We start from the raw sequence: 72089 nt of genomic DNA on the forward strand, positions 1-72089 counted from the left end.
GTAGTCTACAGATTTTTTACTATATAATGGCTTACGTTAAAGTTTTAAATGCAAAAGTCAAGTATCATGGTTCAATTGTGCTCTAAACAGAAACATTCATTTTGAATGCGCCGTAGTTATATCAAAGAACCTACTGTTGATTTTATATATCAGGCCCTTCGACTTAAGGGGTAATAAAACTTCTTAAATTCACTTGTGATGTTAGGCTGCATAACGGTGTAAACTTTGGTCAAAATCGCCTTTCTTTCATCGGATTATTTCGATTATCGATTATCGATACTTATCGAAGACATTCCGATACTAAACATAATGACACTACCACTACTTTCGCATGAAATTTCATTAAACTTGGCACACCTGTTTTTGAAATCCGTAAGGGGAACGAGCTCTCTCTCTCTCTCTCTCTCTCTCTCTCTCTCTCTCTCTCTCTCTCTCTCTCTCTCTCTCACACACACACACACACACAAAACTCCTTTTATATAATACTATATATGTGAATGTGTGTGTCATGAGGAGACGGTGCAAAAGAAATTTTATACTGAATTGCCTGGTTTAATTGAAAGTGAAGTTTAATTGAAAGTCATTAAATATCAACGATAAAAGAAATATTTCCTTTCATTTAACATTTTTTGTATATTTTAATGGCAATTTTAAAGTTTTATCTTTTTGTAAAAGATAGTTCCAAAAATTGTTATTTGTGTAGTTGGACTCGGAAAAAACTTTTTAACTGAATAATCCAGAAAAACAACAGCTGGGGTTCGAACCCACGACATTATCGCGACGCTCTAACAAACGGACCTAACATCCCATCATATCGCAATACTTCAGTTTAATGATTCTTATACCTGAAATATAATAAATCACTGTTGGTTTTGAATTTATTTAAGCGAAAGAGATAGAGAGAAAGGGGGGGGGGCAATATACAGTACCAATCGATATACTGTCAGTAATGAAACGTCATAACGTAAACCTGATTTAAAGTCTCCGTACCTACGCAATCATTAAATCATTTCTCTCCGATAGGCTCATAAGAGTAGTGGTCGATGGACAAAAATCAGAGGCCTGCAGTATAAATGCTGGAGTCCCTCAAGGGTCAATCCTGGGCCCAACTCTCTTCCTGATCTACATCAATGACCTCCCTAAACACATACTTAAATCATTCGTTGACATCTATGCTGATGACACCACCATCTACGGCAACACAAAATGACAAAGTTCTCTCTGATTCTCTCTCCTCTGATCTCGAGCGCGTGGTTCAGTGGGGGTTACCTTTAATGCATCCAAAACCAAACTCCTATCCTTACATCATCAACGCTCTGATCCTCATCTGGCATCAATTGTGATGGATGGCTCTCGTCTGGGTGAGGCCCCGTGTTTTGACAAGCTTCTGGGTTTGACCTTTACTCCTGATCTGAAATGGAACACGTACATCAAGTCTGTTGCAAAAGTCGCTGGAAAGATGGTGGGATCCTTCTACCGCTCCAGAAGATATCTCACTACTGATGCAATTCTCTATCTATATAAAAGCCAAGTACGTCTAAGGATGGAATACTGTTGCCATATCTGGGCAGGAGCTGCTAAAAACAGCCTATCCTGCCATGACAGAGTACAAAATAGACTTCGTGGCTTAGTGGGGGATGCTCTTTTCTCTACCCTGCAACCTCTCTCCCACAGAAGAGACGTTGCGAGCCTATCCTTGTTTTATCATTATTTCCATGGCAGGTGCTCGTCTGAACTTCAATCTCTGGTCCCCCCTCGCCAATCTTTCACGAAAAACACCCGTCTAGCTGAATCCACTGTGAAAAATTTCCCCTACTCTATATCTGTGCCTAAATCAAAACGCGGATTCCATGAACAAAGCTTCTTTCTTAGAACTGCACGCCTGTGGAACTCTGTTCCGTCTGCCTGCTTCCCACCGGACTAAAACTTGGATGTGTTCAAGTCCAACGTTAACAAATTCCTAATGAACCGCCCCCTTAAGTAAACACTTCATCAAATCTCCACACTAACGTAATGTACTTGCAATAACCCTTATCCCTGAATGGCTTCCGGGCCTTGATAAGTGGTGATCACTGTGTAACAAATATATTTATATATATATATATATATATATATATATATATATATATATATATATATATATATACAAAACTCAAAGAACATCAAATTGCCTCCTCCCTTGAGGCTTGCATTTACTAACATCCGTGGGCTTAGAACTAATTTAAATGATGTTGAAGCATTTCTCCTAACAAACACCCCGGATATCTTAGCACTAAGTCAGACTAACCTACACTCCTCCATCCCCTCTAACTACTTTAACATGCCCGGATATCTCCCACTCTGCCGTAAGGACTCTGACAGACATATGCACGGGCTTGGAGTCTATATTCGAAACACCCTCCCTCTGACTAGGGAAAGAAAACTAGAATTGGACGATCAAGCCTTTATGTGCTTTCGACTTAACATGCAACATAACATTAGTTACTTTTATTTTCTCTACCGCTCTCCCTCGACCCAGAACTGTACCCTAATAAACAAAGTCTCTGACAGCATAGATGCAGCACTTTCCCTCGACACTAGCGGACAAGTTCATGTATTTGGTGACTTCAATGTCCACCATAGTAACTGGCTTGGATTCTCTAATTACACAGACGCAGCTGGTACCACAACACATAGCTTCTCTATATCTCATTCCCTATCGGAGACGGTTACGTTTCCAACCCGTTTCCCTGACCAGCAAGAACAACACGCATCACTTTTAGATCTGTTTCTGGCCAAAGTTCCTGATGATTGTGTTACGAACGCCGACAGCCCACTTGGGAATGCTGATCATGTAGTGATAATAGTTAAAATCACCCTAAACTCTAGAGCCAAAATGGAAGAGCCATTGCCCAAAACAATGAGATATTATAAAAAGGCCGACTGGGAAGCCATCAGGGATCTCACTAGAGACACCCCATGGCGAAATATCTTTTCACTTCCTGCTGAACAGTGCGCAAATGAGACCACTGAATGGTTTAAAACAGCAATTGAAGCACATGTTCCCACGCGGAAATTTTATAGCAAGCCCCACTCTCCCCAATGGTTTGCTTCCACATGTGCAGCGGCCATCGCGCAAAGGCAGCACGCGTACCACAGATTTAACCGACATAAATCCAGTTTAAACAGACAGAAGTATATAGAAGCCAGAAGTAACTGTAAGAAACAAATAGCGACAGCTAAGAGATAATTTACTGAAACCACCCAAAAACGCATCGAAGCTCAGAAATTAGGAACCCGTGACTTCTGGAAAATCTACAGCAGTGTAGTAAATAATGGGCAATCAACAATTCCCCCACTATCCAACAATCATGAAGTTGTTTGCTCAGCAACCGAGAAGGCTAATATGCTTGCCAGTCGGTTTGCCTTCAACTCGACACTAGACCCTGCTAACCACCCTCTCCCAGACTTTCCTTTGCGGACAGACGCCACACTTGACGCCACACTTCTCAGGTGCATTGCCACAAATATGCTTAAAATAATCATCTGAAACTGAACACAAGATATTGTTTTGTTGTAAGGGACAGAATTAGAGATTTAAAAAAAAAATTGTTTGTATACCTTATTTTGACGTCTGAATATCAGAACTTCGATTGTGTTATCCCGCTTTTGAGTTTTGAAGTGTGAAATTCGGTGAATATGTTAAGTAAAATAATTAATTTAAGTTAAGCAAAACAAGAAATAAAATTTTTAATATTTATACGAAAAAAGCCATTTTAAAATTTTTGATAAATAAATTAACAATTTTTTTTAACGAGCCGAATAATGCATGATCATTATTAAACAGGGCATGCTTTGAATAATCGATACAAAAAAAAAATTCGATAAATATTGTGCCCTTTGTGTTAAAAATAGCATCATTTTTTTCGATCCCGTTTGAAAACGTTTGCCGCCTTTCGACTACGGTGGACCAAAGGCGCTGAAATAATTGTTTTTTATTCTGCTTTAAATTGCCCCCCCCCCCATTTTGGGGAGCCTGGCCCCCACACACATACACATTAAAAACCAAACATACAAATGGTCACCCATCTGGTACTGGCCAGCGTCGGACTTCTGGGTTATGGGCCCAGCACGCTTCCACTGCGCCACTCTGCTACAACACTGATGGTGTCCGTACGACGATTATAAATTGTTTATATACAAGCATGACAGCCCATGATTGACAGCGCTGTAGTTTAATTACCCTCCTTCCGTTCTCTCTTTCTTTCTCTTTCCATTTTTTGTGCAGGATATCACGGCCACCAAGAGTAAGTGGTGGGGATATGCCCTTCTTCTCCCTCCTGCTTCCTCTTTCTCATAGAACGGACGTAGCGCTATTTTCATAGCAGGTGTGCTTCTTCACTGATTCACTCTATGGTCTCTCCCTCTCAGTAAAACATTCACGGGTACTTCTTGGGCGTTGAATTCCATGCCGACCAGCATATTTATTTACAAAGGCTAGCGCATGCGTGGATAACATTTAATTTTTTTTTATTTATTCACTTCCAATAATTTTTAATTTTGTAATTTTTAAATTCATGAACATTTTTAATTTACATTCGCGGATAACTTTTGGTAAATGTTTACATTAGGTCCACCTCCACGATTTTCTTCATAATAACGACTTTTATAGATTGTTGACTATGCTGAATAAGAAAATCTTGCCAAGCCCCCGACAATTTACTTTAATTTTACACTAGATATTGTTCTCGAAAATAAATAATGAAAGATAAAGTTTTAATATGATTAAATGTATTTTATTTTATAATTTAAAATTAAAAACATTGAAAATATAAAAATAATTGGTTGGCAGTAGATAAACTTTGGGTTACATTAAACGCGGTACCGGTGTCGACCGAACGAGTCCTTTTTATTGATTACATTTTTCGAGGATATTTGTACAACTAAACGACAAATCTGCCTGTTTCTAAAAGTGAGAAATTATCAAAACTATACAAAATATTGTTAAAACCCACCGAATATATGTCAGCCTATGTCACGGTAACATATATAGAGTGAGTTTCTAACAGTATTTTGTCTAGTTTTTATTTTTAACTCCTTTTCCCAAAATTATCGTGTGAAAGAGAGAGTCGGCAGCCATTTTAAACTTTCCAATACATCGGTAAACAGTGTATGTTTTTCGAGCTGAGTAAACATGTTATATTAAATAAAAACACTAAAAACATATCCAGTTAGGTAGAAAAGTAATTTATCTTGCCTTTGATAACATTTATTTGTGATATATTTGTTTTTGACAACTTCTTCGAATCTATGTGTACAGTAATACAAACTCGAAATGTTTAATTGGATCTTTGAGACTTGCTGTAGTGATTAAAAATATTCCGAATTGAGAATGTTTTATTTATAAAGTTCTTGTCTAGAATTCCTTCTATATTATAAAAAAAAAAAAAATAAAATAAAAAAAAATAAAAAAATAAAAAAATAAAAAATAAACAAATGTTTGTATTTGACAGGCCGGTTAGCTCAGATGGTTAGAGCGTCGTGCTAATAACGCGAATGTCGTGGGTTCGAGCCCCATACTGGCCATTAAAAATTTTGTTGATTTTTCTCTCTAAACCAAGTGTTCAGGGGCCGTCTTCATTTTGAAACAAAAAAAAAAGAAAAAAGCAAACAAACAACCCCCTCCCCGAAACTATCATACTCCAAAAATCACGTTAATTGATCAAGTGGTTTAATTCTTATTTAAATATATTTTTAAGCGATTAATGTAAATTCGAAGGCATTGCACCGAAACTCTCACAAGTTAGAATGAATTTTTGAGTTATCTCCCCTGTTTTCTGAGATTGTTTTCAAGATGGCGACGCGAGACAGTCACTTATCTCTTACTGATAATAATTTAATATTCTTACTTAAAATTAATACAACCTGCTCAATATACGCTATTTTTGGAATATGATAGGATCGTTCTATCATGTATACGTACATCATACAGATTTTTAAATATTTTTATTGTCTAATATCGGATGAAGAATTCATGACAAAAACCAAACATAATCGTAACAGTAGCGTAAAGTTTCACTCGACAGAACTCTATTGCCAATGTTTACTATGAATAATAAGCGATTCTACACTACGTAATTTTTCAAAGAAAATATCTTAGTAACAACCCCCCTCCCTGAAGATTAGGATGACATCAAAAACAATCGTGATATATTACTTCGCTTCTCCCCTCCACACGTTTATTTATGCAAACATTATTGGCTACATATGTGCATACATGTTTCTAATGACACCCAGCGTCGTTAATCCGGCAGAGCAAAAATACTTTTGGTATGCCACTAGAGATCTCAGCAGAAACATGTATGCAAATATGTAGTTAATAATAGTTGTATAAATTAACATATTATAAACTCGCTTTGTTCATTCATCTGGCAGTCTTCAATAAACGGCAGAACAGTCCATGTAAATCTAGGATTCAGTACAACATTATCTAAAATGTAAATTTCAACTGTCTATTTAAATGAATGTATGTATGTATGTATGTATGTATGTATGTATGCATGTATGTATGCATGTATGCATGTATGTATGTATGTATGTATGTATGTAGGTAGGTAGGTAGGTAGGTAGGTAGGTAGGTAGGTAGGTATGTCTAAAACTTTCGATATAGGCGACGGATTTTCACAAGATCGGAGTGGTTTTGAAGCCGACCCTTCGCACGACTAATATCGAAAAAATTGGCTAAATACATTTATTCCTTCACCCTAACCTTCGCCCCTTTTCTACAGAGAGAGGTCGCTTTTTTCGACGATATTTGCGAAAGTTATCCCCTCTTTTCGATTGACTAGCCTTAATTTAGACCTTCGTCACTTCCGGTTTTGCGATGGACGCAGTAGAAAAGACGTCACGTTTTTTTTTTTTTTCACGTTCTTTCCTTCCCTTACGGTACGTCTACTACCACTTTTTTTTTGCTCAACACAAACCTCCAAATACCCAGGCAACGCTGGGCACCCTGGCTGTTATATATATATATATATATATATATATATATATATATATATATATATATATATATATATATATATATATATATATATATATACGAAATACATTTACTGCGAGTTGACAGTTGAGGATACTTCCGGTAGCTGGGGCTTCCGGTAAGATGGCGTTCTGTAAATGAAAAGGTGTTTTAAACTACTCGGAGTCAATCTTTCCTCATATCTCTTCCACAGGACATCCTAATCTCTACTCACTCATGATGATATTAAATAAGTATCTGCACGTTAAGACAAACTTATTTTGTTGTCACACTCACGAATAGATAAATTTTGCTTATATAAATCACATACATAATCATTTATGTATTCAACATGGTGTCAGAAAATATATTTAACGGCAACGGGAAAACTTGAGAGAAGTTACGAAGTTAAAAGAAGTATTCTTTTGCAATGTCTAGGCAAACAAGGCCACAGAATTTATAGAAACTTTGATTTTCAAACTAAGGAAGACAGTCTTCACTTTGCAACAGTTTTAGACAAATTTGAAGGATTTTGTAACCGTTGAAGGAACGTAACACTCTTTCGTTTTCAGTTTCTCATTGCTCGTCAGGAAGACGCGGAATCGTTTGATGATTTCATTACTAGGATAAAAACAATCAGTCAAGAATGTGAATTTGGTGAACTCTGTGAAAGTTTAATAAGAGATGTAATAATAATAGGTACTAATAACTCACGGTTACAAGAAAAACTATTGGTCGAATCTGATTTAACTTTGGAAAGAGCTATAAAAAGCGGGTCGACAAAGAATGGCGGTATTACAGAAAGAATTAAAATCGGTGAACTTTACAAAAAAAAAAAAAGTTCGTAAAAAAGGAAACTACTAATCAACCACAACAACGATCCGGAAGTGATTTACTTCAAATAATAATTATAGTCACGACAAAATGTAAAGCTGTAGATTCTGTTCATTATCACATTATCGTGGAAACTGCCCTGCATATGGCCGAATCTGCAATAAATGCAAGAGACAAAATCATTTTGCGAGTAGATGTCCTGCTAAAAGACTAGGCACCGCCAAAAATGGCCGCAAAATCAAGTTGTTGTTGTTTTTTAAAACTAAATTACATTTATTAAAATCCATTATTTCTGAGTAACTTTTTTTTTCCAGAAAGATAAAACCCTTAATTTTATCATATAGAAAACAGAATAATGTAAAACTTTTTCTACTACTTTTAATTCAATTTTAAATGTTAAATTTTCCCAAAAAGTTAACAATTGACATTTTTTGTCTTGCACAAAAAAACGTACTTAAATATTTAAAAAAAAGAAGGGTTTTTGAAATAATTTATTTATTTATTTATTGTCTAACTAAGATTTAGGATGATTTTCTAAGAGAATATGCAAAAATATTATAATATAAGTACCTGAATTTCAAATAATTCCACTTATTCATATAGGTAACCAGATATTTCGCGTCGACGTAGAGTTCAGATCGACTCTGTTTACGTTTTCTTTTGATAAGAAGAAAACTATGGAAGACCAAACAGGCCAAAAAAACTTATTTTTCAGTGACGAAAATTTCAATGTATTATTAAGCTGAGGCTGGCCAGTACCAGATGGGTGACCATTTGTATGAGTTTGGTTTTTAATGTGTATGTATGTGGGGGCCAGGCTCCCCAAAATGGGGGGGGGGGCAATTTAAAGCAAAATAAAAAAAAATTATTTCAGCGCGTTTGGTCCACCGTAGTCGAAAGGCGGCAAACGTTTTCAAACGGGATCGAAAAAAATGATGCTATTTTTAACACAAAGGGCACAATATTTATCGAATTTTTTTTTTGTATCGATTATTCAAAGCATGCTCTGTTTAATAATGGTCATGCATTATTCGGCTCGCTAAAAAAAAATGTTAATTTATTTATCAAAAATTTTAAAATGGCTTTTTTCATATAAATATTAAAAAAAATTTTTTTTGTTTTGCTTAACTTAAATTAATTATTTTACTTAACATATTCACCGAACTTCACACTTCAAAACTCAAAAGCGGGATAATTAAACACAATCGAAGTTCTGATATTCAGACGTCAAAATAAGGTATGCAAACAATTTTTTTTTTTTTAATCTATAATTCTGTCCCTTACAACAACACAATATGTTTTGTTCAGTTTCAGATGATTATTTTAAGCATATTTGTTCCCACTTCAAAACAAGGGGGGGTTGTAAGCAAAAAAAAAAAATATATATATAAATATCGTTTATGAAAAATAAGTACACTGTTATAAAGTTCATTCTTCTCCTAATAATCGCTGAAAATTTCGTATTGATCGGATAATTACCTGATTTTTGGTAGATTTTTAAAAAGACGGTCCGTCAAAAAGTACTGACCTGCCCCCCCCCCAGTTTTGGCGGTGCCTATAAAAGACTCTTACCAAAAGTGCACCAGGAACACAGTGAGGTATCTTCTACAGACGATGATAATTGTGAAAATTATGTGGATAGCATCTCTGCCAAATTCTCATCCAAGGAGAAAAAAGTAACAAAAATCCACAAAATTAATGCCTTAGCTGAAGATTGGAACATTAATTTACAAGTCAATGGGACAAACATACAATTTAAAATGGACTCCGGCAGTCAAGTTAACATTTTTCCGATAAAAAAATTACTAGATTATCGGTTCGTTCAAAATTGCATTCAACCAACATAACACTTTCTGCCTATAATGGCACAGCAATACCAGTTCAAGGTAAGTGTGTTGCTCAAATAATAAGAAATAATGTCAAGTATCATGTCATGTTTGTCATAGCAGATATAGATGCATCTCCAACACTAGGACTAAACACCTGTACTAGTCTCAACCTAATGAAAAAGGTATGCAAAGTGAACATAAATAATGATGATTTCTTTTTGAATTTAAGGAATGCTTTGGAGAACTTGGGGCTCTCCCTGGTATTCATCACATTACAATGGACCCAGAAATTAAACCTGTCATAAACCTTTCACGGAATATTCCATTTGTACTAAAGAAAAAATTGAAAAAGGAACTTATAAAAATGACAGTTAGGTATCATTAAACCTGTATCAGAACCAACAGAATGGGTATCATCACTGGTGGTAGTAGAAAAACCCAATGGTTCCCTTCGTGTATGCCTTGACCCACGGAATCTTAACAAGACTATAAAAAGAGAGAATTATAAGTTACTAGCAGCATCAGACATAATACAGGAAATGGCAGGTGCAAAGTTTTTCACTAAGCTTGATGCATCTAATGCATTCTGGCAGATTAAAGTTGATGAGGAAAGTTCCAAACTTCTCACTTTCAACTCACCTTGTGGACGCTACAGATTCACACGTATACCATATGGCATACACAGTACCAGTGAAATATGTCATGCAAAAATAGCAGCTGTCATAGAACATGTTGAAGGATGCAGACACTCACAGGATGATATCATCATTTGGCAGAACTCTTACAAAAAAGAACTACTGAAGTTCTGAATGCTATAAGGAAATCTGGCATGAAACTAAATCAATCAAAATGTCAGTTCAACATAACTGAGTTGACATTCCTAGGACACAAAATATCCAGTAGAGGGGTTGAACATGATGACAAAAAATGCAAAGCGATCAAGAACATGCCAGATCCAGCAAACAAAACAGAACTCCAGCGTTTTCTAGGCATGATAAATTACTTAGGAAAATTCATTCCTAACTTATCAAATGAAACTGCACCTTTTCACCTCTTGTTGGAAAAAGATAATATGTGGTCTTTTGATAAAAGAAGTTGTTCAACGACTAAAAAAATTAGTTAAACAAAGTCCAACATTAAAATACTTTGACCCAGCACTTCCCATCAGAGTCTCTTCAGGACTTGGGGCTATGTTGGGCTCCAGTTCTCTTACATCAGCTGAGGGCAACTATTACCCATTTGAACTGGAAATGTTGTCTATAGTATTTGCATGTGAACATTTCCATGAATTATTATATGGGCAACGCTTTCTAATAAACAATGATCACAAGCCTCTCAAAACTATTGTCACAAAAGCAATTTCTAAAACCCCACCCAGCGTACAACGTTTCCTATTACGCTTACAGAAATACAATTTCGAAAATGAATACACTCAAGGCAAACTAATGCACGTTGTTAACACACTCAGTCGTGCAGCACAAAAATACAACGATCCATTAATCTCTGACAAAGAAATTAACTATTTTGTCCATTGTCTAATTTCTCTAATACCCATTAGCGACAAACGTCGACAACAGCTCATAACTCAGACGGCTAATGATGAAACATTACAACAACTGCAACCGCAAATCAAGTCAGGATGGCCACAGTATCGAAATAATCTCAACGCCTGTTTCAACCATATTTTAATTACAGAGATGATTTGACATACCAGGAAGGACTACTATTAAAGGGTCAACAAATTGTTGTTCCAACCAATATGCGAGCAGAAATGTGCAGGATTTTACATCAGGCAATCTTGGTATTGAGAAAACTGTCTCTTTTTTGGCTAAACATGAACAAACAAATAGAGGACATGATAAAAAATTGCGATTCATGTCAACGCTATAGCAATCGACAAAGTTCAGAGCTAGAAATATGGCATGACTTTCCTGACCAACCATGGCATAAGGTTGGTACAGACCTCTTCAGGCTGTTGAAGAAAGATTACCTCATGGTAGTGGATTACCACTCAAAATTTTTTGTATTCAGCCATCTCACTGATACAACTGCATCAACAGTAATAATCTGTACAAAACATATCTTCTCGAGCCATGGTATACACAAACAGGTAATATCCTATAATGGCCCCCAATTTAAGTCTCAACAATACAAGGAATTTGCTACAAAATGGGATTTTTTCCATGTAACTAGCAGTCCAGAATACCCACACTCTAATGGTCTAGTCGAGAGAACCATCCAAACAGTGAAGAAAACAATGCACAAATGTTTTCAGACTGGAGACGATCCATTTCTTGCTCTACTAACCTTACGTACAACGCCTGGCAGAAATAACTCTCCTTCACCAGCAACTAAACTGATGAACCGCCAACCGAGAACACTTCTTCCAAGCATAAGAAATAATGGTTATGATATTTGTGGATCATCCTCAACTAACATGCAGAAGGTAAAACAGCATATCAGCAATAAGCATGTGCTGCCTTCACTAAAGATAGGGGATCACATCAGAGTACGTGATAGGAAAACTTGGTCCAGGGTAGGCAAAGTGATTGATCATTGCTCTCAACCAAGGTCATACTTGGTACTGATGGATAATGACAGAACTATACGTCAAAACCGCCGAGATCTACTGCTAGTACCTCGTTCAAAGGTACAACAGCACAACCTTACCCTGACACAATATTTGGTTTACCCAAGCAAGTTCATCAACTAAGATCAGGAGCACCAAACCCAGCAACTCCAGAGTTCGATCAAAGTCAGGATGACCAATACATCAACCCAGATGGATGCAAGATTATATATGTTAAGTGAACTTGCATTTCAATAGCAAAGGACCTTGGGACGGGGGATGTTATATATGTATATATATATACATATATATACGAAAGACATTTACTGTGGGTTGACAGTTGAGGACACTTCCGGTAGTTGGGGCTTCCGGTAAGATAGCGTTCTGTAAATAAAAAGGTGTTTTAAACTACTCGGAGTCAATCTTTCCTCATATCTCTTCCACAGGATATCCTGACCTCTACTCACTCATAATGATATTAAATAATTATCTGCACGGTAAGGCAAACTTATTTTATTGTCACACTCACAAATAGATATAAATCACATACATAATCATTTATGTATACAACACCAGGCTAATCTATTATATAAATTTCACCTGTCTATTTAAATGTATGTATGTATGTATGTATGTATGTATGTACTTATGCCTAAAACTTTCGACAGAGGTGACGGGTATTCATGAGATCGGTATCGTTTTAAAGTTCGACCCTTCAGACGACAAATATCGAAAAAATGGCTAAAAACATTAATTCGTTTACCCTCAACTGGGCACTTTTCTACAGGGAGGGGTCGCTTTTATCGTGGATATTTTCGAAAGTCACCCCCTCTTTTTGATTGGCTAACCTTAGTTTAAACCTTCGCCACTTCCGGTTTGGCGATGGGCGCAACAGCAAAGACGTCATGTTTTTTTCTACGTTCTTTTCCTCCTTCACGGTACGGGTTCGAGCTTGCTTGCCTGCCTACTACCACTTTTTTTTTGCTCAACACACATCTTCAACCACCCGGGCAACGCCGGGCACCCAGGCTAGCCTTTTTTTTTTTTTTTTTTTTACACAGTGATCACCACTTATCAAGGCCCGGAAGCCACTCAGGGATAAGGGTTATTGCAAGTACATCACGTTAGTGAGGAGATTTTATGAAGTGTTTAATTAGGGGGGCGGCTCATTAGGAATTTGTTAACATTAGACTTGAAGACATCCAGGTTGTAGTCCGGAGGGAAGCAGGCAGACGGAACAGAGTTCCACAGGCGTGCAGTTCTAAGAAAGAAGCTTTGCTCATGAAATCCGCGTTTTGATTTAGGCACAGATAAAGAGTGGGGGAAATTTTTCACAGTGGATTCAGCTAGACGGGTGTTTTTCGTGAAAGATTGGCGAGGGGGGACCAGGGATTGGAGTTCAGACGAGCACCTGCCATGAAAATAACGATAAAACAAGGATAAGCTCGCAACGTCTCTTCTGTGGGAGAGGGGTTGCAGGGTAGAGAAAAGGGCATCCCCCACTAAACCACGAAGTCTATTTTGTACTCAATGTCAAGGCATGATAGGCTGTTTTTAGCAGCTCCTGCCCAGATATGGCAACAGTATTCCATCCTTGGCCGTACTTGGCTTTTATATAGATAGAGAATTGCATCAGTAGTGAGATATCTTCTGGAGCGGTAGAAGGATCCCACCATCTTTCCTGCGACCTTGGCTTGATGTACAGACTTGATGTACGTGTTCCATTTAAGATCAGGAGTAAAGGTCAAACCCAGAAGCTTGTCAAAACACGGGGCCTCACCCAGACGAGAGCCATCCATCACAATTGATGCCAGCTGGGGATCAGAGCGTTGATGATGTAAGGATAGGAGTTTGGTTTTAGATGCATTAAAGGTAACTAGCCACATCTTCCCCCACTGAACCACGCGCTCGAGATCAGAGGAGAGAGAATCCGAGCGAACTTCGTCATTTACAGCCTTTGATGTGTTGCCGTAGATGGTCGTGTCATCAGCATAGATGTCAACGAATGATTTAAGTATGTGTTTAGGGAGGTCATTGATGTAGATCAGGAAGAGAGTTGGGCCCAGGATTGACCACTGAGGGACTCCAGCATTTATATTGCAGGCCTCCGATTTTTGTCCATCTACCACTATTCTTATGAACCTATCGGAGAGAAATGATTTAATGATTGAGAAAACATTTCCAGTTATACCGAAGCTGGAAATCTTGTGAAGTAGACCCGTATGCCATACTTTGTCAAAGGCCTTTGATATGTCAAGAGCAATTGCCCTAGAAAGGAAGCCTTTGTCAAGAGATTCACTAATCCTGTGGGATATAACCGTCAGCACATCTGCGGTAGATCTTGCAGAGCGGAAACCATATTGTGTGTCACTTAGAAGGTTATTCCTGCTGAGGTGGTTGACTATTTCTCTATTTAATATTGATTCCAGTAACTTACTCATAACACAGAGAAGACTTATTGGTCTGTATTGAGAGGGAGATGACTTATCACCTGAATTCTTAAATACAGGGCAAACTGATGAGGTCTTCCAGGGGGTCGGAAAGCACTTCTCCTTAAGGCAGCGCTTAAATAGTTTCGTAAGTATGGGAGCAAGTTCTGGTTGAAGCTTTTTTAACACTATAATTGGGATGCCATCAGGGCCAGTTGCTTTACTGGAATCTAGGTTCTTTATTAGCTTGGCGACCTCATGCACGGATATTTGTATGTTACCTAGCTTGTTCTGTGTTATAGGAGGAAATATGGGGAGTTGATGGCCTTCGTCGCATAGGGTAGAATTAGCTGCAAAGTTCTTTGCAAATAGTTTGGCCTTGTCTGACGCTGACGAGATAACCTCTGGTCCATTGATAATGGCTGGGATAGAACGCACACTTCTGTTCAGGATCCTATTTGTTATTTGCCAAAACTGGTGGAAACCAAGCCGCTGATCAGCTACCTTGGATTTAATAGACTGGGCATATAGCTCTCTTGCATTTTTTATTACTCTTTTACAGTGGTTGCTGGCAGTCCTGAAAGCAGCTTTAGTCTCAGTGCATCTATTACGTTGGTAGTTATGGAAAAAGTGATTTCTGTGCGCGATAGCAGCAGCACATTCTGGGGAAAACCATGGCTGGCTGTTAGGTTTTTGTTGGAATTTTTTAGATGGTATGAATTGGTCTATGCCTACAATTAACCATTCGGTCAGATCTGATACTATAGAGGACACTTCCTTTTTAAACATGGAGTGCAGAGGTAAATCAGATATGAATGTACGGAAGCTATCCCAGTCAGCCATAGAGTATCGGTATACAGTACGGTGGAGGGGTACGTCTGATGGCTTCTTACATTTTGTTTTTATCTTAACTGATACGACGGAGTGGTCGGAGGATCCTAAAGGAGAATGAACGGTACATGAACATAGCTCAGGGGAAGTTGAAAGAAAAAGGTCTAAGAGGCTTGCATATTGATTGGGTGTATCGGGCACACGGGTGGGTTCGCGAACAATCTGAGTGAGGTCATAAGCAATGGCAAAATCATGACAAAACCTCCCCTCATCATCTGTCTTATTTGAATGGGTCAGCCATTCCACGTTATGGACGTTGAAGTCACCACAGATTTGGATGTTAGCCGAGGGATGTGAAGACAGTATGTGGTCTATTTTCTCAGATATGCTCTTAAAGATAGTAACTCCGCTGTTGTGGGGTTGATAGAGGACAAATATAAATGCAGTGGTGTTAGCAAGTGCAACCCTGAAGCACATATAGGGTAAATTAGGATCTTCTCTAGAGATATCCCTGCCACATGGGAAGCCATCCTTAATGTAGGCACATATTCCATGCCCATGGCGATCTTGGGGGTCAGATTTAGATGTTAAATTGGAGTATCCGTTAATTATGAACTCATCTAGATAAGTGGTCGGCCCTATTCCAGTTTCACATAGAAATAATATGTCCGGTTTCGTCTCCTGTAATTGGGTTTCAACCTCTGGAAGGTCGGAACGTAGACCCCTGATATTGGAGAAGGAGACCTGGTAGTAGGGGTCTACGCTGGAAGATGGGGTTCTAGGTTTAATCGAGTTTTTATTCTGGAGATATTTCATGTTGAAGTTTTGGGATTTGTGGAATAGGTCGGCATACTTGGTTAGAGCAGTACAGAGAGGGAAAGTAAGAGAGAAAAAGACAGGAAAAATTTTTTTTTATTTGTAGCACACGAAAAGGTAAAGCCGTAACAATTACCCACTAGTATGGCATCGAGAGGCCCCACCAGAGACTACTGCATGATCCAGATCCACTCACCAAATGGCAATACAGCAGTCCCAGTACTTTGCGCCTGCTGATAGGAGAGCCTCCTTAGTGGTTAATCCAAGGTTCGGGTCCCTGACTATCAGGCGGATAACGTCAGCCCAGACAAAACGTTTACCTCCAGCACCCTTACTAGTGACATGGCAACAAGGACAGACAAAGACAGAAAAATATCCGACATCTCAGACTACTGGTCACTAAGTAGTACCGACCTTTAAGCAGCTTTTTCTTCACCCTTTGTCAGAAACATCACTCATTGAATGAGGACTGAATGACAAAATAGGAGAAGCGAGAGTTACTGGAGCTGCCGATAACACATCCACTGTATTATCTACTCTCCATTTAAAAAAAAAAAAAAAAAAAAAAAGGGGGTGGGGAGGAGAAAGGGGAATGGGTACAAGTGACTTATATCTAAGTAGTAAGTCCGGTGCGAACTTAATAATTCATGACACTTTTGGTGATAATTTCCCCTCCCATATTAATGGGTGGAAGTTTGTCGTTATCTATCTAGTTTGAATCATTAAAGTTTCATCTTATAATTAATTAAAATCCAATAATTAACTATTATCAATTTGTAAAGACTGCTTAATATTAATTTACATTAGAGTTTAAATAATTATTCAAGGTTTTAATTTAAATTTAGCCTATCATAATTTAAATTTAGCCTATCATAATTTTCACTATCATTCGTTGGTAGTTATGGCATCAGTATCATAAGTCTTTCTATTCTTTTTTTCTTCTTCTTCTTCTTCTTCTTATTATTATTATTATTATTATTATTATTATTATTATATTATTATTATTATATTATTATTATTATTATTATTATTATGTTCACTTCACAGTGATGTAATATTTTACACCGTTTTTTTTTTCACTCAAAAGCGGGATTTTACACGAAAGCTAGTGAGCATAGTCAAAGTGTCATTTATAATCTTATTTCGTATATTACACATTCGTAGCAAAAACATCTATCATAATCATTATCCATCGATAGTTATGGTATCAGTTAGTGATGGGACGATTCCAATATTTTCTCGATTCCGATTCGTTATAAATTGCTAAATATCTATATCTATACTCTTATAAATTTGTTTTTTTTTGTGTGTATTGATGATCTTATTAACAAGGCCGATAGCCATTAGTCGCGTGCTCTCGTGTAATGAATGCGTGAATGTAGAATTGACATGAAATTTTTAACGATAAACTAAAATGACCGAAAAATGGGCTGAAATGACTTAAATAAATAAAAAGTAAATGACTTAGAATGAGTTTAATGAACTTAAGGATGAATTGAATGACCTTAAGAATGACTTGAATGCTTAAAAAATAACTGGAATCCTTCAAAAACAACTTGAATGATCTGGAGAATGTCTTGAATGGCTTTGAAACTGACTGGTTGTAAAGTGGGTGATCATTTTACATTAAATTAATACAGAAAAGTGATCCCCCACTTTATATCACAATAAGTACAGCATGTAGTAAGAACAGATACTACACTCTGATCTTGGCCAAAAGGCCAAGAAAAGGGTATTTATTTGCTCCCCCCACCAAGCAAATTAGGCACAAGGCCGATTTTTAATGTAAGGAGTGAAGGGGAAATGGGGACCAACTCCCGGGGAGTAGGGGAGTTGGATAGTGACAATTGGTATGAAGGGTGGCCCCTTCATTGGCCAAGGTCTAATATGTGAGGTTGCCCCACATATGGTCATTGCTTGCAGCACCTGCCGGAACAGACACCACACCTTGATCTTGGCCAAAAGGCCAAGAAAAGCTTAAAAAGCTAAGAACAGCATATATTAACAACAAACCTTTGATCTTAACCAAAAAGGCCAAGCACAAAAGTGTTACGGACAGACCGACCGACCGACCGACTTATAGAGTCGCTTGCATGTGACTAAAAACTCTTTGTTTCCATTTATTTAAAAAGAAAATACAACTTTGTTTTATATGAGTCGTGGAGTCGCATTCATCTACAAAAGATCTAGCTAATTTGCATATTCATTTAAATTAATTCCCTATTAGTTTTTTTCGGTTTTCTTATCGGTCGATTATCTTTAGTAAACTTTTAATTATATTCATGCAAATATTCTACATGATTTATACTTGCGTAATATTTGTGTAAAAAGGTTATTGTAAACATAAACCCCTCTCTATATATATTTATGTATGCGTATATATATTTATTTTTAAAAAATGTTGCCAACAAAACTCCTCTGTCAGTTTTTAATCTACATACATGAAACTTAATATATAGTGTATTCGAACCCATGCGACATTATATATGGGGTTTAACCGGAAAAATCGGTGCAAAAATGTGAAAAGTAAAAAAATGGAATTTGCTAGGTGAAGGTCAAGCATTACAGAATATGCATGCGTAACGTAATAGCTATTGGTTCATGTTTTAATTTTTAGCTTTGCAGTAAACATGCTTCATAGCTTAGACATTAACGTCAAAGGAAAAATTAAATCGTAAGCTAAACGTTTTGATTTCGATTCTCGGTGGTGGCGCACGAGTCATTTTTAAAAAAAAACTTTTTAAATCATTTCTGTACATTGGGTCCAATATAAAAAATAATAAATACGAAATCTGCATTAATAAAAATATCATATTTAAGCGTATTTTACAACCGGGGAATGCCGGGCGGGCTACTAGTATATATTGGAAAAAATTCTGCAGAAATAAGCAGGCTCTTTATTGGACGGATTTTCCGCCCACGGATTTTTTTGAACCAATCAGATTGTATGTTATTGCTAACTGCCGAGGATGTGCTTGGCGGCAAATTATCTTTTCAGATCACCAGAATTTAAGAAGACGGGGGCTGAAATTAACATCGAATTCTCACTCGAGGTTCGAAACCTTGAAATTACTTTGTCTCTTTGAGACGTTTTAATGCCCAAATGTGGGGCGGAATTTTATTATCATTTGCAAGCACCAATGCCCTTATGTTGGGCGAATTATTATATTTTGCACGTTGTTATCTTTGTGAATCTATTGCCCTTCTTCATTACTAATTAATGTCTGTCAAAGACGAGATTAAGGTCTACCGTTTGACCTGTCTTTTGTCTGCCATTGGACTGAATCAACAGATGAATCATCGAGGCACCACACGACTTGCAGTAGCCATCTTGGAAGATATCTCAACTCTTCAACCTGCGCAGTTCTGTCAGCGGAAGTTTTCTACCCAGCTTTTATCGAAGATGAACTATTATCCCTTCGGGGATCTTACCAGCCCATAGTAGCAGATAGCTGAAGATGATGCATTTTTTGCAGTATGGATTTTTTTTACTTCAATAAAATTTACGTTGAAGTTTAAAGGCGAGACTGTTGTAATTCTGTTTGGTTTTCTTCCATTCTGCCAAGTGCAAAACTTATGTGAGGATTTTCTCACAATATATAATAGTAGATAAGAAAGATTTAAAGTTAAACCACTTCAAGCTATGAATGGATTTACGCATGCGCAAAAGTAATAGAAATATGTCAGCAAGTTGGAATGAACATTTTCCATTTCAACTTGCCAACACATTTCTGTACACATTATTCATCCATCCAAACAAAGATTTTACTCGTTATAAACCATCCTTTGTGTATGATTATTATTTCCTGTTAATTTCAGAATCATGTGACCAGTAGTTTAAGAGTTTATCGGTTAAATATTTTTGTACAGACACATAAATACCTCTACTGTTTTATTGATATCGATAACAAAATAAAAAAATTACGTTTATAATTATAGCGAGAAATGTTTTAAAAAGATAATAATAATCTTATTGGCCAATATGGGGCTCGAACCCACGACATTCGCGTTATTAGCACGACGCTCTAACCAACTGAGCTAACCAGCCAGTTACATACTAGATACTGACAATCTGTTATTTCTTCTAAAATCTACTGCGTCAGTTTGTTCCTTGACTGACCTAATTCGTTATGCGAGCAGTTTGTTCAGTAAATGGAGCTTCGTATTTGCTTACAATCACCCCGCCACAAGAAGCGGGATTATTCCTTAAATTGTATGCAAAAATTGATGGATGGCCCAAAGCGCTAGAAATGAAGAATAGAATTAACGTCACCGCCCCACTTTTTTGTAAGATTTTCATATTTGAACGAATATTATAATTATTAAAACATACAAATTCATTATTTAGAAATATTTATGTATTTATTTGTGCTTTGGACTTGTAGGAAAAAGGCGTCGACCAGCCTCCGACTCTTTTCCTAACAAAAAACCCAAAAATAATTGCAACAACTCGCAAACAAATTCTAAAACTTAAAATGATAAAGTTTATTTAATTAGAAATAGTTTTATTTTGTGTATGGGAGATGTGAAAGCTATAGTCTTTCTTGAATGTTCGTGATCTCCCCATGAGCATGATATTAAAAAGATTAATATCCATGAATAAAGTTGATAAATGTGCATTTTTTATAAAACGACAGTTCAGAATTATAATTCAAGTGAAAAAATAATTTTGTTTTTGTTATGCAAATAACTTTCGACCTCCCCCGTCATCGTCATGAATTCTCCCTACAAGCTCACACAGCAGAGAGCACAAATACATAAATATTTGTAAAGGATAAATTTATATTTTTTAAATAAATATAATATTCGTGCGAATATAAAAATGTTACAAAAAAAAAAAAAAAAAAAAAAAAAACAATAAAAAAACAAAAAACAAAAACAAAAAACGTAGCGAGAGGGTGGGGCGTGGGGCGTTAATTCCATTATTCATTTCTAACGGTTTTGACCCTCCATCAATTTTACACACAATTTAATTTACACAAAAAATGATGACGTCGCCAATTTTGCACCCCCCCCAAAAAAAAAAAAAACGGCGGATCCGGATCCCAACGTACATAGAAGCATGGAAAATAATATTGATGAAACGAGAAATAAAAACATCTTGTAATAAAGCAACTTTAAAATGAAAAAATATGAAACAAAAACGGGTTTGTATTACTGTACACATAGATTCGAAAAAGTTGTCAAAAAACAAATATATAACAAATAAATGTTATCAAAACCAAGATAAGTTACTTTTCTACCAAACTGGATACATTTTTTTGTGTTTTTATTCAATATAACATGTTTATTCAGCTCGAAAAACATGCAGTGTTTACCGATGTATTGGAAAATTCAAAATGGCGCCCGACTCTCTCTTTAACATGGTAAGTTTGGGAAAAGGTGGGGTTTGTATTACTGTACACATAGATTCGAAAAAGTTGTCAAAAAACAAATATATAACAAATAAATGTTATCAAAGGCAAGATAAGTTACTTTTCTACCAAACTGTGTTAAAGAGGAGACGCCATCTTGAATTTTCCAATACATCGGTAAAGACTGTATGTTTTTCGAGCTGAATAAACATGTTACATTGAATAAAAACACAAAAATATATCCAGTTTGGTAGAAAAGTAACTTATCTTGCCTTTGATAACATTTATTTGTTATATATTTGTTTTTTGACAACTTTTTCGAATCTATGTGTACAGTAATACAAACCCAAAAGGTGTTATAAATAATAAACTAGACAAAGTACTATTAACAAAACACCGAATATATATCAACTTATGTCACGGTAACATGTATTGAGCGAATTTCTAACAGTATTTTGTCTAGTTTATTATTTATAGCACCTTTTCCTGAACTTACCGTGTTAAGGAAAGAGTTGGGCGCCATTTTGAATTTTCCAATACATCGGTAAACACTGTATGGTTTTCGAGCTGAATAAACATGCTACATTGAATAAAAACACGAAAAATATATCCAGTTTAAAAGTAACTTATCTTGCCTTTAACATTTATTTGTTATATATATATTTTTTTTTTGACAACTTTTTCTAATCTATGTGTACAGTAATACAAACCCACAAAAACTACGATTGTCATCAAAATACGTAGAAAGTAATGAAGTATTCACTCATAAAATTTGATTATAAAAAAAATGACGCCTTTTTTTGTGGCGGGGTGATTGTAAATAAATACGAAGCTCCATTGACTGAACAAACTGCTCGCATAACGAATTCGGTCAGTCAAGGAACAAACTGACGCAGTGGATTTTAGAAGAAATCACAGATTGTCACCGTTCAGTATGTAACTGGCCGGTTAGCTCAGCTGGTTAGAGCGTCGTGCTAATAACGCGAATGTCGTGGGTTCGAGCCCCATACTGGCCAATATCATAATCTTTTTTTCACTATAATTATAAACGTAATTTTTTTATTTCGTTATCTATGTAAATTAGGCACCGCCAAAAATGGCCGCAAAATCAAGTTGTTGTTGTTTTTTAAAACGAAATTACATTTATTAAAATCCATTATTTCTGAGTAACTTTTTTTTTCCAGAAAGATAAAACCCTGAATTTTATCATATAGAAAACAGAATAATGTAAAACTTTTTCTACTATTTTTAATTAAATTTTAAATGTTAAATTTTCCCCAAAAGTTAGCAATTGACATTTTTTGTCTTGCACAAAAAACGTACATAAATATTTAAAAAAAAAAAAGGGTTTTGGAAATAATTTATTTATTTATTTATTGTCTAACTAAGATTTAGGATGATCTTCTAAGAGAATATGCAAAAATATTATAATATAAGTACCTGAATTTAAAATAATTCCACTTATTCATATAGGTAACCAGATATTTCGCATCGATCTAGAGTCTACAGCGACACTGTTTACGTTTGCGTTTGATAAGAAGAAAACTATGGAAGACCAAACAGGCCAAAAAAACTTATTTTTTAGTGACGAAAATTTCAATGTATTATTAAGCTGAGGCTAAGTCCGTGGGTCGAAACCACGCTCTGCTAAAATATTTTATTATTATTATTTATTTATATTTACTTTTTTATTATTGCTGTTCTGGATATCCTTTTCAATATATTTACATTTAAATATGTTTGTTCGTACATTTTGAAAATAATGCGTGTTCATTCATTTTATTCCTATTTTAAAATATCCATTTTGCCATATTCTGCTAAGGACCAGCTGCGGCTGTGAACTTTTACGCAAAGAATTGAAATTTTTCCTCTCATATCTAATAGAAAAGGTAAAGTTAGCACACCTCATACATTATTGCTCAATAGTTTTCGTAACAAACGCTAGATATAGAAATATATTTTGTAAGTGAGATTTGTTTGTTAAGCATAATTAATGATGATTAATGTTGGCATTTCACCTTCTTCATCTTTTTCATGTGATGATTTTGAATACATCTGGGTCTTGTGATTGGCTGGTTAAGCCATAAGTACCGACCGATGATGAGAGCCGTCGAAAGATACGCAAATCTCACGCAAGGAACATCCCCTCCCACTACGACACTCGTTCCGTACAGCAACTTACCAGATTTATAATTCAAACGGTAACAATACTGCTTAGCCACTTTAAACGATATATATATACTTAGCTACTGAAATAGTTCAGCACTCTCAAAAGAATTTATTTCACCACACAAAAAAAAAGACATGGAAAGATATAATTTCGCAACATCCCTAAAAATATCCCCACACGTAGCAAGCATAGCTATATTATTAAATTAATTTAAAAAACGGATGAACTAATACGCCGAATGCGATGGCGGGCAAATTTCTTCCTTAAAAAATAAACACATAAACAAAAAAGAATCCTATGGTTTTAAAACCCTAAAAAAAGGCGAAAACAGTAGACCATTTGATAAACTTTGAAAATTACTTTTTAAACGTAATTAAAAACTTAGAATTCCACAATCAACCTAACAATTTCCAACGGAAACTACACGAAATCGTTAGAAACATAAACAACTCTAGTAAAATCTTTGTAAAAGCAGATAAAACTAGAAACTTTTATAAAATAGATAAACAAGAATATAACAAACTAATCACAGAATACATTACAAAAAACTACAAAAAACTGGATACAAACTAATGCGACTACATAGATATAATAAATACTGAAAGTAAACAAATTACCGATAAATTAAAAATCAGCGATAAAGTTGGCAAACTGAAACCTAGAGAAGCATACATTTTGCTCAAAGACCACAAATGCGACTTCAATAATAACCCAAGTACTCGCTTGATAAACCCAAGTAAATCAGAAATAGGTAGAATTAGCAAAGCAATACTTTCTAGAGTGATCCTTTTTTACGGACTTTTTTTTTTTTTTTTTTGTAAAGTTCACCTATTTTAATTCTTTCTGTAATACTCCCATTCTTTGTCTAGTTAATTCAGCCGTTCGACCCGCTTGTATAGCTCTTTGCAAGTTAAATCAGATTCGACCAATAGTTTTTCTTGTAAACGTGAGTTATTAGTACCTATTATTATTACATCTCCTATTAAACTTTCACGCACTTGCCGTTAAATATATTTTAAGGTTTTGTTTAAAAACCTTCCAGTCTTCAGAAAGATTTTCTGAGGATAAATCAGGTGGAGAAGGCGCAATACAAAGCACGTCCATTTTATTTTTATTTATTATTATTTTTTTTCGTCAACAAGGCAAATGAGTTCTAAACTTCCGACATCATGTTGATTATGTATGTGATTTATATAAGCAAAATTTATCTATTCGTGAGTGTGACAATATAAGTTTGTCTTAACGTGCAGATACTTATTTAATATCATCATGAGTGAGTAGAGATTAGGATGTCCTGTGAAAGAGATATGAGGAAAGATTTACTCCGAGTAGTTTAAAACACCTTTTCATTTACAGAACGCCATCTTACCGGAAGCCCCAGCTACCGGAAGTATCCTCAACTGTCAACTCGCAGTAAATGTATTTCGTATATATATATATATATATATATATATATATATATATATATATATATATATATATATATATATATATATATATATATATAACAGCCAGGGTGCACGGCGTTGCCTGGGTATTTGAAGGTTTGTGTTGAGCAAAAAAAGTGGTAGTAGACCGGCAAGTTCGAACCCGTACCGCGAAGGAGAAAAAGAATGTGAAAAAAACCTGACGTCTTTTCTATTGCGTCCATCGCCAAACCGTAGTGACGAAGGTCTTAATTAAGGCTAGTCAATCGAAAAGAGGGGATAACTTTCGAAAATATCGTCGAAAAAGGCGACCCTCCCCTGTTGAGGGTTAAGGAATAAATGTATTTAGCCAATTTTTCGATATTAGTCGTCCGAAGGGTCGAGCTTCAAAACGATACCGATCTTGTGAAAATCCGTCTGCTCTATCGAAAGGTTAAGACATACATACATACATACATACATACATACATACATACATAAACACATACATACATGCATTCATTTAAATAGACAGGTGAGATTTACATTATAGATAATGTTGTACTTGATCCTAGATGTACATCGACTGAAATTTCCTTGTTTATTGAAAAGTGCCAGATGAATGAACAAAACGAGTTTATAATATGTTAATTTATACAACTATTATTAACTACATATTTGCATACATGTTTCTGCTGAGATCTCTAGTGGAATACCAAAAGTATTTTTGCTCTGCCGGATTAACGACGCTAGGTGTTATTAGAAACATGTATGCACATATGTAGCCAATAATGTTTGCATAACTAAACGTGTGGAGGGGAGAAGCGAAGTAATACATCACGATTGTTTTTGATGTCATCCTAATCTTCAGGGAGGGGGGTTGTTACTAAGATATTTTCTTTGAAAAATTACGTAGTGTAGGATCGCTTATTATTCATAGTAAACATTGGCAATAGAGTTCTGTCGAGTGAAACTTTACGCTACTGTTACGATTATGTTTGGTTTTTGTCATGAATTCTTCATCCGATATTAGACAATAAAAATATTTAAAAATCTGTATGATGTACGTATACATGATAGAACGATCATATCATATTCCAAAAATCGCGTAAATTGAACAGGTAGTATTAATTTTAAGTAAGAATATTAAATTATTATCAGTAAGAGATAAGTGACTGTCTCGCGTCGCCATCTTGAAAACAATCTCAGATAACAGGGGAGATAACTAAAAAATTCATTCTAACTTGTGAGAGTTTCGGTGCAATGCCTTCGTATTTGCATTAATCGCTTAAAAATATATTTAAATAAGAATAAAACTACGATCAATTAACGTGATTTTTGAAGTATGATAGTTTCGGGGGGGGGTTGTTTGTTTGTTTGTTTGCTTTTGTTTTGTTTTGTTTTTGTTTTGTTTGTTTCAAAATGAAGACGGACCCTGAAAACTTGGTTTAGAGAGAAAAATCAACAAAATGTTATTGGCCAGTATGGGGCTCGAACCCACGACATTCGCGTTATTAGCACGACGCTCTAACCATCTGAGCTAACCGGCCGTGGTGTAATTCAGTGTCAAATACAAACATTTATTTTTTTTGTTGTTTCTTTTTTTGTTTTTGTTTTTTATAATATAAAAGGAATTCTAGACAAGAACTTTATAAATAAAATGTTCTCAATTCGGAATATTTTTTAATCACTAGAGCAAGTCTCAAAGATCCAATTAAATATTTCGGGTTTGTTTTACTGTACACATGAATTCGAAAAGGTTGTCAAAAAACAAATATATAAGAAATAAATGTTATCAAAGGCAAGATAAATTACTTTTCTACCTACCTGGATATGTTTTTAGTGTTTTTATTTAATATAACATGTTTACTCAGCTCAAAAAACATACACCGTTTACCGATGTATTGGAAAGTTAAAAATGGCTGCCGACTCTCTCTTTCACACGTTAATTTTGGGAAAAGGAGATAAAACTAAAAACTAGACAAAATACTGTTAGAAACTCACTCTATATATGTTACCGTGACATAGGCTGACATATATTCGGTGGGTTTTAATAGTATTTTGTATAGTTTTGATAATTCCTCACTTTTAGAAACAGGCAGATTTGTCGTTTTGTTATACAAATATCCTCGAAAAATGTAATCAATAAAAAGGACTCGTTCGGTCGACATCGGTACCGCGTTTAATGTAAACAAAAGTTTATCTACTGTAAAATTAATCCAATTATTTTTATATTTTCAATGTTTTTAATTTTAAATTATAAAATAAAACACATTTAATCATATTAAAACTTCATCTTTCATTATTTATTTTCGAGAACAATATCTAGTGTAAAATTAAAGTAAATTGTGAGGGGTGGCAAGATTTTCTTATTCAGCATAGTCGACAATCTATAAAAGTCGTTATTATAAAGAAAATCGTGGAGGTGGACCTAATGTAAAAATTTACCAAAACTTATCCGCGAATGTAAATTAAAAATGTTCATGAATTCAAAAATTAAAAATTACAAAATTAAAAATTTTGGAAGTGAATAAATAAATAAATGAAATGTTATCCGCGCATGCGCTAGCCTTTGTAAATAAATATGCTGGTCGGCATGGAATTCAACGCCCAAGAAGTACCCGTGAATGTTTTACTGAGAGGGAGAGACCATAGAGTGAAATCAGTGAAGGAGCACACCTGCTATGAAAATAACGCTACGTCCGTTCTATGAGAAAGAGGAAGCAGGAGGGAGAAGGGCATATCCCCACCACTTACTCTTGGTGGCCGTGATATCCCGCACAAAAAATGGAAAGAGAAAGAAAGAGAGAACGGAAGGAGGGTAATTAAACTACAACGCTGTCAATCATGGGCTGTCATGCTTGTATATAAACAATTTATAATCGTCGTACGGACACCATCAGTGTCGTAGCAGAGTGGCGCAGTGGAAGCGTGCTGGGCCCATAACCCAGAAGTCCGTGGATCGAAACCACGCTCTGCTAAAATATTTTTTTATTATAATTTATTTATATTTACTTTTTTATTATTGCTATTCCGAATATCTTTTTCAATATATTTACATTTAAATATGTTTGTTCGTACATTTTGAAAATAATGCGTGTTCATTCATTTTATTCCTATTTTAAAATATCCATTTTGCCATATTCTGCTAAGGACCGGCTGCGGCTGTGAACTTTTACGCAAAGAATTGACATTTTTCCTCTCATATATAATAGAAAAGGTAAAGTTAGCACACCTCATACATTATTGCTCAATAGTTTTCGTAACAAACGCTAGATATAGAAATATATTTTGTAAGTGACATTTGTTTGTTAAGCATCATTCATGATGATTAATGTTGCCATTTCACCTTCTTCATCTTTTTCATGTGATGATTTTGAATACATCCGGGTCTTGTGATTGGCTGGTTAAGCCATAAGTACCGACCGATGATGAGAGCCGTCGAAAGATACGCAAATCTCACGCAAGGAACATCCCCTCCCACTACGACACTCGTGCCGTACAGCAACTTACCAGATTTATAATTCAAACGGTAACAATACTGCTTAGCCACTTTAAACGATATATATATACTTAGCTACTGAAATAGTTGCGCACTCTCAAAAGAATTTATTTCACCACACCAAAAAAAAGATATGGAAAGGGTTAATTTCGCAACATCCCTAAAAATATCCCCACACGTAGCAAGCATAGCTATATTATTAAATTAATTTAAAAAACGGATGAACTAATACGCCGAATGCGATGGCGAGCAAATTTCTTCCTTAAAAAATAAACACATAAACAAAAAAGAATCCTATGGTTTTAAACCCCTAAAAAAAAGGCGAAAACAGTAGACCATATGATAAACTTTGAAAATGACTTTTTAAACATAAATACAAATTTAGAATTCCACCATCAACCTAACAATTTCCAACGGAAACTACACGAAATCGTTAGAAACATAAACAACTCTAATAAAATCTTTGTAAAAGCAGATAAAACAAGAGACTTTTATAAAATAGATAAACAAGAATATAACAAACTAATCACAGAATACATTACAAAAAACTACCAAAAACTAGACACAAACGAATGCGACTACATAGATATAATAAATACTGAAAGTAAACAAATTACCGATAAATTAAAAATTAGCGATAAAGTTGGCAAATTGAAACCTAGAGAAGCATACATTTTGCTCAAAGACCACAAATGCGACTTCAATAATAACCCCAGTACTCGCTTGATAAACCCAACTAAATCAGAAATAGGACGAATTAGCAAAGCAATACTTTCTAGAGTGATCCTTTTTTACGGACTTTTTTTTTTGTAAAGTTCACCTATTTTAATTATTTCTGTAATACCCCCATTCTTTGTTTAGTTAATTCAGCCGTTCGACCCGCTTTTATAGCTCTTTGCAAAGTTAAATCAGATTCGACCAATAGTTTTTCTTGTAACCGTGAGTTATTAGTACCTATTATTATTACATCTCTTATTAAACTTTTACATTAAATTCACATTCTTGGCTGAGTATTTTTATCCTAGTAATGAACTCATCAAACGATTCCACGTCTTCCTGACGAGCAATGAGAAACTGAAAACGAAAGAGTGTTACGTTCCTTCAACGGTTACAAAATTCCTTAGTTTGAAAATCAAAGTTTCTATAAATTCTGTGGCCTTGTTTGCCTAGACATTGCAAAAGAATACAATCTTTTTACTTTGTCACTTTTCTCGAGTTTTCCCGTTGCCGTTAAATATATTTTAAGGTTTTGTTTAAAAACCTTCCAGTCTTCAGAAAGATTTTCTGATGATAAATCAGGTGGAGAAGTCGCAATAAAAAGCACATCCATTTTATTTTTATTTATTATTTTTTTCGTCAACAAGGCAAATGAGTTCTAAACGTCTGACACCACGTTGATTATGTATGTGATTTATATAAGCAAAATTTATCTATTCGTGAGTGTGACAACAAAATAAGTTTGTCTTACCGTGCAGATACTTATTTAATATCATCATGAGTGAGTAGAGATTAGGATGTCCTGTGGAAGAGATATGAGGAAAGATTGACTCCGAGTAGTTTAAAACACCTTTTCAGTTAGAGAACGCCATCTTACCGGAAGCCCCATCTACCGGAAGTATCCTCAACTGTCAACCCGCAGTAAATGTATTTCGTATATATATATATATATATATATATATATATATATATATATATATATATATATATATATATATATATATATATAACAGCCAGGGTGCACGGCGTTGCCTGGGTATTTGAAGGTTTGTGTTGAGCAAAAAAAGTGGTAGTAGACCGGCAAGTTCGAACCCGTATCGCGAAGGAGGAAAAGAATGTGAAAAAAACCTGACGTCTTTTCTATTGCGTCAATCGCAAAACCGGAAGTGACGAAGGTCTAAATAAAGGCTAGTCAATCGAAAAGAGGGGATAACTTTCGAAAATATCGTCGAAAAATACGACCCCCCCTGTTGAGGGTGAAGGAATAAATGTATTTAGCCAATTTTTCGATATTAGTCGTCCGAAGGGTCGAGCTTCAAAACGATACCGATCTTGTGAAAATCCGTCTGCTCTATCGAAAGTTTTAGACATACATACATACATACATACATAAGCACATACATACATGCATTCATTTAAATAGACAGGTGAGATTTACATTATAGATAATGTTGTATTTGATCGTAGATGTACATCGACTGAAATTTCCTTGTTTATTGAAGACTGCCAAATGAATGAACAAAGCGAGTTTATAATATGTTAATTTATACAACTATTATTAACTACATATTTGCATACATGTTTCTGCTGAGATCTCTAGTGGCATACCAAAAGTATTTTTGCTCTGCCGGATTAACGACGCTGGGTGTCATTAGAAACATGTATGCACATATGTAGCCAATAATGTTTGCATAACTAAACGTGTGGAGGGGAGAACCGAAGTAATATATCACGATTGTTTTTGATGTCATCCTAATCTTCAGGGAGGGGGGTTGTTACTAAGATATTTTCTTTGAAAAATTACGTAGTGTAGGATCGCTTATTATTCATAGTAAACATTGGCAATAGAGTTCTGTCGAGTGAAACTTTACGCTACTGTTACGATTATGTTTGGTTTTTGTCATGAATTCTTCATCCGATATTAGACAATAAAAATATTTAAAAATCTGTATGATGTACGTATACATGATAGAACGATCATATCATATTCCAAAAATCGCGTAAATTGAACAGGTAGTATTAATTTTAAGTAAGAATATTAAATTATTATCAGTAAGAGATAAGTGACTGTCTCGCGTCGCCATCTTGAAAACAATCTCAGATAACAGGGGAGATAACTAAAAAATTCATTCTAACTTGTGAGAGTTTCGGTGCAATGCCTTCGTATTTGCATTAATCGCTTAAAAATATATTTAAATAAGAATAAAACTACGATCAATTAACGTGATTTTTGAAGTATGATAGTTTCGGGGGGGGGTTGTTTGTTTGTTTGTTTGCTTTTGTTTTGTTTTGTTTTTGTTTTGTTTGTTTCAAAATGAAGACGGACCCTGAAAACTTGGTTTAGAGAGAAAAATCAACAAAAATGTTATTGGCCAGTATGGGGCTCGAACCCACGATATTCGCGTTATTAGCACGACGCTCTAACCATCTGAGCTAACCGGCCGTGGTGTAATTCAGTGTCAAATACAAACATTTATTTTTTTTGTTGTTTCTTTTTTTGTTTTTTTTTTATAATATAAAAGGAATTCTAGACAAGAACTTTATAAATAAAATGTTCTCAATTCGGAATATTTTTTAATCACTAGAGCAAGTCTCAAAGATCCAATTAAATATTTCGGGTTTGTTTTACTGTACACATGAATTCGAAAAGGTTGTCAAAAAACAAATATATAAGAAATAAATGTTATCAAAGGCAAGATAAATTACTTTTCTACCTACCTGGATATGTTTTTAGTGTTTTTATTTAATATAACATGTTTACTCAGCTCAAAAAACATACACCGTTTACCGATGTATTGGAAAGTTAAAAATGGCTGCCGACTCTCTCTTTCACACGATAATTTTGGGAAAAGGAGATAAAACTAAAAACTAGACAAAATACTGTTAGAAACTCACTCTATATATGTTACCGTGACATAGGCTGACATATATTCGGTGGGTTTTAACAGTATTTTGTATAGTTTTGATAATTCCTCACTTTTAGAAACAGGCAGATTTGTCGTTTAGTTGTACAAATATCCTCGAAAAATGTAATCAATAAAAAGGACTCGTTCGGTCGACATCGGTACCGCGTTTAATGTAAACAAAAGTTTATCTACTGTAAAATTAATCCAATTATTTTTATATTTTCAATGTTTTTCATTTTAAATTATAAAATAAAACACATTTAATCATATTAAAACTTCATCTTTCATTATTTATTTTCGAGAACAATATCTAGTGTAAAATTAAAGTAAATTGTGAGGGGTGGCAAGATTTTCTTATTCAGCATAGTCGACAATCTATAAAAGTCGTTATTATAAAGAAAATCGTGGAGGTGGACCTAATGTAAAAATTTACCAAAACTTATCCGCGAATGTAAATTAAAAATGTTCATGAATTCAAAAATTAAAAATTACAAAATTAAAAATTTTGGAAGTGAATAAATAAATAAATTAAATGTTATCCGCGCATGCGCTAGCCTTTGTAAATAAATATGCTTGTCAGCATGGAATTCAACGCCCAAGAAGTACCCGTGAATGTTTTACTGAGAGGGAGAGACCATAGAGTGAAATCAGTGAAGGAGCACACCTGCTATGAAAATAACGCTACGTCCGTTCTATGAGAAAGAGGAAGCAGGAGGGAGAAGGGCATATCCCCACCACTTACTCTTGGTGGCCGTGATATCCCGTACAAAAAATGGAAAGAGAAAGAAAGAGAGAACGGAAGGAGGGTAATTAAACTACAACGCTGTCAATCATGGGCTGTCATGCTTGTATATAAACAATTTATAATCGTCGTACGGACACCATCAGTGTCGTAGCAGAGTGGCGCAGTGGAAGCGTGCTGGGCCCATAACCCAGAAGTCCGTGGATCGAAACCACGCTCTGCTAAAATATTTTTTTATTATAATTTATTTATATTTACTTTTTTATTATTGCTATTCCGAATATCTTTTTCAATATATTTACATTTAAATATGTTTGTTCGTACATTTTGAAAATAATGCGTGTTCATTCATTTTATTCCTATTTTAAAATATCCATTTTGCCATATTCTGCTAAGGACGGGCTGCGGCTGTGAACTTTTACGCAAAGAATTGACATTTTTCCTCTCATATATAATAGAAAAGGTAAAGTTAGCACACCTCATACATTATTGCTCAATAGTTTTCGTAACAAACGCTAGATACAGAAATATATTTTGTAAGTGACATTTGTTTGTTAAGTATCATTCATGATGATTAATGTTGGCATTTCACCTTCTTCATCTTTTTCATGTGATGATTTTGAATACATCCGGGTCTTGTGATTGGCTGGTTAAGCCATAAGTACCGACCGATGATGAGAGCCGTCGAAAGATACGCAAATCTCACGCAAGGAACATCCCCTCCCACTACGACACTCGTTCCGTACAGCAACTTACCAGATTTATAATTCAAACGGTAACAATACTGCTTAGCCACTTTAAACGATATATATATATACTTAGTTCCTCAAATAGTTGAGCACTCTCAAAAGAATTTATTTCACCACACCACTTTGCAGCTATGCGACGAAGGCCATCAACTCCCCATATTTCCTCCTATAACACACAACACGCTAGGTAATATACAAATATCCGTGCGTGAGGTCACACAGCTAATCAAGAACCTTTATTCCAGTAAAACAACTGGCTCTAACGGCATCCCAATTATAGTGTTAAAAAAAGCTTCAACCAGAACTTGCTCCCATACTTACGAAACTGTTTAAGCGCTGCCTTAAGGAGAAATGCTTTCCGACTCCCTGGAAAACCTCTTCAGTTTGCCCTGTATTTAAGAATTCAGGTGATAAGTCATCTCCCCCTCAGTACAGACCAATAAGTCTCCTGTGTGTTATGAGAAAGTTGCTGGAATCCATATTAAATAGAGAAATAGTCAATCACCTCAATAGAAACAACCTTCTTAGTGACACACAATATGGTTTTCGTTCTGCAAGATCTACCGCAGATTTTCTAACGGTTATATCTCACAGGATTGGTGAATCTCACGACAAAGGCTTCCTTTCTAGGGCAATTGCTCTTGACATATCAAAGGCCTTCGACAATGTATGGCATAAGGGTATACTTCACAAGATTTCCAGCTACGGTATAATTGGATGTGTTTTATCAATCATTAAATCATTTCTCTCCGATGGGCTCATAAGAGTAGTGGTCGATGGACAAAAATCAGAGGCCTGCAGTATAAATGCTGGAGTCCCTCAAGGGTCAATCCTGGGCCCAACTCTCTTCCTGATCTACATCAATGACCTCCCTAAACACATACTTAAATCATTCGTTGACATCTATGCTGATGACACGACCATCTACGGCAACACATCAAAGGCTGTAAATGACAAAGTTCTCTCCGATTCTCTCTCCTCTGATCCCGAGCGCGTGGTTCAATGGGGGAAGACGTGGCTGGTTACCTTTAATGCATCTAAAACCACTCCTATCCTTACATCATCAACGCTCTGATCCCTATCTGGCATCAATTGTGATGGATGGTTCTCGTCTGGTAGAGGCCCCGTGTTTTGACAAGCTTCTGGGTTTGACCTTTACTCCTGATCTGAAATGGAACACGTACATCAAGTCTGTTGCCATGGTCGCTGGAAAGATGGTGGGATCCTTCTACCGCTTCAGAAGATATCTCACTGCTGATGCAATTCTCTATCTGTATAAAAGCCAAGTACTCCAAGGATGGAATACTGCTGCCATATCTGGGCAGGAACTGCTAAAAACAGCCTATCCTTCCTTGACAGAGTACAAAATAGACTTCGTGGCTTAGTGGGGGATGCCCTTTTCTCTACCCTGCAACCTCTCTTCCACAGAAGAGACGTTGCGAGCCTATCCTTGTTTTATCATTATTTCCATGGCAGGTGCTCGTCTGAACTCCAATCTCCGGCCCCCCCTCGCCAATCTTTCACGAAAAACACCCGTCTAGCTGAATCCACTGTGAAAAATTTCCCCCACTCTTTATCTGTGCCTAAATCAAAACGTGGATTCAATGAATAAAGCTTCTTTCTTAGAACTGCACGCCTGTGGAACTCTATTCCGTCTGCCTGCTTCCCACTTGATTACAACTTGGGTGTCTTCAAGTCCAACGTTAACAAATTCCTAATGAACCGCCCCCTTAAGTAAACACTTCGTCAAATCTCCACACTAACGTACTGTACTTGCAATAACCCTTATCCTTTAGTTGCGTCCGGGCCTTGATAAGTGGTGACAACCATGTAAAACAAAATCCTGATAAACCGCCCCCTGAAATAATGACACTTTATCAAATCTCCAATTCTATTACTACGATACTATCCCATTGATTACTGTACACACAATAATCCTTGTGCCCGAGTTGCTTCTGGGCCTTGGTAAGTGGTGACCTCAATGTAAAAAAAAGAAGATAAAGAGAAATATAATCTCGTATACGGCGCCATACAATCAAATGTTAAAAACAAAACTTGGCAGGAAATTTCTAGTTCTCATCCAAAAGCACCTCCTTGTAACCAATCCCTTACACAAAATTTTCAATAAAAATAACCTAAAGTTATCACACAGCTGTTGCAAAAATTTAGAGATGATAATTAAAGCACATAATAACAAAATATTAAATAAAACAATGAAAACAATAACAAAATAAACTACAAAAAAATGGACATCATGACAAAAATAAAAATAATACAAAGAACACATATGTAACTGGTAGAAATAATAATAATAATAATAATAATAATAATAATAATAATAATAATAATAATAATAATAATAATAATAATAATAAACTTACCAACTCCGGACAACGATAGCGATAGTAGAAATAAAAATAAAAAAATAAAATAAATAACAAGATAAATGCAACTGTAGATCTCGCACACTTTGCCCACTTCAAAATAAATGTCTAACCAAAAGCATAGCTTACTAGGCCATAATATTTGCGAAAGAAAACACGATTAACATGAAATATTACGTATGTATGACCTCCTTAGATTTCAAGACCCGATATTATGACCACAAAAGTACGTTAAAAAATAAAAAATATACCAAATGAAAACAAGACTAGCAAACAAATACTGGGACCTCAAAGAAAACGAGTGTTCGCCAAATGCAAAATAGTAAGACAAGCAAACACATGTAGAGACCTAGATCATCTATGTCGATTATGCCTTCGTGGAAAATTTGCTATCCTATACTTTAAAGAACCCCAACATCTATTAAACTGTAGGAGAGAAATATCGAACAACTGTATAAACAGGATAAACTTTACTCTAGGATAGCGATACAAAATTTAAAAATTAACAATAACAATAGAAAATAAATAAACAAAATAAACATACGTATACAAAAATTATCATATATATATATATGTGTGTATATATATAAACTAACACAATAATAATAATAATAATAATAATAATAATAATAATAATAATAATAATAATAATAATAATAAACACATTTAACTCAACCTAGGTTTAAAATAGACCAAATCACTAGATATCTATGCTTCCCGCTAAAAAAGCACACACAAAGGAAAGGGTGGACCTAAAGTAAACTGGGCCTTTCTCTTGTACGTGCCTGCCTATTGGCTGATTAGGAGGGAAGCTGTGGAAACTAGAAATCTGATTGGCTACCTAAAAATTCAATAGAATGTGCATATATAAAAACGTGAGGCAACCACAACTCTTCGCATAAGCCTGACGAATCCGAGCGTGGATGAAATGCGGAATAATCTGTGTAGTTTTATTGCCATATATATTTTTCTAACTTACAACTATATATATATATATATATATATATATATATATATATATATATATATATATATATATATATATATATAAAATTACAATTAAATTTACCAAAATAATCCAAGATGGTAAAACTAAAGCATATTATAGATATTAAGGAATTGATATTTATAAAGTAATCTGTAGTATCGGGCACACGGGTGGGCTCGTGAACAATCTGAGTGAGGTCATAAGCAATGACAAAGTCATGACAGAACCTCCCCTCATCGTCTGTCTTATTTGAGTGGGTCAGCCATTCCACATTATGGACGTTGAAGTCACCACAGATGTGAATGTTAGCCGAGGGATGTGCAGACAGGACGTGATCAATTTTCTCAGATATACTCTTAAAGATAGTAACTCCGCTGTTATGGGGCCGATAGAAGCCAAATATAAATGCAGTGGTGTAAGCAAGTGCAACCCGGAAGCACATATAAGGTAAATTAGGATCTTCTCTAGAGATATCCCTGCCACATGGGAAGCCATCTTTAATGTAGGCACATATTCCATGCCCATGGCGATCTTGGGGGTCAGATTTAGATGTTAAATTAGAGTATCCGTTAATTATGAACTCATCTAGGGAAGTAGTCGGCCCTATTCTGTTTCGCTTAAGAAGAATATGTCCGGTTTTGTCTCCTGTAATTGGGTTTCAATCTCTGGAACGTTGGAACGTAGACCCCTGATGTTGGAGAAGGAGACATGGTAGTAGGGGTCTACGTTGGAAGATGGGGTTCTAGGTTTATTTGATTTTTTTTTTTCTGGAGATACTTCATGTTGAGGTTTTAGGATTTGTGGAACAGGTAGACATACTTGGTTGGAGGAGGATAGAGAGGGAAAGTAGGAGAGAAAAAGACAGGAATTTTTTTTGCAGCACACGAAAAGGTAAAGCCGTAACAATTACCCACTAGTATGGCATCGAGAGGCCCCACCAGAGACTACTGCATGGTCCAAAATCCATTCACCAAATGGCAATACAGCAGCCCCAGTATTTGCGCCTGCTGATAGGACAGCCTCCTTAGTGGTTAATCCAAGGTTCGGGTCCCTGACTATCAGGCGGATAACGTCAGCCCAGACGAAACGTTTACCTCCAGCACCCTTACCAGTGACATGGCCACAAGGATAGACATAGAGACAGAAGAAATTTCCGACATCTGATACTACTGTTCACCAAGTACTACCGACCTTTAAAGCAGCTTTTTCTTCACCCTTTGTCAGAAAAATCACTCATTTGCATGAGGACTGAGGGACAAAAAAGGAGAAGCGAGAGTTACTGGAGCTGCCGATAACAGATCCACTGCATTATCTACTCTCCATTAAAAAAAATTAAGAAAAGGGGGGGGCATAGGTAGGAGGGACTTATTAATATCTACTTACAAGTCCCGTGCTAAATTATCAATTCAGGACGTTGTTTGAAAATAATCTCCTCTCCCATATTTATGAGGGGATGTTTTGCCGTTATCTATCGAGTGAGTCAATTAAACTCCAATAATGACCTCTTTATCAGTTTGTGAAGTCTGCTTAATTTTTTGGTAGTTTACATTTGAGTTTAGATAATAGATTAATGTTTATTTTGGAGGGGTCTCATTTTTCAAAGGTGACTTTTTTTCCGTTTTACATGTAAAAAGACAATATTGGTTAATAGCATATTTCGCAAAAAAAAGAAACAATTCAGAACAGTAAAAAAAAAAAAAAAGTAAAGTTACGGGTTTTTAAGTCAAAGCTGAAATAAGGAAAGAATTAGCGGTAATTAGCACGAAATAGGTTTCAAAAGTAGTTAGAAACATTTTAACCCTTAACTGGAGAGTCTGGAGAAAGCGACCTGCCAATCTTTAGGTCATATCGGAAGTGGAAGACTGCCGAGAATTCTAGGTACATAACGATATGGTGGAAGTTATATGTGTGTGTGTGTTGTGAGGGGGGGGGTAGTGCTCTTATTTTATTTATTTCTTTATTTTTTATCATTTCTTTGTCTATTTTTTTTTTTACCGTCATTGCATACTTTATCACCAAACTATCCATTCACGTGAAATCACCTTTTTTCTTCTCCCTATTCCCTCTGCTTCACTTTTTGTTATCAAGTAAGATCTTTGACTTACTTGTAGTTTCACCAAATACTTTTGCATGCAAAATTCGATCCTGCATTTTGCTAATTCCTACCCTTTGATGAGAAGGAAAGTATTTCTTCGAAACTCCGCGGATTAAGGACTATCCACTTATTTAGTGTTTTCTTTTCAAATTAAATATGTTTTTAACTCTTTTTCAAAGTGTTTTTAAAATTTTTTTTTAACTATTTGCTCTTATACACACACACACATACACACACACACACACACACACACACACACACACACACATATATATATATATATATATATATATATATATATATATATATAAAACACTTTTAAAGAACACCGAACGTAGTGCCATAATTAATTATTGAGTTGTTTTTTTTTTTTGTTTTTTTGTTTTGTTTTTTTGTAGTTTAAACATAAACCATTTAAAAGAAACTTTGCAAAAGACAAGAATACACTTCTAAAGTATATTTCTCCTAAGCATACATTAAATAAAAAAAGATAAATAAGGGGTGGGGCAAGAAAAAAAAACTATCTAGATGTCTTTCAGCCAACCCTTTTTCAAGATATACGTTGGCAGCGGAGGAGAAAACATCGTTTAAAAACGTGGTCAAAAGACCATAAATTAATAGCGAGAGTAAAAAAAAAAAGAAAAAAATTGTATAGGGAATAGGAGAAAAAAGACAGAGAAACAATCTCAACAAATACCCATAAGTTCTAAATTAGGGGTATATCTCTTTGCTTACACAGAGATGGTTGGCGCAAATTAATGGATACAGCCATACAGAGAATTTTTAAGTGAAGTTTTGAGCGCGCTCTGTGTAAAACCGAGAAAGTTTCATTCATGTATCCTTCAGTGCAAATTTGGCACTGTAATAAATGTTCTTTTTTTTTCTTTATCCTATAACGTATATCTTGAAAAAGGATTGGCTGAAAGACGTCTAGATAGTGTTTGTTTTTTCTTGCCCCACCCCTTATTTATCCTCTTTATCTAATGTATGCTTAGGCGGTAACTTTTTTCTTTCTATTGGGAAATATTGCCACTGACGATTAAGAGTTTACTGTGATAGACCAAGATTTAAAGGGTCCACCTTGAATAGAAAGTTAGGCATTTAAATTTCGTCATTCCAGTGCAGAGTGGAGAACATTTTTCTTGCTTTATTCAATGTGTAGTATACACATTAAGATATACTTGAAAAGATATTCGCTTAAAACCAGTTGGCTTCAATCTATATTGTTTTCAGGCGAATGTTAGATGCCTTAAAGGTGATAAAATATCGCAAGATTAAGAATATATCAAAGATTTTAGTGAACAGCGGAAGGAGACTTAAAGGGTGATAATTTCGATTGTATATCTGTTTTTTTTTTTTTTTTTTTTTGCAAGAGTTCTAACACTGGTACCACAGTTGCAATTTTTCCGCTAGCAGAAAAGCAAGGCTCTTATGTAAAATATTTATTACGTGGTTGGAAGAGGATAGGGGCCAGCTACGCAAAGCATTATTTTATAAAAATGAAATGGACAATGTATCTTTAATTCAACAGTAAATATTGTCCAATGTAACTTTATTCAATGAAAAAGTTGTTTAATGTAAATTTAATTAAAATGTCAAAACGCACATTTACCTTAACTGTTGTGTTTCGTTCCATTAAAAACTTTAAATCCTTTGAAAATGAGTTTTTCTTATAAAAATAAAATTACTTGATCAATTTACGTGATTTTTGGAATATGTAATTTCGTTTCGTGGCGGTTATGTACATTATAACGATGTTTTTTAGGTTGAATACTAAATAAGAACCAAGAAATTCGACGATTTTTCAGAATTACCAACAAAGCAAAAAAGCTGGAAAAAATTTGATACACTACAAATAAATGTTAACACAGGCAAATTAAGTTACTCTTCTACCTACGTGGATTATTTTTTTAACTAATTTTTTTGTGCTTTTACTTATTTTAAAGTGTTTTATTTTTTTATTCTCACCTTAAGAGTTTATATGTTCAAAATAAAAATGATTGTTTTAGTGATGCAAACAAGATACAAACGGACGCGGAAAACTTATAAAAAAACATATAATTGGCCAGTATGGGGCTCGAACGTACGACATTCACGTTATTAGCACGACGTTCTAACCAGCTGAGCTAACCGGCCAGACTATCATTGAGGCATAACTTTAGACTAAAACCAAAGTTAAGTTCATTACAATTATCTGTATAAATAAAACACTAGATGTATGTATGTATCTCTGTGTGTAAATATTTAACCGATAAACTCTTAAACTACTGGTCACATAACACTAAAATTAACAGGAAATAGTAACCATATACCAAGGATGGTTTATAACGAATAAAATCTTTGTTTGGATGGATGAATACCGTGTACAGAAGTCGGCAACTTGTAATTCAAAATATTCATTTAAAATTGTCGCAGAATTTTTCAAACCGGAAGCTCGAGACCGGAAACTCGTTTCCACGCCCAAGCAAGACGATTTCAGTTTTATAATATACTAGCAGTTCATCCCGGCTTTTCTCAGGCCCTATGTACTGTTCATAACTTTATGTGCATATATATATATATATATATATATATATATATATATATATATATATATATATATATATATTAAAAGGTTTTAAAAGGTAACCCATATTTAAGATTTCAAGTGTTTGGACCCAAAATTGGCGGAGGAGTTTGGTAGAGTCTACAAAAGTCAACTCTTTCAACTTTGACCCCTTGGCAGCCAAATTTTCGCCCAAAACTGATTAAAAAACTTGCTGTGTGTCTGAATATCTTTTATGTAAAATTTCAAATGTTTAGACACAAAATTGGCTGAATAGTTTGCTAGAGACCGCAAAGGTCAAATCTTTTCAACGTTGACCTTTTGTCAGCCAAAGTTTCAACCAAAAACCGTCTTACAAGCTTGCCCTCTGTCTGAATACACTTTATAATTGTAAATGTTTAGACTAAAAATTGACTGAGTAAAGGTCAATTTTTAAAAACACTTTGACTCTAATTTTGACCCCTTAACATTTATTGTTTTGGGCTCAAATAAAATTAAAAAGTTTTATTCGATGTCCAAGTAATCTACGTCTTAAATTTCAAGTGTTTAGGCCCAAAATTGGCGGAGAAGTTTGGTAAAGATTTTAAAGGTTAAATCGTTAAACTTTAACCCCTAAACTAATAATAGCAATGGTAATAGTTAAAATAATAATATTGTTAATATTATTATTATTATTATTATTATTATTATTATTATTATTATTATTATAATCTATATATATATATATATATATATATATATATATATATATATATATATAAAAGTGAACGTGTATGTGTGTGTGTGTGGCTGTGTGTGTGTCTGTGTGTGTGTGGCTGTGTGTGTGTGTCTGTGTACATTTCCCTTCGCAATAACTCTGTCAATGTTTAGTATACAGACTCGAAATTTGATATACAGGGTACTGAGATTTGAGAAAATTGATGTGATCGGTTTTCGGCCAGAAATTTGGCGATTAAAGGGTCAAAGTTCAACGATTTTGACGATTTTGGGTCTACGCACTTGAAATTTTAGATATAGTTTCCTTGGACATGGATCTAACTTAATAACTTGATTTGAGCCCAAAACAATAAATGTTAAGGGGTCATAATAGGGGTCAAAGTTTAAAAAAATTTACCTCTGCGGTCTCTTCCAAATTACTCGGACAATTTCTCGTCTAAATATTTGAAATTTTACAGAAAGGGTATTCAGAGATAGGGCAAGCTTTTAAATAAGTTTAGGTCGAAAATTTTTTAGTTACCAATATGTAAATGTATGTATGTCTGTTTGCATGTCTGCCTTAAACTTTCAATAGAGGCGACGGATTTTACCAAGATCAGTATCGTTTTAAAGTTCGGCCTTTCATACGACAAATATCGAAAAATTGGCTAAAATCATTAATATCTTCCCCTTCTACTAGGCACTTTTCTACAGGGGGGGTCACTTTTTTCGCCGATATTTTTTAAAGTTATCCTCTCCTTTAGATTGTCTAGCCTTAATTTTTAAAATATGTCGCTTCCGGTTTGGCGGTGGTCGTAACAGCATAAACGTTAGGTTTTACCCCGTTCTTTTCCTCCTTTGTGGTACGGGTTCGAGCCTGCCTTCCTACTACCACGTTTTTTTTTTCGCTCAACATACACATCCAAACACTCGAGCAACGCCGGGCTGAAATGCTATTAATAATAATAATAATAATATCTATTTAACCACAGTCTAATAGCAAAGCCTACACATAAATTCATATGTGCATACAGATATTTTTATACGCATACATCTCTATATAACACCCACATGTACACATATACATTTATATTATACAGCTATATATAATGTACATATATACATTACATATGCATCTATATACATACACGCGTACATATAAACAATCATACGCATACACTCAGCTGGCCAAGCATTTTGGTCAGGGTTGTCTTACAGAGGAGACTGAAACACTAAACAAGCCTGCCACAGAAATAGCAAGAAAGAATCGGCAGAAATATACCGAGACCTTCCAAAAGAGGAACCTTAAAGAGTGGGACCAACATTAGCATGCAAAGTATTTTCTAGGGGAACTATCCCAGGAATACATAGACAAAGAATGTCCCTTGGACTGGCTCAAAAGGGGATCCATCCACCACGATCAGGAAAGGGTGATAATGGCTGCTCAAGACCAGGGACTGATGACTAATGTATTCAAGAAGATGACAGGTCTCAGTAATGACAACAAATGTAGATTCTGCCACATGGAATTGGAAAGTGTGAATCATTTAGTATTAAGTTGCAAGGTTCTTTTAGGGGATGACTACTACACAGCGAGACATGATGGAGTATGTAAGTACATTCACTGCACCATCTGTAAAAAATTAAACATCCAATGTAACAGCAAATCCTGGGAACATCAACACTGAAAGAACAGTTAGAAATGATTTATATACCATACGTTACGATCATGTAATCCCTACAGCAACCTAACTTGAAAATGCTGATGTGAACCCTGACATAGTTATATGCAATAAGTCAGAGAGAGTTGCAACCTTGGTTGAAGTGAGTGTCCCTAATGATGGGGGTCTGAACAGAGCTGAAAGGGAGACAAAGACCAAATATCAAGGTCTCATGTATGGTATGAAAAGAAACTGGAATCTTAGGGAGATATCAATCATACCAGTTATCATAGGTGCCACGGGGCTTATGAAGAAGAACCTGAAGTCCTACCTAACTAATATTACTGGTGAACCAAGTGCAAAAGAGATCCAGACAATTGCACTTAAGGGAACAACGAGGATACTAAAAAGACCTCTCGGTTGGTATCAATAAAAAGCAGGGCAATGTTGGCAGCTGGTTTGGCTGCCCCATAATCAGCGTTATAATCTTCAAAGGAAGAAAATAAAACAAAAACATATATGCATACACACGCGTACACTATTAAAACAGGTGACTCGTTTTGTTCTCCAGAATTTATTTTGCTACACACTCACCACCATTCTCGATGCACTTTTGCCAGGAATTCAATGACACACGTCTGCTTCTGGCACACGTCCATGACAGGGGTTGCTTTCTTAGAGTCATACACCGTCAATATCTGCAACAGAGAGATGAAACTTTCATGTCATGAATGCATAAGTTCAGTCATTATAACAATGCAATTTGCAGTCCTTTCTGATCCATTCGGGCGAAATAAAAAAAATCGGAAGCATGACTTGTGGACCGTCCTCCTCTCCTATCTAATAATGACTCTCCTATCTAATAATGACACCATTTTTTTTTTTTTTGTTGTTTTTTTTTTACACTGAAACAATGAAAAACTACTTATGAGCCGTCTTCAGCTTTTACGGTGTCCATTGTTTTCAGTAGAAAATCAAATAGTCTACATTTGTTTTGTGTTTATTTTTATTTTATTTTATTTATTTTTATTTTATTTATTTATTTTTTTTTTTTTTTACAAGACAAAAAACGGGATCCATTTCGTTTCAAACAGTGCGCGTGTGATGCTCCGTTCGTTATTTGAGCGTGTCGTTATCATTTTTGTGGCTCCATCTTTCAGCCCAGGTGAACAACATATAGGACCAGTCGACATCCTGGCTCTATCGATCTCGGCCTTTTTTTTTCACTCCCCCCTCTCTCTCTCTCTCTCTCTCTCTCTCTCTCTCTCTCTCTCTCTCTCTCTCTCTCTCTCATGTTAACCACACCCAACAACTCTTCGTTGTTCGTACACACTTTAAAATGCATCACACAATGACTTCCTGATAGCGTGGAAAAATATTTTGAATCTCTTTAGCTAACAATTAGTTTGTAGAAATAAAATAAAAGATAGCGTCTGAATATGCGATGCAGGTGCACTTATGCGAGTTTATTGGGTAAAAATGGCGGAAAAAATAGGGAGACATCGTTTTCAAAGCCGGTTTATCATAATTTCTTTGTAGGTTTCGATGACTTTTTTTATTGCATTTGAAAGATTAATGATGAAAGGTAGTTTCCAAAGGGGGGAAAAATATTTGTGAATAAAAATGTTCCAATGAAAAACTTTTTCACGGCGACATTCAGAAGCTGACAAATTCAGGTAAAATTTGAAGTTAAATAAATTCATTGTAAAAATCCTTTGAAAGATAAATATTAGTTTTCAGTGTCTATTGCAAAGATAATTAGTAAAGTAAAGTCCTAAGATATTGAATTAAATAAAAAAAAAAAAAGAAACACATTGTTTATACAAAAAATAGCTAAATTAGTCCCAAAAAGCGAGAGATTCTGGCTTCGCGCAATCACAACAAACGTCCAAGTGTGGATACTCCGAAAGCTCAAAATGTCAGAAAGTAAAAAGGCTGTCTGAAAATGACGTCAGGTAGGTAGGGAGGCCTGGGGGGGGCAACCGTATATCCGTATATTCCTATCGTGAACATTTGTATAATTTTTACCATTTTATTTAATTAGTTTTTTCGTAATGTCCTTATTTATTTTTTTTATTTTATTCTTATAATTTACGATACTTTATTTTCATAAAAAAAAAGCAAAAATAAATTCATTCATAACTGAAAACCATAACTTTAGTAAAGGCGTTTTTGGTTAAGCAAATAATACATTTCCACTAAGATTCAAATAAAAATAATGGGTTTATTATGTTTCGTGAGCAATATTTGATAAATACTGAATATTTCATTAAAATTGATGAAAGCGCCAAGACCCAAACAGATTTCTATTTCTCTCCCCTCCCCCGCCCTCTCTCTCTCTCTCTCTCTCTCTCTCTATATATATATATATATATATATATATATATATATATATATATATATATATATATATATATATATATATATATATATACATAAGTTTCGTGGTTAAATTTTAAATTCTGAAAAAAACAACATATAAACACATATATTCGATTTAAGAATTTATTGTTTGACAAAGGAATATATAGAAGGGGTTATTTTAATTTCCTTAATCCATGGATTTTCAACAATGGCACATATCATCAGAGGAAATGAAATGCAGTTAGCAAAATGTTCGGTTGCGAATGGACGCTATTTTTGCTTTTCGGCACAATTATTGAAAATAGTTTCTAACGTTTTCTTTGAGATTAGGGAAAGCGCAAAAGTCATCTGGAGCAATGTCTAGACTACAGAGAGGTTGAGGAACTGTCTTGATGCGCATCTTCATCAAATAGTCTGTGACAAGGATGAAGTACCCTCGGGACAAACTTCACACAAATTTTCCCCATCTTCAGTTTCTCACGAATAATGGTGTGTACAGTTTCCACACTGGCATCAAACTGTTCACTTATTTTCTCTATAGACACATCACGGTCTTTATCGATGAAATTCTTTATTTGGTTAATCAACTCTGATGTTCTAACTCCCTTACGCCTTCCACACCTCACAGACTCCCTGCCTTCCTTGAATCTCTTATGCCACTGAAAAACTGATGCTCGGTTCCTGCAAGATAATCCAAACGCAGTCTGAAGTATTTCATGCGTTTCTGTAGCACTTTTTTTTCCAAGTTTAAAACAGAATTTTATTGCATATCGTTCTTCTAAAGTGTCCTCACACCCAGATTGCATTTTTGAAATTCACCAGCTGTGACAATCAGGCTTTAGTAGGGTGTATTCCAATTCCTGCTGTAACTGTTCATTTGAACCTGAAATCATAAAAATTCGTCAGCTATCTCATAACCTATATAGCAATCACATACTGAATTTGCAATTCTACGACAATTTTAAATGCTTGTACAAAAAAGTCTAGAAACTTATTGAAGGCACCTCGTGTATATATATATATATATATATATATATATATATATATATATATATATATATATATATCCGTATTGTAGCTTCCATTGTGTTCTTTTTAACTCTGCTTTTTATCTTATATTCCTGTCCTTTGTAATTTTTTTTTTTTTTTTTTGCACGGTTTATCTTGACTAGTAACTAGATCAAAACGTCTGTGAACCGATTCGATCACTTAAAAGAAGAAGAAAAAAAGAAAATGCAAAGCTAATGTACAAAAAGAGAAAAAAAAAAATGGCTTTAAAAAGTATTTTGTAATCATCAGATAAAATTTTTTTTTTAATATTATAATGATTTTCTGTTTTTTTTTAACATAAATGTGTCCGTTGTGTGACTTCGTTGACAGCGTTTGGTGCGTTGCTAGAACCGATCTTCGATGAAAGAACTGCGCACTTTATGCTGATCGAATAATAAACCAAGTTTGTTTGCACGGAAGAGAACCAGTGCGTGTTAAGAGAGGAAACAGCACGCGGGCACGTGCAGCGTCCGGTGTCATCACGTCAGGTGAGAGAAAATAAACAAATAAATGAAAATGCACGGAAAAAACCCAACCCATCTTTACTCCGCCAAGGTAAACAAATGATTAACACACCTAAGCGAAAAAATAAAGCGTGAGACCATAGTTAGAATTGAACCCTGAAATCAATAATGAACCATCGTCAATAAAGATAAAACGAAAAAATGATGCAGTGAATGGCATCTCCCATTTTTTTTTTTTTTTTTTTTTTTTTACCTTGGCGGCAGAGAAGTTTTGATGGAGTTGTGAGATATAAAAGAAAATTGACGAAACAAAAAAAAAGATGGCGCCGAGTGGATAAAAGCACTTACCATAAAATATGGTTTTATGACTTTTACCAATAGATATCAATTAAGAACATCAAAGAAGAAAATGAAAGGTGGAAGTAGAAGAAAAGCATGAAGTAGAAAAAGAAAAAGAAAGCGTGAAAAAGAAGACGAAGAAGGAAATAATGGAAAGAGAAAATAAGAAAATTGAGGAAAAGATAAAAGAAAAGAAAAAAAAAGATTATGATGAGGATAAGAAAACGAATGAGAAAAAAGATGGCTAAGAAGATGCAAAGGAGAAACCTTTTAAAGGACGAAAAAAGAAATGCATGATACGGATTATAAAAGAAGAAAAAGGAAAAAGAAGAACTTAAAGCAGACAAGAAGAAGAAGAAGAAGAAGAAGAACTTTTTTTTTACATGGTAGTCACCACTTATCAAGGCCCGGAAGCCATTCGGGGATAAAGTTTATTGCATGTACAGTAATCAATGGGATAATATCGTAGTAATCGTTAGTAATGGAGATTTAATAAAGTGTCTTATTTAAGGGCGCGGTTTATCAGGAATTTGTTTATGTCGGACTTGAAGACATCCAAGTTGTAGTCAGGTGGAAAACAGGCAAACGGAAGAGAGTTCCACTGGCGTGCACTTCTAAGAAAGAAGCTCTGCTCATGGAATCTACGTTTTGATTTAGGCACAGATAAAGAATGGGGAAAATTATTGACAGTGGTTTTAGCTAAACGGGTGTTTATCGTGAAAGATCGGCGAGAGGGGCCAGAGATTAGAGCTCAGACGAGCCCTTGCCATGAAAATAACGAGAAGAAGAAGAAGAAGAAGAAGAAGAAGAAGAAGAAGAAGAAGAAGAAGAAGAAGAAAAGATCGGAAGGTAATGGATACGAAAGAGAACAATCATTTTCAAACTTTCAATTTATATTTTCAAATATTTATTGTTTCTTTTATATTAGTCATGATTATTGTTTATCAAATTTATTTGCAAAAAACTTTTGTGAAATGATTTTCTTTTTATTTACAGACCAACCATACATCATTTCACATAGTAGAAGTTTTTAAAAACTAAATAAAACAAAATAATAGCAAAATCTATGTGGCTGATAATGTAACATAGCGTGTGTGAGAAAATCAGCAGCAGACGTAGGATAGCTGACTAGCGAAAATATTAGCAACACATGGTCGAGCAAAGGAAGCGATCGAACGTGATTTGACTCGGATGGGGCGAGAGAGAAAATGCGACACAAAGACAGACTACGAAAAAGACACGTGCGTGAAAGGGCCCTTTAACAGACATATTTGAAGCGTGAGTGATATTTTGAAACAAAGGTAAGCACGTTGTCGGAAATTACTGGAATAAATATTTTTTGTATCCACTTAAGAAAAATGCTGAGGCGTATTTTTTTATGTCTTTCTTGTTTGTTTGTTCCTTTGCGATGGTACAAGACAACGCGTGGGTCCGAGTGGTTGAAATGTAACGATAAAGGGAAAAAGTAACGGGCACGTTACAATAATGCCTTCTGTGTTGATAGCATAGTTGATAAAAAGTCTGTTGATAAAATGAATGGGTTTCGACGCCAAATTGAAACACTTGTTTGTCTAGCCACACTGAAGAGTTTTGATACTGCGAAATAGTATGCCTGTGGTTGACTCTCTCTCTCTCTCTCTCTCTCTCTCTCGCTCGCTCGCTCTCTCTCTCTCTCTCGCTCGCTCGCTTGCTCGGTCTTCCGCGTTCAAAACAGAGCAAATGCTTAGAATAGAATTCGAGTTTGTGAAAGAGATCAGCCAAATCGTTGTACTAACAGGATTGGGCACGCTGTCTGAGCTATGGGCGAAAGAGCGATACGGGTGTTGTTACGAGGGGCGTGCAATAAGTAATGCCCCTGGCCCACTTCCAGTTGTCTGATCTAGCTGAAATTTTGCATGTGCAATGGTTTATATCTCTACGGGTTATGTAGCAAATTACAGCTCTGAACTAATTGTGGTTTCTGTTTTACCGGTGTTTGAACTGAGTCTGGTGTGAAATGGAGCCTGTTGAATGTCAAGCAGTGATCCGGTTTTTGTATTTGAAAAGACACACACCACAGGAGACTTTTGATGAAATGAAAGAAACTTATGGTGATCATGACCTTGTAAAACGCTGGCATCGTGAATTCAAACATGGCCGGAAGTCTGTGGAAACAGCTCCCAGACCTGGTCGCCCCCTTCTGCCATTGATGAGGCATCTGTCCGTCAAGTTGAGGCTGCCATTTTGGAAGATCGGCGCATTACTATTCGCGAAATAGCCCAAGATGTCAAGATTAGTACAGGGTCTGTGGAAATTATCATTCATGACCATTTGCACATGCATAAGGTATCTGCCAGATGGATTCCAAGGTTGCTCACACCATTCCAGAAGCGAGAACGCGTCGAGTGCTCGAGGATGAATTTGGAGATATGCCAAGAAAATGAGTCAAAATTTTTCAAAAGACTGATTACACGGGATGAAACCTGGGTCCATCACTATAGTCAATGCAGTGGAAACACTTGAACTCACCACCTCCAAAGAAGGCAAGGGTGCATCCCTCCACTGGAAAGGTCATGCTCATAGTCTTCTGGGACCAGGACGGAGTAGTGATGACAGATTTCCTGGCAAAGGGTACCACAATTACAGGAGCCTATTATGCTTCACTTTTGAGGAAATTAAGGGAAGCTATCAAAATCAAGAGGCGGGGCAAGATCAGCAAAGGTACCCTCCCCTTGCAGGACAACGCTCCGCTCCACAACTCGCATGTCGCCAGATCAGAAGCACGAGCGTGTGATTATGAAATCCTTCCCATCCTCCCTACTCTCCTGGCCTTGCACCCGCTGACTTTTACCTCTTCCCAGTCATGAAGTTGTTTTCGAAAGGAAAGCGTTTCCCAGATGATGCAGCCTTGATTTCTGAAGTCACGTCATGGTTGGAGGACCAACCTCGGGTGTTCTACAAAAACGGTCTCCAGAGCTGCATCAAAGCTGGGAGAAATGCATAACTCTGGATGGTTCCTATGTAGAAAAAGACTAATAACTGCGCGAAGTTTCGTTGCTCTACTGCTATGGGAAGTGGGTCATGGGCATTACTTATTGCACGCCCCTCGTATTATCTAATATTATATTAGGTGTTTTTTAAGAGGCGGCGATCTTTAAATTGAAAATTCTGTTTGCTTTTATTGCAGATTTGGCAACTATCGGTTGTTTTTAATCCAGATTGATTTGGCAATTCATCATAAAAACTGACTGACACACGAGCAGCATTTGCAAATTGTACAATAGATTTACTGAGAGAAAAGTTTAAGAACGAATAATTTCACCTGTAAACTGGCCACCTCGTTCATGCGATCTAACCCCATTACATATTTTCTTTAGAAAAAGTTCCATGTCTACAGTGATAAACGAAACACAAAAGACCACTTTGGAGACAACATTTGACGCGTTATTGCCGAAATACAGTTTAATTTAATGCGTAGTTTGTGAAAATGTGATCTCTAGATTATGTCATATACGCAGGAACCGCGGAGGCATTTGCCTGAAATAGTATCTAAATTATAAATGCCAAAAATGAATCTATGGAATAAACCACATATTTGCATGATAAAAAATATTTGTGTGTGATTATTTTAATTTCAAGTTCGCCGCCTCTAAGAAACACCGTTTACGTTGGGCGTGTATCACGGTCATTTTACCTTTCTATACCCATTAATTCCTTTTTACGATACTAATTAATTTCTTTTTTCTATAACCATTAATTTCTTTTTTCTATAACCATTAATTTCTTTTTTCTATAGCCATTAATTTCTTTTTTTCTATAACCATTAATTTCTTTTTTCTATAACCATTAATTTCTTTTTTCTTTAACCATTAATTTCTTTATCTTTAACTATTAATTTTTTTTAATATACACATTAATTTATTTATCTTTAAACATTAATTTCTTATTTTTATACCCATTAATTACTTTTTTTCTATATTTATTAATTTCTTTTTTCTATAACCATTAATTTTTTTCTATAACCATTAATTTCTTTTTTCTATACCAATTAATGTCTTTTTTCTTTAAACATTAATTTCTTTTTTCTATAGCCTTTAATTTCTTTTTTCTATACCCATTAATTTCCTTTTTCTGTAAGCATTAATTTCGTTTTTCTATGTCGATTAATTTCTTTTTACTGTAACCATTAATTTCTTTTTTCTATACCCATTAATTTACTTATTTCTTTAACTATTAATATTTTTCAATAAGAAATTATTTCTTTTTTCTATAACCATTAATTACTTTTTTCTATAACCATTAATTTCTTTTTTCTATAATTATTAATTTCTTTTTTCTATAACTATTAATTTTTTTCTATAAATATTAATTTTTTCTATAACCATTAATTTCTTTTTTTCTATAACCATTAAGTTATTTTTTCTATAACCATTAATTTCTTTTTTCTATAACCATTAATTTATTTTTTCTATACCCATTAATTTACTTATTTCTTTCACTATTAATTTGTTTTTTCTATAACCATTAATTTATTTTTTCTATAACCATTAATTTCTTTTTTCTATAAGCATTAATTTATTTTTCTATAACTATTATTTTTTTTCTATAACTATTAATTATTTTTCTATAACCATTAATTTCTTTTTTCTATAACTATTAATTTCTTTTTTTCTATAACCATTTATTTCTTTTTTCTATAACCATTAATTTCTTTTTTCTATAACTATTAATTTTTTCTATAACCATTAATTTCTTTTTTCTATAACCATTAATTTCTTCTTTTTTTTCTATAACCATTAATTTCTTTTTTTATTTTCAGGTCGTTCAGCTATATAAGCTTTATAAGCTATATAAGCACTGAGGAAAAAGCGATAAATATCGAGCGAAGATACAAAACTTTCATCTTTGTCATGTAACGACATCTTATGAACTGCTCATTTGTGGAACACATTACTGAGGAGCTGCTTTCTAGCTGACAATAACATTATCTTTTTCAAGTTCAATAGAAACAGGTCCTTTGATGTGCAGCTTTTTAAAATAAATTAACTTCCATCACGATACCCATTAACCCATATCCTTGATTGGCTTCCGGTTTATGTGCTAAAAAACGGCCCACCCTATTCAATAAATCTTGCTACGTGTTACATTTTTCCTTTCACAAAGTTAAAGGAGACAACGTTTGAAGGCGTATGAGGCTTTCAATAAAATTGTATAGATGGAAATGTGGAGGGGAGGGGACAGGGGTGATATCAGATGAATGATTCCAACAGTGCATAGAAGTGCAAAATATGGTAAACGAGACTTGAAGATGAATAACTTTGCAGAGAAAAGCATAAAGTAAATAATGTAAGAGTCTCTACGTGAGGAGATTGAGCACTTTTACTGTAAGTGATGTTGGTTGTGGGCACTTTAAACCACCTCGTTCAATAATAGTTCTTATTTATTAAAGGTGATTCAAAGAAAATAATACAATGCGAAGGTATAACGGATAAAAACGATCTAAAACAAATTACATATATTAATTTACTTGATTGTCTGAACTCTGAACTCCAATCTCTGGTCCCCCCTCGCCAATCTTTCACGAAAAACACCCGTCTAGCTGAATCCACTGTGAAAAATTTCCCCCACTCTATATCTGTGCCTAAATCAAAACGCAGATTCCATGAACAAAGCTTCTTTCTTAGAACTGCACGCCTGTGGAACTCTGTTCCGTCTGCCTGCTTCCCTCCGGACTACAACTTGGTTGTCTTCAAGTCCAATGTTAACAAATTCCTAATGAACCGCCCCCTTAAGTAAACATATCAGCAAATCTCCTCACTAACGTAATGTACTTGCAATAACCCTTATCCCTGAGTGGCTTCCGGGCCTTGATAAGTGGTGATTACTGTGTACAAAAAAAAAAAATATATATATATATTGTATAGATTGTAAATATATATATATATATAAGTATATATATATATATATAATTGGATTGTAAATATATATATATTGTATAGATTGTAAATATATATATATATATATATATATATATATATATATATATATATATATATATATATATATATACTGCATTGATATAATAAAAGGCTTGCCGGATATCCGATCAAACTATAGAAAAACTGTGGAAATATGTATACATTGGATTGTTATCAGCTTCCTTGGATTTATTACAATACGCGTTGGATCTTTTTACCTGCCGAATACAAAGAACTGCCATTACAAGATTTAGCATAAACTTTCGATTTGAAGTTCAAGATCCTTTTTTTGCTGCATCAATATCCAATTTCCCTTATTCTATGTAGCTAAAATGATTTAAAAACTTTAAAAACATTTAATTTAATTTTCTATGTTTATTACCTTTAGCAAATAAGGTGCAAACTTTTTATAATATTTGCTAATATTTTTCATCCGAGGAGATGTATAAACATTAAAAAATCATGGGTTAAGGAAATATATTTTACTATAATCTATTATTTGTTTTGCATACAATAAAATTTCTATATTTGAAATTTAACTTTTTCAAATCACAAATTTTAAATTCCTTAATTATGACATATACATATATATATATATATATATATATATATATATATATATATAATAAAACGGTGCGATGAGTTTTGCAATTTCGACGTTTTTATTCATCTGATACTTATATATATATTTCTTATATTATAATTTTACTTGCGTCAGTGCGGTTCGATGGAACTTCCATATCATATTGCGAGAATTTTCCTCTTCTTCAAATGTGTGTTCAACTATAATTCAAACGTGTATAGGAAAAACTAAGGTAGGAAAATTTATGGTTGCACGCACACTTGAAGAAGGGAAATTTCTATCCGAAATATTATGTTGTACGAACTTCCATCGGACCACACTGATTCAATAAAATCAATGATTTCAATAAAATAATTAAAACTGGAAAACACATTCCATTGTTAATTTGCTTCAGTTCGTGTTTATCTGTTACACTCCTGCATTGTATTGCGTTCTTTAAAATACATTTATATACACATTAAACAATGCTTCAATCAAACTACATTAACATATTACCACTTGGGTATATTTACATTAGCTTTCAACTATCCATCCTTCTTCGGCAGAATATTCAAAGTAAAATTCTCTTAAATTTTTAATCATAATTTTATATAGTCTAATATCTACATGTTAAATCTTATTACAATTTAGTGTATGACGTCATTTCATTTATATAGTCATTCGGAGATTGTTCTACTTCTGAATAATCACGAAATGTATTTGAACCTAAATTAGGTCCAGATATGTAAAAATGCTGATTAGACATAAATACGTAATTCTTTGCACTTATCATAAAGCCGTTGTAATTTGTGTACTGGATACGAAACGGACTATGGAATCTGCTATTGTATTCAATGACACCTGGAAACAGCAAACACACTATCCACAAAATCGCAACTTGTATCCAAATCTATAATAGACATATGCTGTTTCCATCTGCCTGTCCGTCCGTGAGATTCTATTGAAAACGAGTAAAATTCTACAATTTTAATGATAGTATTCATTATGTTGATCATAATCGTGTGGTCTGCGTTCGCGCCTGGCATCCATGAAGTTTGAATTTAAAATTATTTATTTATTGATAACGTAACATTCTTAAATTAGAAAAATTAAAGTCTACACAGAAAATAATTATATTGATATAAGAATAGAGATTATTTTTGCGAAATCGATATGCAAATATCAGGAAGTTTCATCGGATGTCTTGCTGGTTTGGCAGGTCAAGAGCAGGCTAAGGACTGTTAAAACCAAGTCAATACAGGATAATCGACGCTGTGTCGCCTTATTAACACGTCCAAATTGTTGAGGAAGTCGCGCGTGGCGGCGCCTATCGTTTCATTCGTTCCAACAACGATCGGAATTCATATCCGCCGAGAAGGCATATTTTGATTGTTTGTGATCCTCCGTTGATGCTGCTGAATGTCCAGGGTTGTGGCCCATTCTGTTGCTAACGCATACCATATACCAGCATAGTCACGTTGACACACTGGTTCCCATCAAATCACCGAAGTTAAGCAATGTTGAACCTGGTAATTACTAAAATGGGTGACCAATTTGGGAATTCCAGGCGTTGTATAGGAGGACGTCGACGACACCTCCCTGCAAGAGTTGCAAAAACCTAACGTCGTCATCTCCCTTAACGGGGATGTACATGCGACTAAGGACTGCTTGTGAATTTCATATTCCCATGGAATTTCGTCCTTTGGGGGAAGCTGTTTAAAAACTCGAGCAGGGTGAGTGCCGTTTCACACACACTCACACATACACAAGAGACTTGCTGTTTGCAAAGAAAACCATTGTCAAGGCATTGGGCCGTTTGGTATCCATTTATGATGTAAGAGGCAAGTGTGTGTGTGTGTGTGTGTGTGTGTGTGTGTGTGTGTGTGTGTGTGTGCGTGTGCGTGTGTGTGTGTGTGTGTGTGTGTGTGTGTGTGTGTGTGTGTTCGCCAGTTACAGTTTTTAACATCTTATAAAAATTTAAGATATTACGAGGTGCCTTCAATAAGTTTGCAGACTTTTTTCGTATGTGCACTTTTATCGATAGTACACACAGAGAATACTAGTCCCTTTGAAGTAATCTCCTCCGACTGCAATGCACTTGTTTACGATTCCAACAACTTCTGGAAGGCCTCATGGAAGTTCTTGTGTGTAGGTGTGTCAATGACCTTCGTAACAGCCGCTTTCACCTCCTCAATTGTCTCATAATGGCAGCCTCTTAGGTTTTCCTTGAGCTTGGGAAATAACTAAAAGTCACAGAGAGTAAGGTCTGGACTATACGGGGGGGGGGAAGAACTGTGTTGATGCCCATCTTTGTCAAATAGTCTGTGAGAAGCATGGAGTTGTGGGTTGATGCATTGTACAAACCTTGTGCAAATCTTCCCCATCTTCAGTTCCTCATGAATAATTGTGTGTACAGTTCCCACTCTGATATCAAACTGTGCACTTGTTGTCAATAGACACGCCATTCTTTATCCATGAAATTCTTTATTTGGCCAATCAACTATGTTTTGACTTCTTTACCTCTCCCACACTTCTCATCATACCTAACAGACTGCTTGCCTCCCTTGAATCTCTTATGCCGTTCCAAAACTGATGCTCGATTCGTGCAAGATGGCCCAAAAGCAGTCTTAAGCATTCCATACGTTTCTGTGGTATTTTTTTTTTCAAGTTTAAAACAGAATTTTATTGCATATCGTTCTTTTAAATTGTCCTCACGTCCAGATTGCATTTTTTTATTCACCAGCTGTGACAATCAGGCTTTAGAAAGTGTACTCCAATTTATGCTGAATCTATTCATTTAAACCCGAAATCATAAAAATTAGTAAGTCACCTCATGGACTGTATCGCAATAACAAACTGAAATTTCAAGAATCTACGACAATTTTAAATGTCTGTAGAAAAAAATGTCTGGAAACTTGTTGAATCATGATTATTATGAAAGTGCGAACAAATGAACGGACGAACAATTGGGGACAATTTTATCTCTAAAATGGGCCTTAGGGGACAACTAGAGTTATCTCGGAAAATCCGTTCCGGCAAAAATTTACTTTCATTGCTGCTTATTTATGGTTCTGCTAGTAAAGATATACGAGGGAAAGTTCTATTTTTTATTTCGCTCAAATAGATCAGAAGGGATTGCGATTTGCATTGTTATTATGACTGTAAAGATTCATCTCTCTGTTGCACATATTGACGGTGTAAGAAAGCAACCCATGTTATAGACGTGCGTCAAAAGCAGAAATGCACCATTGAATTCCTGATACAATTGCATTGAGACTATTGGTGACTATGTAGAAAAGTAAATTCTGAAGCACAAAAGGTCACTCTTTTTAATGGTACTACTCCCGTCTTCGTAGTTCTTCAACTTTTTTATTAAAAATAGTAGGCATTATTTTTAGAACCACCCTAGTACAACCACGCACGTACCGGACGTTCTTGCACAGCCATCGTTCATCGCTGGCAAAACGACATTGAGAATAGCGATAGCTATGTAGAAAAATAAATTCTAGAACACAAATGGTCACTCGTTTTAATGGTGCCACTCTTGTTTTCATAGCCTGTTAATATTTTGAGGTAAAAAATATAGGAGACTTCACTTTTAAAACAAACCTCGTTTTTTTTTTATTCATTTAAAGAATGTCTTCTTGAAAATGAAAATTATTATTTGCGTAATTTTTTTAATAGTTTTTTCCATCAGTCAGCTAAACTTTGGAATTCCCTTCTTGTTACCCGCTTTCCTGACTGTACTTTCATGCAGAACGTTTAAATGTAATGTAAACCAACATCTTGCTCATCTCTCCTACGCATGGTCCCTAATAGTCTCTTACGCCCAAGTGGCGATGTGTCTTGTTAGTGTGAACGTGAGTAAAAAAATATATCTATTATCGATCCTGATAGACACTTATTATTTTAAATATATTATTATTTTTATCATTATTATCATTAATATTATTATTATTATTATTATTATCATCATCACTATTATTATTGTTATTGTTATTGTTATTAGTATTATTTTTATTATTATTATTTTTATTATTATTATTATTATTGTTATTATTATATTATTATTATTATTATTATTATTATTATTATTATTATTATTATTAACAACAACAACAACAACAGTACATTATACACGTTGGTGTTGAAAATACCGTGGAATTTCTACTAGTTAAAATATATAAGTTCATAAAATAATATTACTAAATTAGAAATGAATTTGGACAGATAAAAAAAAAAAGCAAAATCTACGGACTTTCTTAATGCCCCACAAACACGTAATTAACACTTTTTTAATCGTTTGTCTAAAGAAACGACGATTTCGAGCAAAAAGAAAAGGGGGCAGGAGTAACTAAGTGAAAGTTTATATTTCACTGAAACAGTCAAGATCGTTTGAAGGCTTTGAACTGTTTGCGCACGATCGCACCCAACTATGTAATTAGTGTCTCCGTTGTGATGCTGACCGACCAGCTCGGACCTTATCAGCCGCCTTGACGATGCGCACACAGTTGGGCCGTTCGTTGTTTGAGTAGCCAACAATTCAGGATTGCTGCGCCATCTGTCGGTGTGTTAAAAAGGCTTCGTTAACTGGTTTTATGGCACTAAGGTCATGCAAATGCCACCGAACGGAAATTCAGCTTCCAGGAAATTCTCAGTTGTTGGTTACCAGCTAATCTTTTTGTCACTTTTCAGAGGTTCATTTATTTTGCATCAAATAGAAAAATGCAAATGTGATTAGGAAGAAGAAGAAGAAGAAGAAGAAGAAGAAGAAGAAGAAGAAGAAGGAGGAGGAGGAGGAGGAGGAGGAGGAGGAGGAGGAGGAAAGAAAACTAATAACAACAACAGGCCGAAAAAAAGAAAACAGAAGATGAAGACGGTAAGAGAACGTAGAAGAAGAAATAGAAGACAAAGAAGAAAAAAGAAAGAGAAGAATAAAAGGAAGGAAGGAGACGACGTAGAAAATGGACACGATAAAGAAGAACAAAACGAAGAAGAAAGAAGACAAAAAACAAGAAAAAGAGGAAGAAGACGAAGAAAAATGAAGAAGAAAAGAAAAAGAAGAAATGGAAGAAAAAGAAGACGACGAAGAACAACAACCAGACAAAAAAGAACAACAACAACAACAACAACAACAACAAGGAGAAGGATATGTGTTTTCTCCGTGGTCCTTCACTTCATTTGCTGTTTGACAAATCTGTCATTGTCATTTTACCGGAAGTTGAGTTTTTACAGGAAGTTCGCTTTCCCAATGATAAAATGATTTGTATCAAAGGTGAGTTATACTGAAGATTGTCTGACCGATTTAACTTCTGGTTTCTGCTTCGCAAACGTGATGACGGTGACAAGCAAGATATGGTCGCTCTTGATCAATAATCATCTTCCTCTCAAATAACGTGACTCACAATTTTCCTCTTGTTAAGAATGGCTTTCTTGTCCGTTTGACCATATCTAAATATCCAGCCAAATGAATAGGATAAACCGGAAGTTTAAAACTGTAGACAATCTTGACTATAACCCTAAGTTCTGCATACACAAATCCCGAATTCGGGAAGATGTTACAAATTAATTCAGATCAAAGTGTAATATATGTTGTCTTTAGTGGTTCCGTCTTTTTAACATCCTACAAGATGGGTTCTGAAAAATCGGAAGTATTTTCATCCATATCGACTACCTGAATGGGGGGTGGGGAGGTTGTCACATCCTACCTGCGTGAGTAATTTGGTAAATACCTATATGGTCTATATACGGCATATATGTCACGTTGACACACCGGTTCTCGTTAGATCACCGCAATAAAGCAATGTTGAGCTTGATTAATAACAGATGGGTGACAATCTGGGAATACCAAGCGCATTATGTAGGAGGACGTCGGCAATTGGCAACCGCTTGTGAATTTCATACTCCCATGAAACTTTCTCCTTCGGAGGAAGCCGGTTTAAGCTACTTAGGATGAGTACTGTTTCGGTCGGTATAGGGTCTGTGACAGAGTGATTCGGGTGGTGTATTTTACAGGATTATTTGTTATTATCCAATGGGAATCAGTAAAATATAAAAAATAATAAAAACGATACTCGAACACTCGCAAATCTGTGAAAAATCCGAAAGCAAAAACTACAGCTAGTAGCTATGAAGTAACTGTTTCTGGGTGTCCAGTTTGTTTCCAATAGACTCGTAAACAGCTGGGCCGTTTTTTATTTATTATTATTCAAATATACTTTGTGTGCTTGGCAGTGTGTTGTATCGGAATGCCTACGATAAGTATTAATGATAAAAAAAATTCGATTAAAGAAGGAACGGGCGATTTTGACTAAAGTTAACGCCGTATAACATCACAAGTGCATTTGAGAAGTTTTTTAACACATAACCTGAAATCATATAAAATCAACAGTAGGTTCTTTGATATAACAAGGGCGCTTTTGACATGAAAGTTTACGGTCAGAGTACAACTGAACCATGGTACTTGACTTTTTTTTTTACACAGTGATCACCACTTATCAAGGCCCGGAAGCCACTCAGGGATAAGGGTTATTGCAAGTACATTACGTTAGTGTGGAGATTTGATGAAGTGTTTAATTAAGGGGGCGGTTCATTTGGAATTTGTTAACATTGGACTTGAAAACATCCAAGTTGTAGTCCGGAGGGAAGCAGGCAGGCGGAACAGAGTTCCACAGTTGCATTTTAAACTTTAATTCAAACCATTATATAAAATAATGTTATAAAATCAACAGTATGTTCTCTACAGTGCAATGTAGACTACAATGTAGTGTGGACTAAGTCACTGCGGGAAGGTATGTGAAGCTTCTTCCCGGTGCACTGCGGTGGGTCAACAACTAGACCAGGCAATCATTCGATTTGATTGAAAAATACGTGATTTCAACCATTTCGGTGACAATATAATATGGGGGGGTGAAACAGTCGTTGATCCTAATCCAATCCAGGGCAACATCGAGTCAATAATAGGTTCGATACAATTAAAAATAAATATTCAAAGTCAAAATATAAAGCAGTCGTAAATAATCTAAGCCAACAAAATCATTTATAAACAATCATTCATAAACAATCATTTAACAAAATCATTTATTAACAATCATTTATTAACAAAATTACTTATAACAATCATTTTTAAACAACCATTTATTAACAACCATTTATTAACAATAATTTAAGAACAATCATTTTTAAACAACCATTTATTCACAATCGTTTATAAACAATCATTTATAAAAAATTAACAATTATTTATAAAAATTCATTTACTCACAATCATTTATGGACAATCCTTTATTAACAATCATTTGTAAACAATCATTTATAACCAATCGTGTATACATAATCCTTTATTAACAATCATTTATAAACAATCATTTATAAACAACCCTTTATAAAGAATTAAAAATAATTTATAAACAATCATTTATAAACAATCATTTATTAACAACCATTTATAAAGAATCGTTTATAAAGAATTAACAATCAATTATTAACAATTAATTATTAATCATTATTTATAAATAATCATTTATTAATGATCATTTATAAATAATCATTTATAAACAATCATTTATTAATAATCATTTATTAACCATCATTTATAAACAATAATTTATTCACAATCATTTATTAATGATAATTTGTAAACAATCATTTATAAACAATCATTTATTAACGATCATTTATAAACAATCATTTATTCACAATCATTTATTCGCAATCATTTATTAATAATCATTTATAAGCAATCATTTATAAACAATCATTTATTTACAATCATTAACAAACATTTATAAAGGATCATTTATTAACAATCATTTATAAACAATCATTTATAAAAAATCGTTTATTAAAAATCATTAACAATCATTTATAAAAAAATTGTTTATTATATTATATAAATGATTGTTATTAAACGATTGTTAATACACGATTGTTTGTTTGTTTTGTTATGTGTTTTGGTTGTTCTGTTGATTGTTTTTATGTTGTTTTTTTGTTTTGTTTGTTTGTTTTTGTTAAAACATCATGTTTTGTTTTTTGTGTGTGTTTTTTAATATGTCAGCGTTTTCACGCAGTTTTCCTTCGGCGCCTTTCGTCGGTTAAAACTTCTCACGGCCGCTGACAACGAAAACACGTTACCTCCTCTTCATAAATATCAAAATGGCTATAGAAACATTTGCGTATTTGTGTGGTCGAACTTATTTCGGAATTGCATAAACTCTTGGACATAATTGGGGTTACTTTCAGCGCCTCATAACCCTCGCTCTCCTTATTTTGCTTTTTAGTCCTCATATGCCATGAACGATGTTCTGACAGAGGAAAGTATTGCAAGGCCTGGGAGGGTGGACATCCTAGGTATTAGAATCTATTATATCTAAGACTGACCCTTGTTAAATGTTTTACCTTGAAGTAGTGTTTTTAAGCTCCTTACAGTAAGTGGCTTCATGCCTTGTCTGGTGCGATTTCCATAAAAATACGTTTTGTTATTCGTCATCGGGGGGGGGGGGAATCTAAACCTTCATCTGTAAACTTTCGGGGCAATCAATCAATGATGAAAATGTAATTACATTTTTTTAAAGATTTCTTGTATATAGGAAAGCCTAAACCTACACAAAATCTACAGCAGTTCCTTAACTTGAACAGTTGTGTTGTTTCATTATCAAAAATATTTGAACATCTACAAAGCTGTACTCTTCTCAGAATCAGATCATTAGTTTGCGATGAGTTCTACTGGAACCACTGCTACCCGTGGAATAGCACGATTTATAAGAATACAGTATGGAACAATAAAATTGTCGCCTTAGAAAAGACGACATGATTTCATTTCCGTTTGCTGAAAACCGGTTTTCTTTTTTTTTGTTGTTGCAGACCATCTACTAGTTGAGCAATTGCATCAGATATCCCATAAACCATGGATTTAAAAAAGTATATACTTTAATATGTGACTTACCTTCGAATACTTCTCTCCTCTAATCCAATTGCCGCCAAACAATTGTCTACAGACAACTAGTGATTCGTGCAAAGATGGTCCGTAGACAAAGTGAGTGGACAATGAGGGACTGAAGTTAAACATACCAGATCATCGACCCCTACTCGAATAAGTGTTCATGTGCCGTTATTAATCAAATAAAAGCCAAAACAATTGAAAATGATCTTTATAGTGTTCAAGACAGGCTTCGAAATCTAGTAGGTGATGCACCGAAATCTAGTAGGTGATGCACCGTAGTGGAAATAGGCAAAAATTGATGCGTTCTTTGAATTTTTTGAATTTAATAAATAAAAAATCAAATATATTTCTCACAAAAAAAAAATGTCAATAGCATCATTTTTACTGATTTCAGAAGATGTTGAAATTGCATGAATCAGCAATTTTGCTCATGCTCAGTTTTTCATAAGCAAAATTGTACGAACCTCAGAAAAACATCTGAAAAATAGAAAAATTCCTTTTAAAAGAAACTCCTTACTTTTTTTGTTAGGTTTGTTAATGTTGAGAATTAACTTATCAACTCATAAACTTAATGATACATAAGCATTTCTAGAAAAACTGAGTATAATTATCATTCTCCTTTGTAAAAAAAAAAAACCATGCCAAAATTGTACATTTTTATCTAAATTGGATGCTTTTTTTTTTTTTTTTTTTGGCATAAATTGCAAAATATCTTCAAAAGGACTAAAGCTCACATATTAAAGTCTATACTGTTTAAATCCATGGTTTATGGGTTTACTGGTGCAATAAACAGATTAATGTTTACAGAATAATTTACCCTAAAATATTTCATAGTTACAAGAAAAATTTTGAAATATTAAAATATTTCCGCAATTCTTTTTGCAATTATGTGTCTTCAAATAGAAAACATTTGTTGCAATGGATGTTTAATGCATGCTATGTTGTTAGTTTATTTGTTAGTGTTCATAAACTGTAGCATACATACTCATTTCCCAGAAATTGAGAATTGTCCATTGAGAAGTTCCCTGTGTCCGTTTGGGATTTCCTTGATTTTCTTGTGTTTAAACTTTCCTTTATATCATTTAAACTTTCTTCACAATATTTTTTGTTTGTTTCAGTAATTGTTTTTTAACATCAATATTTACAATTCAGATATATATTGACATGAGATGAAAGAAATCAGCAAAGTGTCCATTACACAAAAACAAATCTTCGAAATAATCATTGATTACAGATCGCCATTTCCACCAACCAAATTCCCTAATTATTATGTTTGTATCAGTAAATGTGGAAAAGAATTTAATGTAATCCAAGATTCTGCTGACTTGTTGAAATTCCTTAAATCATCATGGATGCAATTCACTCGTTGAAAGAGTCGGCACAAGAAAGGCAATTCACCTAGAACTTGTTGCTACAGAAGTAACGTTGTTTGATGTTGTTGTGGTTATTGTTGTTAGGGTGGATGAGGAGGAGGAGGAGGAGGGGAGTGAAGATGTTATAACAACAAAGAAAAGAAGAAAGCATTTCCGTGATCTATGTGCACACGTTGGCAATAAGGCACGTAATGCAAAGAAAAGAATTCATTTCACAATGAAATATTTCAAGTTTAAGTCGCATATGTCAGGATTAGATGGTGCAGATTGTATTAGCAAGCAGACAGACTGGACAAATCCTGAATTTATTTCTGATGGATTCCCAATCAACAGATGTGCTGGGGATACTCTCAAGTTGTTGGAAAGTCTAGTTAATGATGATGGTGTGGTTTCTACTAAAATTGGTGCCTTTAAACCAGGCAAATTGTTACAACAAAACCAATTTCTATATCAGACCAGAAAAGTATCACCATAACCCATGTCTACATGATTCTTCAAAGTTTTGTATCATAGACTACCAATAAAGGATCATTAGGTGACCTACTTTGTGCATCCAGAGAAAGAGTCCTTAACAAAATTCACGGGGAAACTGGTATCTATCTCGATAGATGTAATCATGCTGGTTGAAAAGGTAAGACATCAACAAATGACCCTCAAGAAAGATGGTCTTTCTCTGATGAGGTTTTTGGTGCAAGAATTGATTCATGTGAAACAGAATTTATTGCTTTTTCATCGTATCTTCCTCAAGACAAGTTGTTAAGTGTTGAGACATTATGCTGAACAAAGATGGCGGCGAAGAATGAAATGCAGTTCCGATCCTGAGTGTTAAGTAATTGCCAGTAACAAAGATGATGGCGATGAATCAAATGCAGGTTCGTGACGTAAACAACGGCGAACTGATTGAATCCAAAATTTGACAATTTTTATACTAACTTTGGAAGCTTCTGATTGGTTGGTTATTATAACTTGTGGTTATAAAAACGATCGTCGAAAGCATTGGTGTATCCCCATCATTCGTGATGGGGAAGGTCTCCTAGCGGCTTCGGCTGCAGGGAGACAGAGTAGTAATACTCGTCAAAGATTCGTCACTTGACACTCAGCCCAACAGGTGAGGGGCCGGGAACCGGCCCAGCACCTGTCGGACTGAGGTACGCCGCTTGGGTAATACCTAGGAGGTCCATCCTCCCAGGCTTTGCCACTGGGCTTTCCGGTGGAGTAAGTTTATAGCTTACTGCCTGAGGCGCCCCTACCGGGGAATGCCGACGGGGTTACTTAGGCAATTTTTACAATTGCAGGAGTGCCCCTCCTTTAGGGGAGCCTGCTGGATCCCCACGTTCCGGTCTTGTGCCACATTTTGCCGAGGTGGGCGGCAAATAAATAACTACCCCCATTACTCGTGATGGGGAAGGTCTCCTAGCGGCCTTAGTTGCAGGGAGACAGGGTAGAAGTACTCGTCAAAGATTCGTCACTTGACACTCAGCCCGACAGGTGAGGGGCTGGGAAACGGCCCAGCACCTGTCGGACTGAAGTACGCCACTTGGGTAATACCTAAAAGGTCCACCCTCCCAGGCCTTGTCACTGGGCTTTCCGGTGGAGTAAGTTTATAGCTTACTGCCTGAGGCGCCCCTACCGGGGAATGCCGACTGGTTTACTCAGGCAATTTTTACAATTGCAGGAGTGCCCCCACGTTCCGGCCTTGTGTCACATTTTGCTGAGGTGGGCAGCAAATAAATCTCTACCCCCCATTAGGAGTCAAAAACATTTAACCTTGATGAAAATTATTTGCCAAATTAGGAATATGTGTGATGATTTTAAATGGGTGAAACTGAATCATGCTCTTCATGGAATAATTCAACATTCAGTCGAGTTGATGGCTATGAATGATGGCTATGAATGATGGCTATGAATGATGGCTATGAATTATGGCTGCGGATTAGGAAACGTAAGAGGAATATTTGGAGTCCAACAATAAAGACATCCGTAATTATTTGAAATTCCTTTCAAGAAAATCACAAATTGAAAAGTTAGTTGATGTTATTTGTAGAACGTTCTGATGCTGGTGTTGTGAAGCAGTCCAATGAATTGCATCCTAATAAGTATTGCACTGAATGTGAAGCAGTCCAATGAATTGCATCCTAATAAGTATTGCACTGAATGTGAAGCAGTCCAATGAATTGCATCCTAATAAGTATTGCACTGAATGTGAAGCAGTCCAATGAATTGCATCCTAATAAGTATTGCACTGAATGTGAAGCAGTCCAATGAATTGCATCCTAATAAGTATTGCACTGAATGTGAAGCAGTCCAATGAATTGCATCCTAATAAGTATTGCACTGAATGTGAAGCAGTCCAATGAATTGCATCCTAATAAGTATTGCACTGAATGTGAAGCAGTCCAATGAATTGCATCCTAATAAGTATTGCACTGAATGTGAAGCAGTCCAATGAATTGCATCCTAATAAGTATTGCACTGAATGTGAAGCAGTCCAATGAATTGCATCCTAATAAGTATTGCACTGAATGTGAAGCAGTCCAATGAATTGCATCCTAATAAGTATTGCACTGAATGTGAAGCAGTCCAATGAATTGCATCCTAATAAGTATTGCACTGAATGTGAAGCAGTCCAATGAATTGCATCCTCATAAGTATTGCACTGAATGTGAAGCAGTCCAATGAATTGCATCCTAATAAGTATTGCACTGAATGTGAAGCAGTCCAATGAATTGCATCCTAATAAGTATTGCACTGAATGTGAAGCAGTCCAATGAATTGCATCCTAATAAGTATTGCACTGAATGTGAAGCAGTCCAATGAATTGCATCCTAATAAGTATTGCACTGAATGTGAAGCAGTCCAATGAATTGCATCCTAATAAGTATTGCACTGAATGTGAAGCAGTCCAATGAATTGCATCCTAATAAGTATTGCACTGAATGTGAAGCAGTCCAATGAATTGCATCCTAATAAGTATTGCACTGAATGTGAAGCAGTCCAATGACTTGCATCCTAATAAGTATTGCACTGAATGTGAAGCAGTCCAATGAATTGCATCCTAATAAGTATTGCACTGAATGTGAAGCAGTCCAATGAATTGCATCCTAATAAGTATTGCACTGAATGTGAAGCAGTCCAATGAATTGCATCCTAATAAGTATTGCACTGAATGTGAAGCAGTCCAATGAATTGCATCCTAATAAGTATTGCACTGAATGTGAAGCAGTCCAATGAATTGCATCCTAATAAGTATTGCACTGAATGTGAAGCAGTCCAATGAATTGCATCCTAATAAGTCTTGCACTGAATGTGAAGCAGTCCAATGAATTGCATCCTAATAAGTATTGCACTGAATGTGAAGCAGTCCAATGAATTGCATCCTAATAAGTATTGCACTGAATGTGAAGCAGTCCAATGAATTGCATCCTAATAAGTATTGCACTGAATGTGAAGCAGTCCAATGAATTGCATCCTAATAAGTATTGCACTGAATGTGAAGCAGTCCAATGAATTGCATCCTAATAAGTATTGCACTGAATGTGAAGCAGTCCAATGAATTGCATCCTAATAAGTATTGCACTGAATGTGAAGCAGTCCAATGAATTGCATCCTAATAAGTATTGCACTGAATGTGAAGCAGTCCAATGAATTGCATCCTAATAAGTATTGCACTGAATGTGAAGCAGTCCAATGAATTGCATCCTAATAAGTATTGCACTGAATGTGAAGCAGTCCAATGAATTGCATCCTAATAAGTATTGCACTGAATGTGAAGCAGTCCAATGAATTGCATCCTAATAAGTATTGCACTGAATGTGAAGCAGTCCAATGAATTGCATCCTAATAAGTATTGCACTGAATGTGAAGCAGTCCAATGAATTGCATCCTAATAAGTATTGCACTGAATGTGAAGCAGTCCAATGAATTGCATCCTAATAAGTATTGCACTGAATGTGAAGCAGTCCAATGAATTGCATCCTAATAAGTATTGCACTGAATGTGAAGCAGTCCAATGAATTGCATCCTAATAAGTATTGCACTGAATGTGAAGCAGTCCAATGAATTGCATCCTAATAAGTATTGCACTGAATGTGAAGCAGTCCAATGAATTGCATCCTAATAAGTATTGCACTGAATGTGAAGCAGTCCAATGAATTGCATCCTAATAAGTATTGCACTGAATGTGAAGCAGTCCAATGAATTGCATCCTAATACGTATTGCACTGAATGTGAAGCAGTCCAATGAATTGCATCCTAATAAGTATTGCACTGAATGTGAAGCAGTCCAATGAATTGCATCCTAATAAGTATTGCACTGAATGTGAAGCAGTCCAATGAATTGCATCCTAATAAGTATTGCACTGAATGTGAAGCAGTCCAATGAATTGCATCCTAATAAGTATTGCACTGAATGTGAAGCAGTCCAATGAATTGCATCCTAATAAGTATTGCACTGAATGTGAAGCAGTCCAATGAATTGCATCCTAATAAGTATTGCACTGAATGTGAAGCAGTCCAATGAATTGCATCCTAATAAGTATTGCACTGAATGTGAAGCAGTCCAATGAATTGCATCCTAATAAGTATTGCACTGAATGTGAAGCAGTCCAATGAATTGCATCCTAATAAGTATTGCACTGAATGTGAAGCAGTCCAATGAATTGCATCCTAATAAGTATTGCACTGAATGTGAAGCAGTCCAATGAATTGCATCCTAATAAGTATTGCACTGAATGTGAAGCAGTCCAATGAATTGCATCCTAATAAGTATTGCACTGAATGTGAAGCAGTCCAATGAATTGCATCCTAATAAGTATTGCACTGAATGTGAAGCAGTCCAATGAATTGCATCCTAATAAGTATTGCACTGAATGTGAAGCAGTCCAATGAATTGCATCCTAATAAGTATTGCACTGAATGTGAAGCAGTCCAATGAATTGCATCCTAATAAGTATTGCACTGAATGTGAAGCAGTCCAATGAATTGCATCCTAATAAGTATTGCACTGAATGTGAAGCAGTCCAATGAATTGCATCCTAATAAGTATTGCACTGAATGTGAAGCAGTCCAATGAATTGCATCCTCATAAGTATTGCACTGAATGTGAAGCAGTCCAATGAATTGCATCCTAATAAGTATTGCACTGAATGTGAAGCAGTCCAATGAATTGCATCCTAATACGTATTGCACTGAATGTGAAGCAGTCCAATGAATTGCATCCTAATAAGTATTGCACTGAATGTGAAGCAGTCCAATGAATTGCATCCTAATAAGTATTGCACTGAATGTGTTGCAAATGCTCACACTATTAGATCTCATGCAACTTACCAAAGAAATTTTATGTTTTTCTTGTTGAAGATATCCTACTTGATTGATATGTTGTAATATATATACTATTTTGTATTCACATTATCAGATTTACAAGCCCTAAACAACTGCCAGTGGATCATTTTTCACTAAGATATGACCAAATAGCCTAGTTTCGGAGCAAAATCCCGAATTGAATTTTTTTGTGCCATCAAATTTGATATTTTTTTAAATATTTTAATATTTCTGTACTTGACTCATCGTTTTATCTAAAAAAAAAAAAAACAAAAAAAAACATAACCTGAAGACTTGCCATTGTCTCTATCCCCACAAATCAGCAAAATCTGGTTTCATAGTGTGATTTCCTTTTCTCTTCCCTGCAACCCCTTTGTCATAGAAGAGGCATTGCGAGCCTGTCTCTGTTCTATCATAGTTTTCATGACAATTGCACGACTGAACTATGCCCACCTTGCCAAACTTTCACAAAAAACACTCGACTAACTACAACAACTATATACGACCCCCACTCTCTATCTGTGCCTAAATCTAAACGCAGATTCCATGAGCAAAGCTTCTTTCCCTGAACTGCCCGCCTCAGAACCATGTTTCGCTGATAGCATTCAAGTCCAATGTAAACAAGTTCTTGTTGAGCCATCCATATAAATAATCCAAATTAACGATTACTAAACAGTGTTTGTTCTGATGCTGTATTTCACTTTTTCTGCCCTCGGTCAATGGAGGATAAATCCTTCATGACTGAGACAATTTTTATTTTTGTTCCTATCCAGCCTATCCTTTTTTGAGAGGAGAACTGGATTTTCCCCACATTACAAACCAACCGTGTGTCTAACTCTACTCTCGTGGGGAGGCAAGTTAATCGAACCGATTACTAAACTACCATCTTTAAATATTTATATGTAATCAGTATGTGGTTCTTCCCGGCAACTACACTAATTATGACCTTAAAAAGTGAAAAAAAAATATGCTTTGAACTGACCATTATTGTGTCTATGGCAATCTGGGTACAAAGCTTGGCGAACCGGGCAACGCACTCGCTCAGTGGATCAAGACGAAAATTCAATGCAGACGCAGTAGATCATCCAGTCAATGGGCGATTAATCGGTTGTAATTGTTGTCTCCGTTAAAATATGACGGATTAAGTAAAGCCACTTTATCTCACGGACCTTAATTCGTATCGACAAACAAAGTGATTTACCAGCAAGTGCGGGTTGTCGTGTTGGTGGGCATGGGGGATAAAGAGAATGAAACATGGGCAGCAGGATACAAATACAAACGAAAATAAAAAGCAAGAGATAAAAAAAATTTAAAAAAAAGATCCTCGGCGAAGAAATCACGGGTGAATCCAAATTGTCCGTTGCCAGGGACAGCAGGACAACCGCTAAAACTTGGGGGATTTCTCTTTTAGCTGCCGGGGCGACAAGCGGTTTAGCCTTTTTCACCGATCGTCGCGACCTTGCCGTAATAGATAGCTGCAGATGTAGCCCAATTGTG

At 35.2% G+C, this 72089-nt stretch overlaps 5 non-coding genes and 1 pseudogene across 5 annotated transcripts; 2 read left to right on the plus strand and 4 right to left on the minus strand.

Moving 5' to 3' along the window:
* The first annotated feature begins 5491 nt into the window (after nucleotides 1-5491).
* On the plus strand, nucleotides 5492-5565 carry Trnai-aau (transfer RNA isoleucine (anticodon AAU)). Its single transcript has one exon. It is a non-coding gene; the product is annotated as a tRNA-Ile (tRNA).
* Nucleotides 5566-17915: 12350 nt separating this feature from the next.
* Nucleotides 17916-18042, minus strand: LOC145244084 (U2 spliceosomal RNA; annotated as a pseudogene).
* Nucleotides 18043-20282: 2240 nt separating this feature from the next.
* Trnai-aau (transfer RNA isoleucine (anticodon AAU)) lies at nucleotides 20283-20356 on the minus strand. The gene has a single exon. It is a non-coding gene; the product is annotated as a tRNA-Ile (tRNA).
* Nucleotides 20357-22604: 2248 nt separating this feature from the next.
* On the plus strand, nucleotides 22605-22678 carry Trnai-aau (transfer RNA isoleucine (anticodon AAU)). The gene has a single exon. It is a non-coding gene; the product is annotated as a tRNA-Ile (tRNA).
* Nucleotides 22679-26714: 4036 nt separating this feature from the next.
* On the minus strand, nucleotides 26715-26788 carry Trnai-aau (transfer RNA isoleucine (anticodon AAU)). Its single transcript has one exon. It is a non-coding gene; the product is annotated as a tRNA-Ile (tRNA).
* Nucleotides 26789-31826: 5038 nt separating this feature from the next.
* On the minus strand, nucleotides 31827-31900 carry Trnai-aau (transfer RNA isoleucine (anticodon AAU)). Its single transcript has one exon. It is a non-coding gene; the product is annotated as a tRNA-Ile (tRNA).
* Between the last annotated feature and the right edge of the window lie 40189 nt (nucleotides 31901-72089).

This window comes from Euprymna scolopes, chromosome 22 (genome assembly GCF_053919585.1).
Source record: "Euprymna scolopes isolate OS-2025 chromosome 22, ASM5391958v1, whole genome shotgun sequence".
NCBI lineage: Eukaryota > Metazoa > Mollusca > Cephalopoda > Sepiida > Sepiolidae > Euprymna > Euprymna scolopes.